The sequence below is a fragment of the Schistocerca gregaria genome, chromosome 3 (assembly GCF_023897955.1).
Source record: "Schistocerca gregaria isolate iqSchGreg1 chromosome 3, iqSchGreg1.2, whole genome shotgun sequence".
Classification (NCBI taxonomy): domain Eukaryota; kingdom Metazoa; phylum Arthropoda; class Insecta; order Orthoptera; family Acrididae; genus Schistocerca; species Schistocerca gregaria.
The window spans coordinates 370,823,437-370,895,525 of NC_064922.1; positions in this window are offsets into that span (position 1 = coordinate 370,823,437).

Here is a 72,089-nt window from a genome sequence, read left to right on the forward strand (position 1 = left end):
TTTGGCAATTTTTTAATTGTAAAAATAGAATAACTTTGAAGAAATACTGTTGATGATAAATGTTATACCGAAAAACACTGGAGAGTTAAGAGGTTTCCCAGAGAAAAATAAACTACAGATGGAAACCTGCGTCTGAAACGGCCATCCACTGAGGCAACAGAGCACTGCATTCATAGGAGACGAGGTCTGTCTACGCAGGATGTGTCTCCGCCTTCTCCAATGCTGACTATGGCAGTCAGTCACAATCACTGAGTAACAAACAACACTGCAAGACTTTCCGCTTATGTTTCCACAGCGCCTACTTCCCCCCGAGTTTGGTCCATGAAATTTTGAAATATTCAGCACTTCACTCACCCCATCAAAGTCAGTGTGGGGTGGCAGGCCTATACTCACACGTTTAGATCCACTTGTACACAAATTGTACGTACTGACGCATAGCAGTATTCTGCTGGTACTTAGCTGAGACTGGTATTCGTATTGCACCTGAGGTACGGCATAGTCGAACGAAAGCGAGTGCAGTAGGTCGAGAAGAAATCCTGTTGAGAGGGCTGCTGCAACTGCTGTTGCTGTTGAGGCACTAATACGTCACCTCTGTGGCCCTGAGCAACAGTTCTGTTAGCAATGAGTCCAAGGCACGTTTCGTTGTGGTCTACACGTTCCTTCCTTCCATTTTCTACTATTGTCCTTTATTTCTTCTTAGGTTATATATTCCAAAATCTCTCCGGCTTTTTCATTCATTGGTTCAAATGATTCAAATGGCTCTGAGTACTATGGGACTTAACTGCTGTGGTCATCAGCCCCCTAGAACTTAGAACTACTTAAACCTAACTAAACTAAGAACATCACACACATCCATGCCCGTGGCAGGATTCGAACATGCGACCGTAGCGGTCACGCTGTTTCAGACTGTAGCACCTAGAACCGCACGGCCGCTCCGGCTGGCTTTTCATTCATGTTGAACATATTTGATTCTGTTCTAGTTTCTTTGTTTCTAACCATGTATGTTCTTGTGGAGCTCCTTTTTTCTTAGGGACTTCCTCTCTTTTGTTTGATTTTTATTTATTTATTTTTATTTTGCGGTAACCCAACTTTCTCTTCCATAGAATAACACAGGAACCGCCATTACTTTATACAATTGCATGATGATGTTTTTTTGTACTTTATGGCTCAATGTTCTGCTAATGGTACCACAGACAGCTTGGAATTTGTGCACTTTGTTTTCAATATCAGATTTAAATGAAAACTCAAAACACAATCGAAACAAGAGAACTGAGACACTTGTTATAACACTAAAATATCCACAACAGTTTTTGGTATGACTGAATATTTTTCTCAGAATACCATTATTATTGTTTTATTGCTGGAAATTTTAAAATTCTTAAAAATTACGCTCAGCTGGTCTACTGGTCTTTGGAGGTCATCTTCAGTCTTTAATGGTGTTATCAGCAAACAAAAGCACATTCAGGTATTCCTCATTCGTTATCTTAATTCCTTTGTTTACTTTACATTTCCATTTGTGAAGGACGAAGTAATATTAAAAATGGTTGGTCTAACACTTAAGTAAATGTCGTATCAGTATTTATTTTCTTCGGTGAATGAAGTAACTTCATGTCCTGTAACTCAGTAGTTTCCTTTGTCGCGAGATTGTTCTGATACTGCTTTGTGCAGATCATCTGATGATAGGCTACGCTCGAAACGCGTTACGATAGTAAAGGATTTCCGTTAGCATATAGTGACTACTATTCGTGACCTCTCAGCTAGAATCCTAATAAAAATCATTAGAATCGGTCGCACGCTTCACTCACGACTTCCAGTCGTACTTACAATAGTAGGTGGTTTGCGTTTTTTAATTCGGCCGTTAGGTGCTAGATGCGTATTATTATACAACGTGCGTCTGAAAAGTTCGATGCATGATCTCAAAAATAAGAGAAAAGGAGAGTTAGAAGCAAAATACCTTTACTAACCTCCAAAGTAATCGCTGTTAGGTACAATACAGATCATTGTAAAGCTGTTGGAAACTGTCACTCGAAGGACCGTGGTCACGTGTGGTTGTCCATACGCAAAGTAGGCGTTCTCGAATTCCTCGCTCAATGCATGGTGACTGTTCGCTAATACACTACTTAATCTTCAGATTTGGCGGCAACAGATTTCTTTTTGTTCCCCCCCCCTTAAATTAGCCCTGAAAGATTAACGCTTTGCAGACGTTCCGCGTAACCACGGTGCTTCGAGCGATTCTACAAGAAGTGTTTGCTGACAGATTCCAATAGCTTTACAACCGAAGTCGGAAGAAGCGTTTTGTAGCTAATGGTGATTGCTTTGGACGCCAGTAAATGCGCTGTTTTTGTTGCTCTTATTTCCTTTGTTTTCTGAGACAATCCATCGAACTTTTCAGACGCACGGCTCCGAAACGCGGACCGCGTGAATAATTGATTCTGGCCGCAGTTTGATGACCACTGGAGTACGGTATGTTCTAATTTGGCAGTCCGCGCGTCTCTCAGCGGACTGTGTCCCTTCGCTCGGCAGACTACTTGCAACGCGGTGCCGCTCGGCGTATTGCCTGCGGACAGGGGTTAGTTAGGCAACCTTTCCTCCTCGGTAACTTACTGCGTCCTCTTCAGTAGTAAGCAAGTAAATTCCTATCATTTAAATTCAGGCTTTCTGAGACAATGTGTTTAATTGTCGTCTTCTTCCTCTTCTTTCTGCGAGTATTCTACACCATGCAGCGTCTGTCGCATCCAAGTTTCCAGCTCCTGTCTTGTCAGTCCCCTTCTTGCATGGCACTGTCCTACATCGCACGTCTCATCCCATCGTTCCAATGCGGCCGGGGACTTCCTCTTTTTCTGTGTCGTGGAGGTCTCCAGTGCCAAATTTTAGAGGACCATCTTTCTTCTGGCGTTCTTCTAAGATGGCCGCACCACGTTAGACGTTTGTTTTCATCTGTGTCTATAATATCTTTTGTAGTTCCCCTCAGTATCTTTTTTAACTCCCATGTGTTCTCGTTGCACTTAATTTCTTATTTCGTCTCTTCTCGTTCCTTCAAAACTTCATCTCCAAAACTCCATTTCTACTGCCTTCAGTTTCTTTTCTTTGACCCTGGAGACGTCCCACAGTTCAGTAACATAGGAGCAATGCTTTCAGCTATAGTTTCGTACAACCTCCTTTTCAAATTTTTTGATGTCGTTTTATCCCGCACAGTGGAGTGTAACTACTTAATTGCCACCTTACCCTTACCTATCCTGTTCTTTATGTCCTCGTTGCTTTCACCTTTAACCGAAATGGTTGTCCCTAAATATTTGTATGAACTGCTACACTTTACACAGATACATAACCCATAACAAGATCCCTTCATACACTTCCGATAACCAAGTATTCAGTCTTTGTAAAGATAATTTTCATCTCCCGCTGCTCACATTCTTCTTTAAGCTTCCTTGACACGACAACTCTATTCTTCCACGGCTAAGATGACCTGATCGTCGGCGAAATTTAGGGAGAACGGGTTGTTATCAGCTACTCTAATTCCCAAGTTTTTGCACTTCTTTTCCGTTTTTCACTACCTGCTTCAAAAGTATTTTAAAGACTGTGGGCTCTAAACAGCACCCTTCCCTTAATCTTTAGCTAACCTTAAGTTTCTGAAATAGTAACTTCACAACTTTAACACAAGGATTGTCTGAATACAGGTTTCTAACGCGGTGTACATGCCATGTACGAATGTTTTCCATTGCTTTCGACATCCTAGAAGTGGTACACAATCATAGATCTTCTGCACGTCTACAGAAACCATGCGTGTCTCCAAATTATGCGTTAGTCTTTTGTCAGTCACTTGCCTAATGCTGTAGATTCTTTAATAGTACAAGAGTTTATCAAACACATTTGAAATCTGTTGCACCACTCCTCATCTCAAATAATCAACTTTAAAACATTTGCACTTCAGAGAAATCATTTTCCTAAATAAACAATTACTTCACACAATAGTGTTAAGTGATTGTATATTTAAAATTAAGTACTAGCCTATACAGGAAAATGGTTTTATTTGACCCTGAACTTGTTTCCATATCTACGCTTATTGTAGGTATCAGATAAAAATGTCAGCAATTGTAAAGCTACACGCACTACGTGTACTGCAGTGTTGGCAACATTTCAAAAGCATGATTTTTACTGATGTGGATGAAAATTCTCCATATTTTACGTTCACCATGCAAAATGATGAAACAATTAAGAAAAATTAGTACAAGTGTAGATTTAGTTGATTTCCGGTGTACTTTATCCATTTCCTTATTTGATCTTCAGTGTATTTGTATCTTCCTTTACTAGAGTGTTGCTCCAGACCGTATTCTCTAGTATCTCTCTGTCCCATTAACTGATATTAATTCACGCGAGACTACAGTTGGGATTGCAACCTTGGTGCTTCTTTGCCTTAATCGCATACAAAAAGCCTATCTGAGATGAAAGTAATGACAATCCACAACGTGTAGTACTTCCATAAAGAGGACTGCGGAAACTGCTTTACAGTTAAAACATGCCAATCTCTGGTAGAGAAATACGTCAAGCAGACCATTTTGCGCACGGGCAGTTCCTTACCCAAGAATTGTGTTCGAGCGAATGATATTTAGAGGACGATTTCTACTGCTCGTACAGATTAAACGGACTCGTCACAAATGCCCATTTCACCCTGATCGCAAAATTATAGTGTAGCAAAGTGTTCTCATTTTGTTTCTAGCATAAAGAAGTAGAACGTTATCTTTTACAGCGAACTGTTCTGCAATTCAAGACTTCGTCCGTGATGTGGGAGGACGTAGTACTAAGTCATTCTGCCTCCAGTATTGTGAACTTAGGGGAAGACGAACGCTGCAGGTGAGAAGTTCGACGATTCCCAGCTCCAGACGACCATTGCACCCTCTGTACCAAGTGTTTCTAACCAGAATCACACATTACAAACCAATTATGGTTAACAAACTAATGAGGACTAAAGACAACAAGAAGAAACGCCATACCCTCCTATGGGCCGGAAACAGGGGTGGCGCTGATATTACCTCTATTGTCATGTCCCGGCACAGTTACCCTACGCCAAATTATTTTTGCCTCGCGGGATTAGCCGAGCGGTCTTAGGCGCTGCAGTCATGGACTGTGCGGCTGGTCCCGGCGGAGGTTAGAGTCCTCCCTCTGGCATGGGTGTGTGGGGTGTGTGTGTGTTTGTCCTTAGGAAAATTTAGGTTAAGTATTGTGTAAGCTTAGGGACTGATGACCGTAGCAGTTAAGTCCCATAAGATTTCACACACATTTTTTGAATAATTTTTTGTTTGGCTTCGGCGTTATCTGCGTGGCACAATCAAGATGGTGATGACAATATGGCTCTAGTCTGCTTGTTTGGCAACCTTTATAGCGAAGATGAGAGGGAGGAACTCTCGTGGTTTGACATAAGTGTTCGATTACAAGAGGTCAGTAATTCTCGTGGTGATGGCAGGATTGATCCGCTGAAGTAGCAAGTTATTACCTTTAGTGAATTATTTTATTGTGCTGAGCAATACATTTGTTTATTGAAGTGTCAGATCAAAACTGTTTTACGGTGTGTCAGAAGCTTTAATTAATCGCTAGGAAGATCTTTATCAGAGGTGGCTGCTTTCACTGCCAACTACTGGCCGCTTGGCCTACATCATTAATCACAAACACTCTGAAACAGTTCATTAACAATCAAGGGCCACTTTCCCTGTAGTACAAGAGACAAGTACCAATAAGTAACTCGTTACTACTCTGCACTGAAATTCCTCTAAATTAATTCTTTCAGAAAGAGATAGACGATATCTGATCAATGCAATTCTAGTACACACTGAAAATTGCTGCTTAGGTTGCAGTTGGCGTGTGTTCACCAGAGTTTATCGCCGTCTTCTCGTAGCTTAATGCCACTTGCTAGTAAATCTGCTTCAAAAATTCGAATTTTTTTCCATCTTGAATCAATATCTAGAGTTTTGTGAACAAAATGGTAGTTAAATGAATCGATTTGGACATCGGGAATATCTTTGAAAAGAAATTTAAATGTATGTCGGTATGCGGCAGCGACCGTGTTTCCACTGCGGTCGGATGTCAAATTGCGTCATAAATATTTGCGTTGACCTAGAAGCACGAGACGCGGACAGAAACAAGTGTTCACAGTACAGTTGAAGGAAAGTAACGAAAAGTGTTTAATTTGTAATTACATAAGACGAAACAACAGCTTATCTCTGAGTTTCTTTAATCCATTTTTCGGTTGGTATTTCTGTCTTTGAGAGCGTTTTTCCCTGGGAAAGTAAGCGTGTATCAAGTTGAAATCGATATCACGTACGAAGGTCGATGGTCGCTTGGCGGTGTTAAAGTTTGAAGCTTGTAAGTGAAGGCGGGGGGTTTTAAGAACAACAGAGGTGATTTCAGATGGTTCAAATGGCTCTGAGCACTATGGGACGAGGTCATCAGTCCCCTAGAACTTAGAACTACTTAAACCTAACTAAACTAATGACATCACACACATTAGTGACCGAGGCAGGATTCGAGTCTACGACCGTGGCAGTCGCGCGGATCCATACTGTAGCGCCTAGAACCGCCCGGCCACCCTGGCCGGCCAGAGGTGAGTAACAGATGAAATGTACCTTTAAATTGAATTTCCCAAGAATCAAATTTTCTGAGATGTTTATTTTAAGCAAACAAATCTATATTAGCTACAGGTCTGATTTTTTTGGTGAGATTTCAGGCTACCATTTGGAGAAAAGCAGACTGCAGACAACAATTTACTATCACTGGGAGGAAACATATACCCATATTATTCACAAAAGAAATTACCTTAATTTTGATTGTCTAATTTATGTATTTATAGTATAAAAGCTGTGGATTGAAGTCATTTGATTGTAGTCTACTTTTTAGATAAAAATGTCAAAAACGTGTGCACAAAGTGTTTAAGCATCTAGGAAAAGTAGTTAATAAGCCTATAGATTTCAAACATAGACTGTCAGGAAAAAGTTTAAATTTCTGACTGACATAAATGTTTATATAATAAAGTTTATATCGAAGCTATTCTGATTATTCTTATACCAAAATCTTCACCCTCAAAATACTTTCATTGCCTAAAATTTGTTTGTATTCAGAGTTCACATTATGTAGTTAGACCCTCATCAACTTTATGAAAATTATTACTGTTTTGGCTGACGTTCACTGGCAAGTTACCTTAAGCGTCTATTGCTCTAACGGGTGCTGCACTCCGGCTGCTCGGATTGCTAGCTGAATCTCTATTCTCCTTTAATTTGCCCCTCTCTGAGCTTTTATTCCGTTCTACATTGTTTATAGGAGCTCACAGTCCTCTGCAATATCTGTCGGTAATATTCTCTTGGAAGATTGCGACTGACGTCTATGACCTGGACGCTCGTCTCCTTGACGAACCATCAAGAATAATCCTCACTGGCGCGTTTGGTTAGCGGCTAGGATAACATCTTTGAGTTGTCTCAGGACTCGTTATGTCATCTTATTTGTTACCCATATGTTCCACGAGCCTGTAAGCCAATGTCTGCTTCTAGTTTGATCTAACGTGTATTTCAACTTATTAAAATTTCCTGATCTCAGATGTAGAAAAAAATATAAACATTTTCTACGTCTATAACACTTCAGATGAATGAAAGCAATCACAATTCTGACGGTAGAATAGTGCGTTAACACCAGTGACAGAGGACGGCTCCTGGAAAAATGGACGAAACTCGATGAGCTTATCACCTAATAAGCTCAATGAACATAGTAATACTCTCTCATTTAGAAGAGACCACCAGTTTGGAGTGCTGTTGACGCTGTAGAACTGCTGTCGTAAATCTTGACAGTGAAGGACTGTGTGTGGGCCAGTACATTGTATGGGATCAGCTCAGTAAGCTGAGGGTCGACGTGGATATGTGACGCAATGGCAGGAAGGTGTTAACGTGTGAGGACGTGAAAGTTGCCTATTTCCATTACGTTTGCAAAGGATAGTCTACCACTCGTAGCCGTGTAAGATGTGCGCAAGAAGTGTATTACTGAAAAGATCTTAGCCGACGGCGACCAGAGACGAGTCTGACGCTTTCGCCAATTACAGTTGGCTTCAAACCCTACTACAATTGGTTGGGTATTTTGTGAGAGGGCACTGCTCACAGTGGCATATAAAACTTCGCCGATACAACTTGCGTCGCAGTTTTGCCTATTTTCGAATGCTGAAGGTGTGCATCGGTGACCCAGTTAGTTGGTTGGTTGGTTGTTTTGGGGAAGGAGACCAGGCAGCTAGGTCAACGGTCTCATCGGATTAGGGAAGGATAGGGAAGGAAGTCGACCGTGCCCTTTGAAAGGAACCATCCCGGCATTTGCCTAGAGCGATTTAGGGAAATCACGGAAAACCTAAATCAGGATGGCCGGACGCGGGATTGAACCGTCGTCCTCCCGAATGCGAGTCCAGTGTCTAACCACTGTGCCACCTCGCTCGGTGACCCAGTGAAACGTCTAATCCGCAGTTGGGGAGGATTTTGTTAAAAACGGAGGTGGTTCTGTCATTTTTGAGGATTTTTATCCCGCCTTTATCTGTATACACTCATTCAGGTTACTGTGACATTAGTCAGATTGCTTATTTCAGCATTCTGGGTTGTGGGCACTCTAGTCTTCCTACTTAACGACAGCAGTCTTATTCATAGGGCTGCAAGCATACGTTCCTGATTTGGCGAACAATCGTGAGCCCTATCGCGCCTCCGTTGGTCGATTAAATCACTCGATCTTAACCCCGCAGAAGATGTTTCGGACGAAGATGTTTCGGAACAGTCTGTCAAACGTTGTAGTCAACATCTATGCAGTTTGGCCGCTGTACGGTATCTAATCATCAGTGAGTGGTTTCAGCTGGATATCGCATACATGAAGAAGCTTACTCTCTTGCTCGCCGAATTGAGACCGTTCTCTACGCTACAGGTGGTGTTCATCCTTCGATTTGTGTTTACCGTATGCAAACAGGAAAAATAATTATACAAGCCAATTCACTTTCTGTAAGAGTACGCTTGCCTAAAGTGACTTCTTCGAAAACATCGTTCACAGAACAAATTTACCGTGGGATCAGCTACGTAGTTATTATTAGTTGTAAAGTGACAGAAAAATCCTTACTGAATTGTATCGCCTGAATCGTCACCTCCCTTCCAACCCCGTTGTCTCCTCTCTGTTTGAGCCCCTTTTAATTGTTTATACAGAGCAAGTAAAGCAAAAGCAAAGGTTGCTTGGAAGTGATAAGGTCTGGTTACCCAAAATAAATCTTTAATATTGACAAAACATTTATTTCAACCCAGAAACAAGGCAACAGTCGGAATCTTTTAATTGTGTTAAGCTTTCGTAGTCACAGAAACTAGTTTGTATTGGAAGTATAAAATAATTTGCGTACAGTTTAGGCGAATGCAGGAGACTGCAGAAAGGAGATTTTCAGTAAGCAAAAAAGTTTGCTTGCCTAATATAGAGTCCGCCTGAGAAGATTGGAGTAACACCAAACCCATATCAGGAAGCCTAATTTGAGCCGTGGCTGCGGAAGACTTCCCTGAGGGTGTTGGAGTCCATCATTTAGCTTCTACAAGCGCGTTGTCAAACGAGATGTTTGGAACTTCACCGGTGGTGCTGGACCACAGCCATTACTTTTGATGAGAATCTCTATTTGAAGCTCATGACGGTGTTGGCCGGTGATTCGTAGTTAACACCTGGTCGTGCTGGTATCATAGTGACACAACTACCGGTGTGTCAGTGAGCCTTTCGGATTAATGTTTATTGATTAACTTGAAGCAATCTTACGTTGCGTCTGTGGACTCTAAATTTGAAGTACGTTTAAATTTGTTGTCCGGTTTGACAGAGCTCTGCTTGATTGTACTTATAAGTTCCGAAAGTCCGCGTTAAAGTGTTGCTGGAAGTTATCTTATGATCTTCAAATGCTATCTTGCAGAAGGCTGCTCACTGTGTGTTTATAATTAGAACGCCATTGTTTATCAGTGTCAAGCTGCTGTTCCCTTGAACTGAGACACGGTGATTGATGAGGTACTGGCGATAGCTTGCATTCTATCCTATAGTGGTTGATTCTGCCTTCGATTATTTGTTTTCCTTTTAAGAGTTCTTCAAAACACATAATTTTGGTGTAGTGTACTGCTCAGTTTTTAAGTTTCTCCTTTTCTTTATACTGACTAAATTTAACGTAGACATTAAGATTTGTTTTGAAATATTATTGTATGAGTGCTATTTTTTGAAACTTGCTAGTTCATAGTTGCTGTGACAACATTTCACTTAAAATCAAATCCTAATACGGCGTCAAGTCATCCGGGACTTTAATTGACTCGAATTTACATGCACTGAACTTAAAGTTTGACATAAACGCTATGGATTTGAGACGTATTTTCTCCTTAAAGATTACTTTACTGAAAGTGCATTTAATTTAAAAGAAAAGTGAAATATTTATTACGTTGTTAAAAATCTATACATATAGCTCTCTATATTTCAATTTTAGTAGTGTTTAAGTGCCAAATTTCCATATATCTTATACAATAGAACTGTCAGCTGTACTTTCTACGCCATTTAAAATGGATTCACACTATTTAGAATGTGTCCAGCATATGTAAACAGTTGTGCTATTGTGCATCGTGTCTGTATGCTGCAACAAGAATCTGTGAGCAATATGTATATGGACATAGCCTGATGGCAAGGTGCTCAATGTTTTTAAATATTTTAGCGATGACAAACTTTCATGATGTGCTGTTTTTATCCACTTGACATCTTGTGCGTGAGGTCAGTGTAAAATGAACATGTTCTACAACGAAATATTTTAAGACCTGAAGCTGACTGCAAAGTCTATTGAAACTGGTTGTCTTAAAAAAAGTATTTTCAGCGGTCTTCGCTGTGGAATTGTTTTTAACAATTAAACATATCGGCCTTCAGTTCTCTCAAAATGAGAAAAATCTATCTAGTTGTTCATTTTCGATACTGTGAAACACATTTCTTCTGATTTGTAACATCGTCAGGGAATCGTCCTGTGTAACGGTGTTTTTGACTGCCGTAAAGATAATTTCACAGGAACACTGGTAACTGGAGTAACGAACGTAATTAATCGTAGTTGCATTATTACTTTGTAAAGAGCCACTGGAGATCTAGGGTCCCTTACACCAAAATAAAGTATCCCTGAAGGAACAACGGAGTTTTGTCGGTGTATTTTGGGTTCACACATTAGATATTGTGATATGAAGAAAATTGCTCTGAACTTGAAATAGAATGTGTAGACGATTAACGTATGAAAGAATTAAGAGAGCCCCTTAACTCAACAAAAACAGAAAAGGTGATTGTATGGATGGTAAAACGCTGAACTGCTAAAATATGGAGTCACCCTTACTTAAAATGTGCAGGAGAGGGGGAGATATTTGAAAAGCATGCTCACAGGCAAAGGTGATATCACTATTTAAGAAAAGAGATGCAACAGCTGCGAGAACTATAGAGGGATCAGCATACTTGACATCGCATATAAAGTTTATGCAAGAATTATGGAAGAGATTCAAAGTTATAGCTGAGAGTTTATTAGGTGAAGAAAGAGTGGGATTTCGGAGGGGCAGATCGACGACAGATGCAGTATTTATTAAAAAAACAAATATCGAAGATCAGAGATAAACCCATTTAGCGTTCAGTGATTTTGTTAAGGCGTTCGATAAAGCTTATAGGGAGGAAATGAGGACATCGACAACACCTAATAAACGTTTTAAAAAGCCTGCAAAAACACACGACTGTAACAGAGCCTATAGCGACAAACAAAGGAGTGAGGCATAGTGCTGCAGTTCACGCAAACTTTTTAACATGTATTTAGATGACGCGATTCGGAAATGGAAGGAGATTTTTAACTGGGGGACCGGGGTCAATAGCAATTTCAGATAGAATTGTCTTTTATATGAAGACGACGCCACACTACTAGTGATAATGAAGACGATCAGCAAAGGGGAATATATTTATTAGGCAATGTTTGTGAAGAGTACCATTTGAAGATTTCAGAAGTAATGACAATATCAACGGCTTTCAAAGAGAAATATTCCTGTATGGACAAAAATTGTTATTAACAATAGAAAAGATGAAACATATCAACTATTTAGGTTGTGACGTCACATATGAGTCTGGCCAAGACATAGAAAAGAAATAAGCAAAAGCTTGGAAATATTCGTAAAACAATAAACAGATGCCTAAAAAATAAAAAGAGGGAAGAAACAATATTGAAATTTTACAAGGTAATGGCTGTTCAAGTGCTTGTTTACGGAAGTGAATCGTGGGTTGTAAGAAAGCGTCAAGGAAGTCTCAGGCAGCAACGCAGATGAGGATTTTAAGAGGAGTAAAGGGATGCACAAGAGCCAGCAGATTTACACTCCTGGAAATTGAAATAAGAACACCGTGAATTCATTGTCCCAGGAACGGGAAACTTTATTGACACATTCCTGCAGTCAGATACATCACATGATCACACTGACAGAACCACAGGCACATAGACACAGGCAACAGAGCATGCACAATGTCGGCACTAGTACTGTGTATATCCCCCATTCGCTGCAATGCAGGCTGCTATTCTCCCATGGAGACGATCGTAGCGATGCTGGATGTAGTCCTGTGGATCGGCTTGAAAGGGCATTTCCACCTGGCGCCTCAGTTGGACCAGCGTTCGTGCTGGACGTGCAGACCGCGTGAGACGACGCTTCATCCAGTCCCAAACATGCTCAATGGGGGACAGATCCGGAGATCTTGCTGGCCAGGGTAGTTGACTTACACCTTCTAGAGCACGTTGGGTAGCACGGGATACATGCGGACGTGCATTGTCCTGTTGGAACAGCAAGTTCCCTTGCCGGTCTAGGAATGGTAGAACGATGGGTTCGATGACGGTTTGGATGTACCGTGCACTATTCAGTGTCCCCTCGACGATCACCAGAGGTGTACGGCCAGTGTAGGAGATCGCTCCCCACACCATGATGCCGAGTATTGGCCCTGTGTGCCTCGGTCGTATGCAGTCCTGATTGTGGCGCTCACCTGCACGGGGCCAAACACGCATCCGACCATCATTGGCACCAAAGCAGAAGCGACTCTTATCGCTGAAGACGACACGTCTCCATTCGTCCCTCCATTCACGCCTGTCGCGACGCCACTGGAGGCGGGCTGCACGATGTTGGGGCGTGAGCGGAAGACGGCGTAACGGTGTGCGGGACCGTAGCCCAGCTTCATGGAGACGGTTGCGAATGGTCCTCGCCGATACCTCAGGAGCAACAGTGTCCCTAATTTGCTGGGAAGTGGCGGTGCGGTCCCCTACGGCACTGCGTAGGATCCTACGGTCTTGGCGTGCATCCGTGCGTCGCTGCGGTCCGGTCCCAGGTCGACGGGCACGTGCACCTTCCGCCGACCACTGGCGACAACATCGATGTACTGTGGAGACGTCACGCCCTACGTGTTGAGCAATTCGGCGGTACGTCCGCCCGGCCTCCCGCATGCCCACTATACGCCCTCGCTCAAAGTCCGTCAACTGCACATACGGTTCACGTCCACGCTGTCGCGGCATGCTACCAGTGTTAAAGACTGCGATGGAACTCCGTCTGCCACGGCAAACTTGCTGACACTGACGGCGGCGGTGCACAAATGCTGCGCAGCTAGCGCCATTCGACTGCCAACATCGCGGTTCCTGGTGTGTCCGCTGTGCCGTGCGTGTGATCATTGCTTGTACAGCCCTCTCGCAGTGTCCGGAGCAAGTATGGTGGGCCTGACACACCGGTGTCAATGTGTTCTTTTTTCCATTTCCAGGAGTGTAGAAATTCGGATGTATTTAACATCGTCATTAAAATACAAGAAAGTAGAAGAAGTTGGAATGAATATCTTGAAATAGTGTGTGGAGAAACCTCTCAACATTGAAGCCAGTTGGGAGAAGTCGCGGAAGACAGAGGAAGCGATGGGTACTGCAACAGGCAAAACAAGAAGAGGCCTAATGCATGAAGTGAATATGATGATAACAGTAGATCCAAACGCTCCAGGACGACCGCAAGATCGACATTTGTGTTGGATTAAAGTGCGCGTCATTTACGACGGCGGCCGAGTTTAGGTTCGTTCTGCGCATCTGACGTCACAAAACACTGTCAGCCATTGAACAGAGAGCGACTCTGCCAGAGCTCGATTGCAGTGCAGGGCACGGACGAGTGTCTTCAGTTTTAGAAACGTTTAGCCATAAATAAACTTTTATAGAAAGTTTGGAAAAGCATTCTTTATACCAATTGCTTCATATATTATTAATTACTTAAACGAAACAAGCAATAAGCAAGCAAGGAAAGGTGTTTGTTTCATTCTCACGAACCGTTATTTCGCAATAAAGAACAGCTGTAATTGCTTATATCCTGTTGTACTTCGACGAAACGTGAGTAATTCATAGTCGTACCAACAGTGTTTGTCGGTATTTTGCGTGATGTTTTATAGTCCTGCAGTAGTTCCATAGAGTGACGAGCTCCGACAACGTAATGGATGAGGTGTTTGTCTGTTAATTTAAAGGTTCTGAGTTCAAATCTTGTTTGATGCTTAATATTTTCTTTATTTAAGAACAATATCGAAGTGTCTTACTTCATGAATTTTATTCGTTTGAATGTAATTTTTTGAAATTTCTAGTGCTTTGTCTCTTCATTATAATCATAATAAGTTTTCCGTTTTTCTACTTTTGCCCTCCAATATTTCTTTCCACAGAAATTAAAAACAATGAAAAGGCACAAATACAATATTCATGTTACCTGTTTTGTTTGTATATCTTCTCTTCCGCAGTCGCTGTTTTACTATTCATGTTGAGATATATTCTTTTGCGGCAGTATTAAAAGTATTATTTAGAGTAGAATTTCGGCTCGTACGATGCCGAGCTACTTGGTTGCCTGACGCAATTCTTTGCTTCGCTGCTTTGGCAACATCACCATATTCAGTGTTTTCGTCGACTGATCTATGTTTTGGCAAGTATTTGCTGTCCGATGTGACAAACACAAACTGTTTGCGCCATGCGCCTCACTGACAATATCTTTTGGTTTCTATGTTTTATTACGTCCAGAATTCAGTTTTTTGTACTTCGCCAACTTTGTTTTAATCAGAACTTTTTAGAAAAAAGCGAAATAAAACTTTTATTAAAGCCACGAAAGACGGAATATTTCTCAATATTACATACGGCACCTATCTGGTACTTAAATGAGATATTGTTATACAGTAAATTTTACATGAAATTTAGGTATCTTGTCCGCATTTCGTACTCAACATTGTGCCAACTAAAATCGACCATACGGAAAGTATACGCAATGGACTTTTACCTCTACAAACTCTTCAAAATTTCGTGCAATGGTTTATTACATTTAATGCTGCACAAAAACTGCGTTGAACATCGAAACAAAATTACGTCATTTACGGGGGGAAGGTATCTGTCAAGAAGATGTGCAAAAATCAAATTTTTGGGCCAAATAGTTTTTGTAAAAATCGAATGATAAGTGTGTCAAAGCAGTCGGTACACCATGTGTCTGTACAGGCGAGCAGTGCAGTGATGACAAAATCGCGCACAGCGCGGAATGCGAGGAGCACGTCTCTGTAGCATCGAAAGGGTTAATGCTGCCGTGGTGGCTTTACTTCATCAATTCCGCGCTCCCGCCCAAACGCAAGTTTAGGAACTTACTATACTATGGCGCTGCTTCTCTTGGCGCGTGCGTCGTTTGCAACTGGCAACGCATCACTCTCCCGTGTCTGGGCGGGCATGCGCGAACAGCCAAGATAAAAGAATTGAACTACAGTGCGTAGTATTACCACAGTGTGTGCTAAGAAGGCGTGTGGCACCAGAGGGTATTGCCTCATGCGCTCCCCTGCAAAGACAGCACGTGCGGTTTGTTGTGGGGGCCCTTTGCGCTTGCCTTTGTGTAGGTCGCGGTGCGGCAGTTGGGACACGGCTGTTTCGCAGGGGCCGCCCAGGTGGTCGCTCGTCCAGCCACGCGCAGTTGCGTCGCAGACATTCCGCCGCGGACGGCCGGCCTGGCCTTTCGCCCCGTTCGACTCCACGCGCGACCAGCCGGCGGACAAATTACGCAAATCGCCTGGCGACACCCGGGCGCCGTGTCGCCGGAGAGGAGGCGTCGGAGGCAGTGGAAAGCATCGCCGGAGCAGGAAGGCCGTGCCGGCCGCCTCGTGTCGTAACAGGCGAGCAGCAGGCGCCAGGCGGGCCCCGGCGGACCGGGGATCGGGTGGCGACTGGTTCCTCCGCGGCCGCAGGCGCAGCCGGCACTCGCCATCCTTGGCGCTTGCGGTAACTCGGTGAATTAGGGTCAGACCGAGGAAAGACACCCCGCCGGTGGCCTTCCACATCTCAGTAATCGAGCGCAAATGTAGTGCCATCGAAGAACAACTCTTACGTTACTCTTACTCTGGATTTTTATTAGCACGCACTTGAACCGTGTGAGTCTGCGGCAGACACCTACATGCATATGCGGGGAAGAAGGTACCCCAGAACACAGTCTTTTTCTGCGGCCAATACACGAACAATACACACACTACACTTTGACTAGACAAATACAGACATAGATATACAGGTTGTTACAAAAAGGTGCGGCCAAACTTTCTTTTCAGGAAAGAAAATATATTATGTGGGCATGGTCCGGAAACGCTTACTTTCCATGTTAGAGCTTTCTCTTCAAATTACATCAATCATGGAATGGAAACACACAGCAACAGAACGTACCAGCGTGACTTCAAACACTTTGTTACAGGAAACGTTCAAAATGTCCTCCGTTAGCGAGGATACATGCATCCACCCTCCGTCGCATGGAATCCCTGATGCGCTGATGCAGCCCTGGAGAATGGTGTATTGTATCACAGCCGTCCACAATACGAGCACAAAGAGTCTCTACGTACATTTGGTACCGGCGTTGCCTAGACAAGAGCTTTCAAATGACCCCATAAATGAAAGTCAAGAGGTTTGAGGTCAGGAGAGGGTGGAGGCCATGGAATTGGTCCGCCTCTACCAATCCGTCGGTCACCGAATCTGTTGTTGAGGAGCGTACGAACACTTCGACTGAAATGTGCAGGAGCTCCATCGTGCATGAACCACATGTTGTGTCGTACTTGTAAAGGCACATGTTCTAGCAGCACAGGTAGAGTATCCCGTATGAAATCATCATAGCGTGCTCCTTTGAGCGTAGGTGGAAGAACGTGGGGCGCAATCAAGACATCACCAACAATGCCTGCCCAAACGTTCACAGAAAATCCGTGTTGATGACGTGATTGCACAATTGCGTGCGGATTCTCGTCAGCCCACACATGTTGATTGTGAAAATTTACAATTTGGTCACGTTGGAATGAAGCCTCATCCGTAAAGAGAACAGTTGCACTGAAATGAGGATTGACACATTGCTGGATGAACCATTCGCAGAAGTGTACCCGTGGAGGCCAATCAGCTGCTGATATTGCCTGCACATGCTGTACACGGTACGAAAACAATTGGTTCTCCCGTAGCACTCTCCATACAGTGACGTGGTCAACGTTACCTTGGACAGCAGCAACTTCTCTGACGCTGACATTAGGGATATCGTCAACTGCACGAAGAATTGCCTCGTCCATTGCAGGTGTTCTCGTCGTTCTAGGTCTTCCCCAGTCGTGAGTCATAGGCTGGAATGTTCCGTGCTCCCTAAGACGCCCATCAATTGCTTCGAACGTCTTCCTGTCGGGACACCTTCGTTCTGGAAATCTGTTTCGATACAAACGTACCGCGGCACGGCTATTGCCCCGTGCTAATCCATACATCAAATGGGCATCTGCCAACTCCGCATTTGTAAATATTGCACTGACTGCAAAACCACGTTCGTGACGAACACTAACCTGTTGATGCTACGTACTGATGTGCTTGATGCTGGTACTGTAGAGCAATGAGTCGCATGTCAACACAAGCACCGAAGTCAACATTACGTTCCTTCAATTGGGCCAACTGGCGGTGAATCGAGGAAGTACAGTACATACTGACGAAACTAAAATGAGCTCTAACATGGAAATTAAGCGTTTCCGTATATCCACATAACATCTTTTCTTTATTAGTGTGTGAGGAATGTTTCCTGAAAGTTTAGCCGTACCTTTTTGTAACACCGTGTATACATAGCAATAAGAGACGAAGGACAATGGGCACAATTAAACGCACTGACAAACAGTATTTCAAAAACAACACATGAAGAGTATGTGCGGACACGACATTACAGACATGCCTATGTGCAGCGTAACAGAAATCTCCAGAGGATGGACAGCGATACCCACAGTGACAGCGAAGACAGTGACATTGCGGAGGAACAAGAGGAGGCAGCTGAAATGTGACAGTAAATGAGCAAAGGTGCTGGCGATGTAGCCAAGGAAACACCAAATACTGTGTACATGGATGCGCACGTACAGTAGTTAATACATAGGATTAGTAATAAATAGGATAAGCAATATTATTTCTCTAGTAATAACCATTTGTGTGTGCTTGTGTGCGACTGGCGGTCAACGGCTCGAATAAACCATTCCGAGGTGTTCACCGTCAGTCACATTCGGTGATAGTACTAACAAATCTCTCCTCTATCCTCTTTCGATATTCTTCTTAAAAAACAACAAAATTTTATTTATATTTCAAACTTAAATTATTGTTATTTTCGAAAGTATCTTTCTTTGTAAATGTTGTAGATAAAAGAAAAGAAAAGAAAACTGTAAAACGATGAAAAACGAAAATTGTAAGATGTACTACCTGTTTTAAACATCAGCTAACAGGTCTATAATTTGGCAATAGATAAATAAATGAATAAATAAAATTTCTATTAATATTTGAGTAATTGAGTACGTTTTCTTAACTTTATTTTTGTAGTGGTAGAGAATAATTGTAGTTGTTGCATTTACGTAGAATTATCATACTTCTTTTTAAATATTTATAAGTACCAGAAACAAATACGAGGGTCGTCCAGTGAGTAATACAACACCTTTTTCTCGGGCAATCTCGGTTGAAAAAATGTGAAATTTGTCGTGGGATGTTGTGGAAATTCCCACTTCAGTCGGTATAATTTCCTGGAATTCGAACAGCTGGCGGCACTGTACGCAGCCATCAAAATTGCGTCTGTAATGGAGATACGTTCCAAGCAGAGAGCTGTCACTGAGTGTCTTTTCGCTGAAAACCAAAGCAACACTTCGCAACGGAATCAAAACTGTAGTCCATGGAGTGGTGCCACACGACCTCTCGTCCGATGAAAAAGTTCAAAGCCAGTAAAGTCATGGGGACGATCTTCTAGGACTCTGAAGGGGTTATTTTGATTGATGTCCTCCTTCAAGGTGCAACGACCAGCTCTGAAATGCACCGGAAATTAAAGTAACTATTTCAACCTGTTCATCGTTACAGAAATGCACAGGAACTTCTCCTCGCAAGACCTCACACTAGTCTGTGCAACCGGGAGTGTACTGTTCATTCTCATCTACTGCACGGTCCGGATCTCGTGCCTTCCCTGTGTTTGCTCCAATGAAGAATGCACTCTGCAGGAAGCAGCACTTGGGGAGGTTATGGATGCAGCAACACGTTGGCCCCGACATCGACCAGTAGGGTCATTTCATGCGGTCTTATTGAACGGAGATTATGTTGAAAAATAAGGTTTTGCAGCCAAAAGAGTGGGGAAAAATATGGTGTATTTGAATCCTGAGTAAAACCAAGCTTATTTCAGAAAGAAAGTGTTGCCTTAATTACCGAATGTCTCTCGTAATTAAGACATATATTTACCACTATCCACAAAAATTTGACTTTGTGACCTATGTTAGATTTCTAGATAACGGGCTGCAGTGTGAAGAAAAAAATATAATAAATAAATAAATTCCCATTCTCCGTGAAGCCTACCACCTGCTGTCGAAATTAATTAAAGCTTTTCTAAGAATTTTCATTTCTAGAATGAAATTATCACTCTACAGCGGAGTGTGCGCTGACATGAAACTTCCTGGCGGATTAAAACTATGTACCGGACCGAGAATCGAACTGGGGACCTTTACCTTTCGCGGGCAAGTGCTCCGCCAACTGAGCTACCCAAGCACGACTCACACCCCGTCCTCACAGCTTTCCTTCTGCCAGTACCTCGTCTCCTACCTTCCAAACTTTACAGAAGCTTTCCTGCGAACATTGCAGAACTAGTACTCCTGGAAGAAAAGTAGGATACGAGGTACTGGCGGAATTAAAGCTGTGAGGAGGGGGCGTGAGTCGTGCTTGGGTAGCTCAGTTGGTAGAGCACTTACCCGCGAAAGGCAAAGGTCCCGAGTTCGAGTCTCTGTCCGGCACAGAGTTTTAATCTGCCAGGAAGTTACAATTTTCATTTGTTTATAAAAGAAGCTCACGGGAAATTCTTTAGCATACAATATTAATATCGCAGATGAAACCCTCTCACTTGTGTATTTGCATCTGTGGATTGTTACAAAGTTTCGCCGCCTAGGATCGTTGCACAACTTAAGATAGGGTCATAACAGACATACGTAATTTTGTCTGCCCGAAAGGTCCCAGCAACTACAGCTACACTTAACATCTTTTTTTCGACTGTCGCACGCTCATAAAACGTGAGATCTACACCTCCGGCCATTAAAATCCAACACAAAGAAGTACAAAAAACAACGAAATCTTACTTCTTGTGCGTATCCGGCTTTCTAGTAAAACTACTTTCGTCCGTGACTACGAGCTTTCGTTACTTCGTGCGAAACCAATCTCGCGTTAGCGACCTAAATTCACACACTCTTCGTGATGTGGTGGTCACGAAACAAGTTATGCCACGTGCTGCTCCGTGGATTTAATTGGAAACGTTTACTGTCAGAACCAGGTTAATCTCTGCTCCTCTACAGTATAAAATTCTAAGTTACAACCACAAAGTCAATAGTTAACAGCCTGTGTAACAAGATCCGACCACTGGTCTGGTGTAGATTTAGCGCCAACAGCTCATACACCGCCTCCAGCTGGGCCCTAACACCTGCCGCCGACAATATACGCATAACAGATTAGCAATACAGTTGAAAGTCAATAAGAAAAAAAGAGTCACACCAAATCATTTCTTTAAAGTTTCCACGCAACATGAAGTTTATTTCGCATCAATTAACCCTAGCCAAATCTGCCACTGTTATCCGACACTGTTTCCCGCTAGGTAATGGATCTACGCTCTGAGACCTCATTTTATCGAACAAGTCCGCGATTAAACAGCAATACTAGCCGAGAAAAACAGCAAATTGCCAAACCAGAATTCCATGTCCATGCAGTGAAATGCACTTTGGGATGCTTTGTAAGCTTCCTGTACCGGAAAAGTAACCTCGATAACTAAAAGAATCATTAGCTTCAGGCTTACAAAATAATAACCACTCTAAAAATGAATCTGACCCAAAGGACCCACGAATCTGCCTCGGTAGTCTTCGAACAGCGCAGCGGATTGCCGATCGAAAGGGCCCGGGTTAGATTTCTGACCAGGTCGGAGATTTTCTCCTCTTAGGCACTGAGTGTTGTGTTGTCCTCACGTTCGTGTCGTCGTAACTGACATTCCACTGTTGAGATAGCTATATGGGCACGTCTCGAAGCCAAGAAGACAACAAACTTAAAAAAAAAAGGACCCCGCCCTGTGCCCGCAACCCCACGAGAGCTGACGGCCGGCTCCTCGATTTCGCGAGCTGCAGACCGCTCCACGAAATTACGTGTATTTAACGTTTTGATTTTCCAGACAATCCGAATAAGGAGCATAAAATTGGCATTTTAGATGGCAATACCTTGTTAATAGTTCTGTAATGAGCGGTTGACAGTGGAATCTAGACTAAAGAAAAATCAGATCACATTCATAGGATCTGTCGACCTAGAAAATGCATTCTGGAAAGTCAAATGGGGCAAGATGTTTGAAATTCTGAGAAAAATGGGTGTAAGCTATAGAGAGAGACGGGTAACATACATGTACAAGAGCTAAGAGGGATTAATAAGAGCGGAAGACAAAGAACGATGTGCTCGGATTAAAAAGGGTGTAAGCAGGCATGTAGTCTTTCGCCCCTACTGTTCAATCTGTACAGCGAAGAAGCAATGATGATAATAAAAGTAAGCTTCAAAAGCGTGAAAGGATATCAATGATGCGATTCGCTGATGTCATTGCTATCCTCAGTGAAAGTTAAGAAGAATTATGTGATCTGCTGAATGGAATGAACAGTCGAATGAGTACAGAATATGGGATAAGAGTAAATCGAAGAAAGACGCAACTAATGAGAAGTAGCAGATGTGAGAACAGTGAGAAACTTAACATCAGAATTGGTGATCACGAAATAGATTAAAATAGAAATTCTGCTACTTAGGCAGATAAAGCAAGGAGGACATCAAAAGCAGACTAGCAGTGGCAAAAAGGGCCTTCCTGGCCAAGAGAAGCCTGCTAGTATCAAACACAGACTTTAATATGAAGAAGAAATTTCCGAGAATGTATATTTGAAGCACATCATTGTATGCTGTGAAACATGGACTGTGGGAAAACTGGATGTGATGTTACAGACCTATGCTGGAAATTATGTGGAGATAGAGAATGAGGAGACTGTGCGCAGAATCGGAGAGGGAAGGAGTAAATGGAAAACACTGACAAGAAGAAGGAACAAGATGGTAGGACGTCTGTTAAGGCATCAGGGAATAACTTCCACGGTACCAGAGGAAGCTGTAGAGGGTAAAAACTGTAGAGAAAGACAGGGACTGGAATACATCCAGGAAATAACTGATGTCGCAGGTTGTAACTGCCACTCTGAGATGAAGAGTTTGGCACAGCAGAGAACTTTGTGGCGGACTGAATGAAACCAGCCAGAAGAACGGTAACTAAAATAAAAACCCTTTTTGAAGTGCTGGGTGAAACTGAACAGTCTATTTGTTTGTTTTTATAATTTCAATGACCTACACAATTTTTTGTTGCAGAGCAAACAATGTATTTAGAAGATTTTACCTTAATCATATGACATCCATTTCCAAAAGTTATATAATCGTCAATAATTCCATTATCCAAGCATTAGCAAATACATCAATCATCATTTTACAATCTATGTCCAACCTATACTAAATCTCCATAAAGGACACACGTCTAAATCGTCCGCTCGCGGCAACACTGCAAACCTCTCCATGACTGCTAACTGCGAGTCCGTCTAACCACAGAGTCTCTTATCGAGGGTGCACAGCGCTGTCAGTGATATTAATGCATTCTACAGCACTGCCAACATAAAAGCATGCAAACAAATAAACAGGCTACTTACACTATCACCTTTAGGCTGAAGGAAAACCCCCTTCCCCTACAGCCGGGTACTGGCCCAGGCGACTACCAACCGATCAGGGGTAGCACATGTGGCAACTAAGAAAAAATATGCAACACAAAGGAAGTTTAGAGTTTAACGTTCCTTTAACACCAACGTCATTAGAGGAGGGGCATAAGCTCTGAATGTTTCAAGGACGAGGAAGGAAATTAGCCGTGTCCCTTGTTCGTCTGCTGCGATTAAGGGAAACTTACAAATGCGTGTTGTAGGGTGATGCCTCCGAATTTTTTATTTGAAAACTCTTACAGGCCTTTAAATAGAACAAACATTACTAACAATCTACATCTTTATTCTTCATGTCTACGTATTTACTTCGTAGCATAACCATCCTTGTGACGAAGGAATTTCGCCCAACGAGAGACCAGTTTTTTGATACCATCACGGTAGATGACTTTATATACTTATATGCATATGGTGACTGTTCTTTCGGACATGTCCGAAAGTATAGACACCATTGAAGACCTGCAGCTGTCTAGAATGAAATTAGAATTACGTCCATACCGCGTCAGCAATTTAACGGCTGCTTTCCAAATTATCTCCTATGCGAAGCAGAGGTGTTAGTGCTAATGTGCCGAGCTGTCATGTCAAGTGCAGGACCCCGTGTGACGAGAACGAATTCAACCTAGCAACGTTCGCTCCACAGAGGGATATGTCCCTGCTGATACCGTATGCAGAACCGGGAATCGCCTCAAAGGACGACGTTGTGCCACTCCTGTGTCAGGATGCCTCTCTCTGCCACCGCGTCAAGGGAAGCTATAATCGCTTTTCTTTTATTTCCATCATTGATTCTTCGATGTACAAATTAAACAGATAAGGCAAAAGACTACATCCCTATCTTACACCCTTTTTAATACGAGCGCTTCGTTCTTGGTAGTCCACTCTTATTATTCCCTCTTGGCTCTTGTAGATACTGTACATTACCCGTCTATAGCTTACCCCTACTTTTTTAGAATTTCTAAACATCTTGCACCATTTTACATTGTCGAACGCTTTTTCCAGGTCGGCAGATCCTATTAACGTTTCTTGATTTTTCTTTAGTCTTGCTTCCATTATCAACCGAAACGTCAGAATTGCCGCTCTCGTGCCTTTACTTTTCATAAAGTCAAACTGATCGTCAATTAGCGAATCCTCAATTTTCTTTTCCATTCTTATGTTTATTCTTCTTACATGAATGAGCTGTTAAGCTGATTGTGCGATAATTCTCGCACTTGTCAGCTCTTGCCGTCTTCGGAATTGTGTAGATTGGTGTGTAATCTCTTGAACTTCAGCCTACTCACTATTACAACTACATCGCGCTCTGAGTCAATATCTGCTCCTGGATACGACTTACAATCTAGTATCTGATTTCTGAATCTCTGTCTGATCATGATGTAATCTAAATGAAATATTACCGTACCGCCCGTTCTTTTACAAGTATATCTGCTCCTCTTGTGATTCTTGAACAGAATATTCGCTATTACTAGCTGGAATTTATTATAGAACTCAATTAGTCTTTCTCCTTCCGTTCTCTCATTCCTTGTCCCAAGTCCACATTCTCCCGTAACTTTGTCTTCCATTCCTTCCCTTACAACTGCATTCCAGTCCCCCATGACTGTTAGATTTTCATCTCCCTTTCGTTATCCGCACATACTTTCTCGATGTTTTCATCTTGAGCTTGCAATGTCGACATGTATACCTGAACTATCTTTGTCGATGTTGTTTTGCTGTCCATTCTGATAGAATATCCCTAGCATCGAAGTGGTGACAGTAACACACTGTTTGCCCTACTGTCATATTCCTACCTTCCGTCCATAGTTTGTGGCTTCAAGTCTGCTGGTTGATGGTGAGCCCTCGACACACTCAAACGCAACGAGCTAGATCTTGCTGCAACTTGTCCCAATTTATGCAACATTGTTTAACGATTCAACTTTCACTTCAAGATTACTCAAAACCTTGTACGGTGCACTTCTGTTGCTACCTCTACCCTTCGATTTCGTGATCCAAGACGACAGAAATACCGCTAGACCACGGGTGCAACCTTACGTTAGGCAAGACACAGTGAAGTCAACGTTTAAATGAAATTCTGAATGAGAAACTCCACCACCATCTTTCCATACAGATACAATATAGATGGCGTTTCTTGTACATATTTCGTGCTTTTGCACTGAAATGCTAATCATATACATGTTTGTTTTACAATTCATTCCTCTTTACCGTTTGTTCCTTGGCAACTTAATAGTACTGCAATTTTAATTGCCAGTTGAGTACATATGAGTAGCTCTATGTCAGTTCCATACGCAGCTGAAGCTGCAAACAACGTTTTCTGCATTCGACTGTAACTTGAACCACTTACAAGACGAACATACTGTATCAGCACACCAGAGGAAAGATAAGGTCAAAGCGTTTCACATCAAAACTGTTTCAACTGAAAAAGTCGAGATTACCGAAGATCACATTGCAGGGTCCATTTGTCGTTTGTAGGCAACTCAGTTCGTATGAAATTGAAGGATACTGAATTGTATTGTTCCATTGTAGAAAAGTGAAAGGCGAAAATTAAGTTCAGCAATTCAGATGGTACTGTCAGTGAAGTAGTAACTTACGCACGTCTCGGTATAAGGATAGTAAGTGTGTTTGAGCTTCGCTTTGACTGCCTGAAGATATGAAATAAGTCATTAACCACTATGGTAGATTAATCTCGAATGGCTGCTGAAAAGTGGTCACCACCCCGTGTTTCCAGTTCTTAACGGTGATAGACAAACTAAAACAGAGTAAACAGGACCCCACATAAGTATTTGCGGTTAATAACCACTAATAGTACTAGACGGTCAACGGAGGACTTACGTCATAAGCAGTTCTACCGAGCATATTCGTACAGGGTGTACCAGACGGGTTGCCTAACGCGGAGGCTGCAAGCGCAGCCGTCACACTAGTTCCTAGACTAGACCACGGATCAGGGTTAAACTTCCGTGCTGTAGGTGGTATTCCAACGATAGGAACGTAGGTTACACCGTAGACGATTAAGCGACATGTACAAGGGATGTAAATGAGCTAAGACTTATACATTAAACGAAAGATATAAAACTTGCTGCAAATGTGCTTCTAGACCCGTAGAAAGACAACTAGTGATCTGCGGTATAGCACCTCCATAGCGATCATCCAATAGTTACAATCATGACAACAAAACAGGAATGTTAAATACTGGAGTCCAAAGAACCCGGAGGCGCAGAAAATGTCAAATTAAGATCACAATGACATTAAAGTAAAACAGGGACAAAAGGAAGAGAACAAAAAATTCGACAGCAACGGTACACAGACAAGGAAGAAGTTGAAAGAAGAAGAAAGCGACAGAGTAACATACGGGAGGAAAGAGGGAAAATTTCCATCCGAAACATCGCCTCCCAAATAACCTGAGAAGAGAGATCATCCGAGATATCTCTGCAAGACAGCAACAACAAGAGACCTCACCACGCAGCAGAGATCATGGCTCCTGTCTTACGAGAGAAGTTCTGTAGAGAATAAAGAAAAAGAGAAAGATAAACACGAAAGGGGGAGATTCAATGAATGTCATAGGGTAAATGTCATCCAGATGACAGAGAAAAAGAAATTTGATATATCAAAAACCTAAGCGAAAACTTGAACTAGAACAAGTAAGTATCGGAAGAAACATTGTTTGGCGGTAAACGAAGAATACAAAGAGTTATATGTTGAAGGGAGAAAAGGTATTAAATGACAAAATTTACAATTTAAATGTTAGATTCGAATCTAAAGACATGTTAATAGCTGTGTTGGAATGTTTGGTTCAGGTGGTGAGAAAAATTACTTATACAATTGTAATAAACATATATCTACAAAATGTCTCAAAATAAAAACTGTGCTATTTTGCATTAAAAAATCTCTAATACTCCGAACAATTCCGAATCTCATGTACTGATCGCTCCAAGGGCAGTGGTTGGCAACTTAGAATTTATATTATTATACCGGCATGGTCATTTCGTAGGACATGCAGAGAGCAACAAAAAGACGTGGATAAACCATCAGAAGAAAGAGGTATGTTACGTTGCAGTGACGAGTTGTAAGGCCAACATTGACGAGATATTTAATATCAGCCAATTTCATTTACTAAAGGTGGCCACTGACCGAAACGCGCCAGGAAATTGTACACAGTGAATGTCCCAGTTTTCTTAAAGAAATGAATATAACACAAGTACAAGAAAATTATCCCTTCAAAGAATTCAGAGGATTAACGTTACTATAGAAGGTAGTAAAGATACATAGGCACATATACTGATGAGCCACAACATTGTGACCACCTACAGAATACCCGGTATGTCCACCTTTGGCTCTGATAAGAGAGGCGTAGCGTCGTAGAATAGACGCAGTGAGGCCTTGGTAGCTCGCTGGAGGAAGTTGGCAACACATCTGCACACACAATTCATCGAAATTCAGTAAATTCCGGGAGGAGAGGGGGGGGGGGGGGGAAGATCAGACATCATGTTCAGTCATATCCCACAGGTATTTGATCGGGTTCAGACATCGTGAGTTGGGAGGCCTGCACATCAATTGGCACGCGCCACTGTGTTCTTCGAACCACTCATCACACTCTTGGAAGTGCGACATGGCGCATTATCTTTTGGAAAAATGCCATTGCCGTTGGGAAACATGGTCGTCATGAAGGGGTGCGCGTGGTGTGCAAGCAGTGTACAATAGTCTTGGCCGTTATGGTGCTTTCCACGAGCTCCAATCAATCCGTGGATGCCCACTTGTTTCCCAGAGCACAATGGAGTCGCCGCCAGCTTGCCTTCGTCCCGCAGCACATGTGACAGGCAGGTGTTTCCCTGGAAGAGGAACAATTCGCGCCCTCCCATCGGCATGATGAAGAAGGTATCGGGATTCATCAGACCATGCAACGATCTGCCGCTGCGCCAACGTCTAGTGCCTATAACCACGTGGCGTTTAATCATAGCTGCTGAAGTCGTGTTGTTAAGATGGGCTGTCGGCTGCAGAGACCCATCCTGAGGAGTGTTCGGTGCAGTGTGTGTTCAGACACACTTGTACTCTGCCCAGTATTAAAGTCTGATGTAAGTTCCGCACAGTTCACCGCATTTTTCCTTAACATACATAACTTTTAATTTATCTCAGAAAGGTGAAGACTTAAAGCTTTTGAGCATGTCTGAATAGCCAAGATTTGGCACAACAACTGTAAGTAACTTTATTTAACTATCAATTTCTGTCAAACAACAGACCACCCACAGGTGCAATGAAAAAGGTCATAATTAGGCACAATATTCACAAACCAAAAACAGTCCTAATACAGGTTGGTCAGAAACGGTATGAAAAGCTTGTAAGCGTGTTACAGGGTAAGTCGTGCTGAGAAATAATTGTCAAGAAAAATTTAGACACTTTTCTCGTTTTCGAGTCAATTAGGATTGAAGCTACACAATCAGGCCGTTGCTGGCGCAGATACAAGGTTCCAACAAAATGCAACTGACGAGTGTTTGTGGGAAACGGTATAAGTGAAAAATGGTATTTTTTACAGGAACTGAAAAAAACGTGTCAGATATTATGTAATGTTTGTTTTCCATTAATAACGTTTTTATTTAATCATAAATAGAAATATAAAAAATACTGAAAGGAAAACGTCCAAAATAAATATGGAAAAAGCGAAAAGTTAATTATTTTGAAATTTAATTACAGTTATTTGCTTAATTCAGTTACCTCACTGAAAAATGTTTCTGTATGACATGTGGTATTTCTTATCCATGTAAAGAATCATAGACAGTAAATATTTCATTTTCGGTAGTTGTTTGAGGTGATGAAATTAACTGAGAAAGATCTTCCAGACGTCACACATTTTGTGTTGTACAATCTTTCCTGAAGATTGAATAAGCAGCCTTTTCCTTCGTTTCAATGAAAGTTTTCTTGATCATAATTTTGTTGGACTTACTCACTTTGATTGAAGAGGTTTGATAAACACATGTGCCTGTGCACTCATATAAAAAAGGCTAAAAGTAACACTTATTTCTATTCATTCGAATGTCCCTTACATCTATACTTGCCTTCACAAGTACAGATATATATTCATACACATTTTTTACTATTACAGCTTTTTGAAGTTTAATTCGAAATAAAATCATGAAAGGATATGGTTTACAAAAATATTTTGAGGTCATAAAGATGATACATACCTATCCTACTGGAAGTTTTTCTGGTTTCTTTATCCCAGTTGACGTAGTGAAAACATTTGCATGAACTTTCAAGTCATTCCTAGCAGCCGCTTCCTTCCTAACATATTACATTCTGTATTGCATCTTAATGCAGTAGGGTAATAACTAACGAACTGGAGCAAGTAAATGTATATGTTCATTGGTAAATCACAGAGAACAGAATGTATGGAAGACCTCTGCACTAAGAATCTGTGTAGATGGCACTTACATCGGTCTCCATGATTAGTGTAGTGGAGATACTCCAGATGTCATCAATGGACAAGCCTTTGAACAAAATGACAATGGTCTGGTACTTGTATTGTTTCCTACAGGAGTAGCACCAGTACGTAGAACAATTTCAATGCAAAAATCTCTAAATAAAGTACCTTGGCACTTATACCGTGTCCCACAAACAGTCCTCAATTAGTGCCAGTTGTTCTCATAGAGTAGATGATAGCGCATGAGGCTACTTAGCCTTTAGCTCGGTTTCTATACTTACTACCGTCCCATGCCCAATTTTTGTATTGCACCCTTGTTCTGTTTTAGGAAACAAAACAGAAACCACGTTTAGGAACACCGTCTTTGGCAGGCTGCTTGATTTTGAGCGCACTACGACCTGCTTGGCTAACTTCAGTGCCAATTAACTCGGCAACAGCGTAACGTAGAGAATTTTTTCTTAACAGCTATTTCTCAGCACAGCCTAAACTGCAACACTCTTACAAACTTCGCAGTGTTGCTGACCATCCTGTATGTTAGTAACACATTCGTGTAAGTAGGCTGTTCAGATTTTTATGTTGGTAACGCTATGTAGCGCTCTATATGAAAATCACTGACTGTGCTGTGTGCAGTCTGTGGCTCGTTTGCATTGGTGCAATAGTCGCTATTGTAGTGTTGGGCAGTTGGCTGTTAACAGCACGTAGCATTCCGCAGTTGGAGGTGAGCCACCAGCAGTGGTGGCTGTGGGGAGAGAGATGGCGGAGTTTTGAGAGCAGATGATCTGGACGTGTGTCCATCAGAGACAGTAAATTTGTAATACTGGATGTCATGAACTGCTTATATATTATGACTTTTGAACACTATTACGGTAAATACATTGCTTGTTCTCTATCAAAATCTTTCATTAGCTAACTATGCCTATCAGTAGTTAGCGCCTTCAATAGTTTGAATCTTTTATTTAGCTGGTATCATTGGCGCTCGCTGTATTGCAGTAGTTTGAGTAACGAAGATTTTTGTGAGGTAAGTGATTTGTGAAAGCAATAGGTTATTGTTAACCAGGGCCATTCTTTTGTAGGGATTATTGAAAGTCAGATTGCGTTGCGCTAAAAATATTGTGTGTCAGTTTAGTGTTGATCAGAATAGGTAAAGAGCGAAATGTCTGAGCACGTTCAGTTCTGCTCAGCTGTTTGAAAATCAAAAAATGTAAGGGGTTTAACAGCAGAGTCATTCAATAATTTTTCTACGGGACGTTTCATTCTGCGACCCTGCCAGGATACCTCATTGGAATCTTCTGATTTTTTCTTGTAGTTTGTGTAATTAGTATAGCTATTGTTTATTGCTAGCAAGTAATTATAGAGAGAATTTCCTTGGTAGTTGTAGTTTTTCATTGTTGTACAGTAAAACAGTTGTGGCATGCATGTAGATTTGCACCAAGTATTACGCAGCTGCCCTTGCAATTAACTAGATATTAATTTCAGTGCTATGTTAATGTGTTTTCTTATTTTGCTCTTCAAATTGTGCTTTTCTGTGTTATTGTGTGAAATATTGTGACAATATTGGCGTGTGAAAACGTAACAACAGGCTCCAAATTAAACTGAGAAATAATAGTGACAACGAACGTAGCTCATCAGCACCACTGTGTAATGAATTAACAGACATTCGAAGTAGTAATTTGGTAATTGTGCATAATGAAATGGAGCGGGCGGCAAATAACGGTGTAGACAGTGAAACAAATAGTGAAAAGTGAAGCATTATCGATCGATCGGTCGGCAACAGCTCGCCTCAAGATTCTGAAATGACAGGACACAATCTTGTAAATACTGTAGATTCAGGTTTTGCGTCCCCATCGTTTGCTGAAACAAGTCAAGACACATTTTCTGTTTTTCCAAATGCGAATGTTGCTGGTTCAAATGCACTGCCGAATAGCACCGAGAAACATGTTCGACACCAGTGCGTTGTTATTAAATTAATGCAACAAATGCGACAAAATCTTCAAAAGTTAGACACAACGGAACAAAATCTTAAAAAGTCAGACACAATGGAACAAAATCAGTGACAAACACAGCAAAAGTTAGACACAATTGAACAAAATCTTCAAAAGGCAGACGCAATGGAACAAAATCAAAAACAGTCACAGTAACAGCTTCAAAAGTTAGACACCACACTTGAACAAACACGTGAAGGTTTAACTGCTGAGTTACTTAAAATCTAATCTAAATGCCAAAAAGTCTGTAATGACGTAAAACACAAATTTGTGAGCATTTCCAACCTATTTTTTCGCGTCATGAAAATGCATTACAAAATCACGAAGCAGCCATAAAAGAACTGCAAACTATTGCTCATGAAAATCACGACACCTTGCAAGCTAAAACTGACTCAGTTGCATCTACTGTTTCGGTTATGCAACTTGCAAAACCTCAGGAAAACTTAAAGGACACAGTAGATACAATTTCAACACAAATGGATACTCTGAAACTTGGTTCAGAAGAACACACCGAGGAAATCAGTCCACTATCGGAGAAAGTAACCGAACTTTCGGATCAGTTCACTAACTTATCTACAAAGGTAGATGATGATCTGAATGACACAAGTCCCGTAGCCTTCAATGACAAGGAAGAATGCGAACAAATTAGGAAATTCAAACAAAATCAGAATCAAAATAATACGCAACACAAAAGAGAAATCCGGGAAGTACAAGATCAGTTGGCACAAATAATACGAGAATTACATATTTCAGAGGAGACTCGCGCTCCAACACGGGAAGAGGGACATAGAACTACGGAACAGAGACAAAATAATAACACAGGGCACTTCTGAAATTATGGAATAAATTGGCAAGGTACACCGAATTTGAGGTGGAACCGGGGAAACGAAGTAACAATGACCGATATGCGACTCGCCGACATGATGATTTTGACTATAAGCTGTTCATTACTGCACCTAAATTCAAAACATTTAAGAATTCTGGCAACGACATTCATCCACAAGCATGGCTCCATCAATTTTCTCATTGTTTTCCTCCCAACTGGTCATTGGAGCACAGGTTAGAATTTATGTGTCGCTACTTAGAGAATGAAAAAGCTGTAAGAATGCGTTCGGTCATTCACGATTGTCACAGTGATGGAGAATTTTATCATGCCTTCCTCTCAGCACATTGGTCTCAAGCTACACAAGACCGACTAAAACATAGCATCATATTGATGAAACATTTCGAACAATCTGAATTTTCTAGTCTTGTCAAATACTTAGAAGACATGTTACATAAGAATCAGTATCTTCCAAACCCATACAGCCCCTCAGAAGTCATCCGCATTTGCTTAATCAAATTGCCTAAACATTTACGACATATTATTTTGGCAGGACGTTGCGAAGACGACATTGAAGCTTTTCAGGGACTGTTACAAGAATTAGAAATTGACTCTGACAATCGGGGAATGCGAAAACAGGAGCACAACAATTAAAGGTCACATCCGTCACAATTCCGCGATGACAGAAGTAATAACTGGACACGACAAGGCTATTCTTACAATGTAAATCGTGACCAAAACAGACACCACCCATATGACAACCGTTGATAGAGTAGTAATAATTACAGGGAAAGATCACCTCTCCACGGTAATGACTATCACAGAGACAATCAGAGAAACAAAAAATAATTATTATCAAGGGAGACAGAATAACTTCAGACGCAACGGTCCAACGTGCAGTTATGACTCCGGGAGAAATTCTCCACAACATGACCGACAAAAAAGAAACATTGTAAACTACCGACAAAACGACAACCCTCAATTTCATCAGAACTCGCGGGATTCAAACAGGGCAGGGCCCTCTCGACGGTGAATTTGTAGAAGTTAGGTCTCCAAATCCCAATAACGACGTGCGCCAACAAAGAGACAGACAATGACTCGCACCGCAGGCAGCTATGTGCGCCGGCTGGCTCAGAGAAAAATAACATAGACGCTAACCTTGAAAAAATTTTTAGCATTCCTTACCGACGTATGCAGCATGATAATTGCATTGAAGTTGAAACTCTGCGTACTAGGAAGAGTTAAGGTTTACACCACATTTCACATGCAAAACCTTTTATTGAAAGATAATCTGCTTTTTAAACTTAGTCTTTGCCATAAAATTTTTCACTGCACGTTACTAGTACTCTTTGTCACACTTAGAAACTGTTAACGTGCAACTATGTTTTAAAGTTAACTATCCAGTCAAGAACCAAGGGAACTTATTTAGACAGTAACTGCGAATGCATTGTTATAGTGAGCAGAGGACACAGTGTTATTGTGTGTGTACATTCTTGCTTGTTAGTTGCACGATTACGTAACGACTATAAGGCTCACATACTTAGAACACATACTGGTAGTGCTAATGACGTTGTAATTCAACATTTTGGTTCACTTGAAAATACATTCTGGATACAAAGTTCTTTCTGAGAGATACCAGATGACACAGTGATTAGTTCATTTGACAGCTACACGACTATATCACGACGCTACTAACGTGTGACACAACTTACACTGTTGGTTTTGCGGTGTATCTGTTTTATATCTGCACAGTTTTTCTAAACTCTTCTGGAAAGTAAAACATGTTTTAGTTGTCTGATGTATAGCTACAATGAGACAGCCTTTTTCGTAGCGCAACAATACGTTACAGCATACTACTTTCTTGATCACGGTAATGTACGTGATAACTACGATATCTATACACATAGCATTTCACTTTTGTTTATGATGAGGTGACTTCTGCAGAACTTAGCTTTCGGAGGACGATAACTGCGACACTTCCACAGAATTATCTTACAGCAAGACGCACATTTAGCGCTAAAGGTCACGTATTTGAGAGATTAATTTTGTACTTAAAACATTTATTTTTATAGATTTTTGAATTAAAATGATTCAAAGGTTTTCCATGATACATTTTGTGGTGTCACCGGCAGACACCACACTTGCTAGGTGGTAGCCTTTAAATCGGCCGCGGTCCGTTAGTATACGTCCGACCCGCGTGTCGCCACTATCAGTGATTGCAGACCGAGCGCCGCCACACGGCAGGTCTAGAGAGACTTCCTAGCACTCGCCCCAGTTGTACAACCGACTTTGCTAGCGATGGTTCACTGACAAAATACGCTCTCATTTGCCGAGACGATAGTTAGCATAGCCTTTGCTACGTTATTTGCTACGACCTAGCAAGGCACCATTATCAGTTACTATTGATATTGTAAATCATGTGCAGTCAAGACCGACGTTCATCCTTAATGGATTAAAGTTAAGTATTCCACCAGCTACGTCCGTGTTTCTAAATTCTAATTTCCTTGTCCTGTTCCAGACCTTACGCCAGCCTGTGTGAGCTAAATCGCGTGCCTTTCGGCCTCCTCTAGTAACACGGTGTTGGCTCTCCTGCCAACCACAACACATTTCATTGCATTCCTGTAATCTGTAACACCTGAGGGTATAATTACATTAATCTTCAGGGGGTACACGCTTACTTTGTGTACCATGTGTTTGGCAAGCACAAGGAGCCCTAGCTAATATGGTATTTGCTTATACAACTTTACACATCGGTACCATATATCTCTTACACTCCTGGAAATTGAAATAAGAAAACCGTGAATTCATTGTCCCAGGAAGGGGAAACTTTATTGACACATTCCTGGGGTCAGATACATCACGTGATCACACTGACAGAACCACAGGCACATAGACACAGGCAACAGAGCATGCACAATGTCGGCACTAGTACAGTGTATATCCACCTTTCGCAGTAATGCAGACTGCTATTCTCCCATGGAGACGATCGTAGAGATGCTGGATGTAGTCCTGTGGAACGGCTTGCCATGCCATTTCCACCTGGCGCCTCAGTTGGACCAGCGTTCGTGCTGGACGTGCAGACCGCATGAGACGACGCTTCATCCAGTCCCAAACATGCTCAATGGGGGACAGATCCGGAGATCTTGCTGGCCAGGGTAGTTGACTTACACCTTCTAGAGCACGTTGTGTGGCACGGGATAAATGCGGACGTGCATTGTCCTGTTGGAACAGCAAGTTCCCTTGCCGGTCTAGGAATGGTAGAACGATGGGTTCGATGACGGTTAGGATGTACCGTGCACTATTCAGTGTACCCTCGACGATCACCAGAGGTGTACGGCCAGTGTAGGAGATCGCTCCCCACACCATGATGCCGAGTATTGGCCCTGTGTGCCTCGGTCGTATGCAGTCCTGATTGTGGCGCTCACCTGCACGGGGCCAAACACGCATCCGACCATCATTGGCACCAAAGCAGAAGCGACTCTTATCGCTGAAGACGACACGTCTCCATTCGTCCCTCCATTGACGCCTGTCGCGACACAACTGGAGACGGGCTGCACGATGTTGGGGCGTGAGCGGAAGACGGCCTAACGGTGTGTGGGACCGTAGCCCTACTTCATGGAGACGGTTGCGAATGTTCCTCGCCGATACCCCAGGAGCAACAGTGTCCCTAATTTGCTGGGAAGTGGCGGTGCGGTAACCTACGGCACTGTGTAGGATCCTACGGTCTTGGCGTGCATCCGTGTGTCGCTGCGGTCCGGTCCCAGGTCGACGGGCACGTGCACCTTCCGCCGACCACTGGCGACAACATCGATGTACTGTGGAGACGTCACGCCCCACGTGTTGAGCAATTCGGCGGTACGTCCACCCGGCCTCCCGCATGCCCACTATACGCCCTCGCTCAAAGTCCGTCAACTGCACATACGGTTCACGTCCACGCTGTCGCGGCATGCTACCAGTGTTAAAGACTGCGATGGAGCTCCGTATGCCACGGCAAACTGGCTGACACTGACGGCGGCGGTGCACAAATGCTGCGCAGCTAGCGCCATTCGACGGCCAACACCGCGGTTCCTGGTGTGTCCGCTGTGCCGTGCGTGTGATCATTGCTTGTACAGCCCTCTCGCAGTGTCCGGAGCAAGTATGGTGGGTCTGACACAGCGGTGTCAATGTGTTCTTTTTTCCATTTCCAGGAGTGTAAAATACACAGCTATCAGATCATTTAACTGAGAGACAAACATTTATTTTACTACATCGGTGAAAAATGTTTATGTAATTACACAGTTGGATAATTTCACACTTACGTAATTGTATTTTCACTGTACTTTGCGAACTCTTTATATATTTTTGGAACCAATCTGATACTGTGTGAGCTTTGAATGATGTTTCTGGTATGGGATCATGACTTTTTAAGTACGGTTGAGGTACATGACTCTATTGAAATGAGAAGAGAATTTTCTTTAGGTTTTGCAATTATTGGAGGAAGCTACGACGATTTTGAGATTTTGACTGAGGTGCTATGATGTTATTATTACGACGACGATGTGTATTATGCTGTTGAGGTATGTTTATGATCAATAAGCTGATGCTATATTAGGAATTTGAATATGCTACATATTTATTATGATGAAATCTTGAAGAAGTGCAGACGAATATGTATGTGTAATGAGTTAAGGAGTAATGAGTAGTGGTTAGGGACTCAGATTTGTGAAAAAGGATGTTGGAAACCAAGAATTGTACTTTAAGAGTTATGAAAAGTGTGGAAATGCCTGAATGTATCACAATGCCGACCAATATTTTTTGGACACTGTTATTTTTACAGGATGTTGTTTATACAAATTTGTAAAGCAAATACTCGACCTGTGAAATATTTTATATGAGACTGTCTGTCACCGTAGCGCAAACTGCTGCCGTAAATATTTCGGTAAGAAAGCTAAGTGACCTTGACATAATGCGTTGTGGGCGCAGTTTCCTGGAGAAAAAGCCATTAGGTGGAGAAAAAAAAGAGGCCATTATCCTCGCTATTGACATTTCTTTGTAGAAAACATCACAAATACGACACTCTCAAACTTGAAAACATATGATTACACTGTGGAGCTCTTAATTTATATTTACTACATTGCCTAATGAAATGATGAGATATATTTTACATCTATTGCCTTTCTAGTTGAGAGATTTTTTTACTGCCTTTGGAGACGCCATTTGCCTAGTGAATGACGTTTCATGCCTTGGTTATATATATATATATATATATATATATATATATATATATATATATATATATATATACTCATTTTGTCAAATATCTAGTCTCTAGCTGCACTGCACCATTGGTTAAAATAAAATTTAATAGATGTACTAATATAGGTTTTTTGTGCCTACAGATCGAGTAAATAATAATTTTATGATCTACTTAAAAAAAATACGAGGGAGCACAAAAAGACATTTACCTTCACTGGAATTGCATACATAGTTTTTGTCAATGACTGGGTAACTTGTTTCGTAGAGTAAGTCAAGGAGATGCATCACTCTAGTGTTAAAATGTGACATAGGTATTAGACATGGCCATCTTTACGGTAATATTTTTTCTGCATGAGCTTTGTCATGTTTAGGTATAAGTTATTGCATTTGCTGCTGCTGTTTGCCAGGCATAGTGTTACTGAATTTCACTTTGTATTACTCTGTTAAGCCAGTTTTACTACTGGTTTATTTTTCTTGTTTTCTACACATTGCCTTATATTACTTGTAATGTTGCATTTGCTTTGCTAATTTAGATATACTGCTGCTTGCTTTTCCAATTTGCATTTTTCTGTCATTGCTGTTTGTGTTAAATTGTTTTGTGTTGCTGCATTGCCTCGTCCCTTAGTATATATTTCTGAGCTCAGTAGACTTAAGTTAGCTTATGAGTTGGTAGAGTATATAAGTAACTAACTATGAAGAATAGGCAAAGAATGCATTGAAAAGTTATATGAAAAAAGTTTGTAAAAAGAAAAGGTGCTGTACAATGAAGAATAATTATTCAGAAAGAGGATATGAATAGAATACAGAAAGCAGGTATAGATAGGACTTTTTGGGAATAATAATGAATGAAGGGAGATCTCCAAGAAGTAAAGAAAGTTTTGTTTTCAAAATACTGCAGTAAAACAAACCCTGTCCTATCCTTTTGTGTTATTCCTCTGTGTTTGTGTACTCTTGTGTATTTATGTTTTTCCTGTCTTGATGTGTTTATCTGATAAGAGTTATGTTGTAGAATTTTTCTAATAATATGTTATTTTCTTTGTAAAGATGTTTAGACATTATTAATTCTGTTCTGTTTCAATGCTCATGTGTGAAATTAATGTTTCGAAAACTATTCTCATTATTTTATATATTTACTTATGTCATAATTCCTGTAACACAGATGTATATGTTTATTTCTATTATTATGTAAGGTTTGTATTACTACAAATGTTATCTGTATTATTATGTTCTTAATGAAGTTTTCTGTACCTTTGTGATTGTATTCTCAAGTTATAAAATTGTAATTGACACCAGTTCATCAAATTAAGTAACATTTCACTGCACACGTTTCTGTTGGTCATAGTATATGCACAATATATGAAAAAAAGAGAGTTAGCATTTCCACGTGTGTTGATAATTCGGCAAGGGACTGGTTAACAGCATTGCTGGTTCTAAGACCACACCAAAAAGTTTTTGAGTGCACAACTGGTGGTTCATGGACTTGCTATATTGTCTGCAAGGACTGCAGTGGGTCTTCACCTTTGATGGCCCACCAATACCGTAATCTCTACCAGGACTACAGTGGGTCTGCTCTGTGGTGACCACCAATATTGACTACCAATATTCTTCAACACTTCGACTGACTCTGCTGTGGGTTTGCTCTGTTGTGGCCTATTACCTCTATGCATGTCAAGAGTCAGCACTGTCTTTCCATTGAAATGACAACACTACTTCTTCAAGACTGCATGGAAATCCACTACTTCTGTGTGCATTTTCTTTTACTAATGAGACTTTCTAAAAAAAACTGTAATTACTGTAGTGATAAATGATGAGGACTGTCTTTATGGACTGTGAGAAAATCTTTACTTTTGACCAACAGTGTCTCAATAAGTGTGTGCGTTTGATGTATTTGTTAGCGTTAATATAAATGTTTTTCACAACTATGTATTGGCCATTGTCCAAAACAATTCGTAAAATGTTTGGTGGGGAGCATGGTGGGCTATGTAAGTGGGCTGTTTAGGTTTTTATGTTGGCAACGCCATGTAGCGCTCTATATGAAAATCACTGACTGTGCTGTGTGCAGTCTGTTGCTCGTTTGCATTGTTGGAATTTGCTATTGTAGTGTTAACAGCGCGTAGCGTTGCGCAGTTGGAGGTGAGCCGCCAGCAGTGGTGCTTGTTGGAAGAGATGGCGGAGTTTTGAGGGCGGATGATTTGGACGTGTGTCCATCAGAGACAGTAAATTTGTAAGACTGGATGTCATGAACTGCTATATATATTATGACTTTTGAACACTATTAAGGTAAATACATTGTTTGTTCTTTATCACAATCTTTCATTTGCTAGCTATGCCTCTCAGGAGTTAGTGCCTTCAGTAGTTTGAATCTTTTATTCCGCTGGCAGTAGTGGCGCACAGCGTATTGCAGTAGTTCGAGTAACGAAGACTTTTGTGAGGTAAGTGATTCATGAAAGGTATAGGTGATTGTTAGTCAGGGCCATTGTTTTGTAGGGATTTTTGAAAGTCAGATTGCGTTGCGCTAAAAATATTGTGTGTCAGTTTAGTGTTGATCAGAATAAGTAAAGAGCGAAATGTCTGAGTATGTTCATTTCTGCTCAGCTGTTTGAAAATCAAATAACGTAAGGGGTTTACCAGCACAGTAATTCAATAATTTTTTTAAGAGGACGTTTCATTCGGCACGTGGTGTATCCTTACAAAAAAGGAACACGATCATGAACCCAGTGTCATTTACATTTATATGAACGTTGTACAGTAACTGTATCAAAATTACAGAATGGAACAGTATTTGATTTATACATATGGCAATATGATGAAACGGCGAAGTAGGGGGCCGTAAAAGTGGTGTACTCCCTTGCGTCACAAAAACTCCACAGTAGGTGCGTTGACGAGCCTTTCACTGGGCTACTGCTATAATTTTATCCATACCGACTACTAATCGTAGTTACAAGGAGGCTGTGCCTCACGCTTTCATAAGACGTAAGCATTCTCCTGATTTCTCCCTCAGCGACATATTACATCAATCTTCCAGGATAAATTAATACGTCCAAAGAACGTCAGTGTTCTCAATTTGATCATACAGCCTTACTACAGAACTACCCTACTTCTGAAGTAAGCTGAAGTCGAGTATGATACCGTTTTACACAAATAAGAAGGAGGTACCTTATATTGTTGTCGGTCTTCACTGTGAACATGGTGACGAAGTACCATTAGATAAAGATGAGCGCCGTTTTGGACAGTACAATAAGGTGTTACAAGTGTTCCACATTTGTATGAACATACAGACTGAGGGCTATTTTAGTATATTCAAGTTGTACCGGAACACAAGAAGTCAAATCCCATGAACGCTGAGCTCACGGATGTTCCAGACAAGGAAACTGAGATGTGGAAATAACAGCTGTGGGCAGCAGTGTCGGAAGAGAATTTTAGCTTATTCTACAAAAAGGATCAATAAACTAATAAATGACAGGCTCAGAGTTTCTGAACGGTTTGCAGAGGTATCATTTCATTTCACTGCATTTTCATTTATTTCATCTTCATCAATTCATTTATTTAATTTCAATTGATTTAATTTCTGTTAACATATAGGATAATTTCGAATTGTGGCAAGAAATATAGGAGGGGGGGGATATGATTCGGCGATATTTTCTGAATATTTTGATGTCAGAGAACGTGTTCTCCAGGGGTCATTACAGAGTAATAGCATTTCGGTTGGTTTCCTACCTACTTTTGCCATTATGTGTATACCGTACTGGAATAATCTGCATAGTAGCGCAGATGTCAACAGTTTGCGTTTTGTGTCTTGTTTGGAAACAAAGTTGTTCCATTCACTTACGGTACCTGCTGCTCGCAAGAGTAATGCCCACTTCACTCTTCGCACTCAAGCATGCTTCCCGTATGTCTCGGTCCTCTCTTGGACAGTTTTCCGGCAGAGTTAGTTGTATATTGGCAATGGGTCACAGTATTATTGAAGGGTTTCCTCGTGAAGAGTCGACCCATATGCACCTCGTATATGGGCCCACTGAATGCAATGGAATAAAGCTATGCTGAGCCGTTACCACAAAGACGACAACCACACCGCAGTATAGACTGTGCTGAATTGCTCAGTGTTTTGTTGTGTGATTTTACGTGATAATACACTGTCTGATAAAAAAGTGAAACACTCTGGGATCTGATTTCCCAGGACTGAGCGGTTCAAGTTGTCGAAAGGGGCCAAGGTCTGTTTCTGTTAGTGACACAAGAACACACAACTTTATACCTCTAAAACCAGTGCGCAGTTTTCTCTTTAAAACAACAGGGATCAATTCACGGCTGAGGGCATAAGTAACTTCTCAATAATAAAGTTTAATAATTCATTTTAAAACACGGGCATTTAGAGAAACTGCTGAAGACCTTACTTACTTAAAGTAGGCCTTAAATTAAAGTATCTTCTTGGCAAAAGGCTCGAATAATATTCCAGATCAACAGAGGGAATTCTCTAAAAGGCAAGCGTTTACAAATTTCGGCTAAAAGCCATAAGGAAAATTTCAATAAATTCCTCGACTGAAAGCCCAATAATATTTCAACATAATAAAAGGGAACCTTTAAAGACAAGCATTTACACAGTACAACAGAAAACCACCGTAAAAAAACTTGAAATATCTATACGGCTGAAGGCCCAAACAACTATTCAAAATAACTAAAGACAAACCTTAGGATAAGCATTTACTCAGTACGGCTGTAGGCAATTTTAAAATTTCAAGATAATGAAAGAGAAACCTTACAGGCGGGAATTTACACATTTCGGGCTGAAAGCTGAAGGCCTAAATACAGAGCAAACAAGAATTTTAAATAAAACACGGCCGAAGGCCTAATCTTAAAATCTTCACATAAGGTTCGGCTGAAGGCCATATGCTGAACACAGAACAGACAAAATTAATACACGGCTGAAGGCCTGCCACAGTACTTGCGACAAAAGAAAATCACAATCACAAACTGCAGAACAGTGGTGCTCAGTAGTGTTCCAAGCGTCGGCCTGTGGAGGAAACTCTAACAACAGTTTAGGTGAGATAGACAGCCAAGCCTAACACTATATAATCGGGTGGCAGCACGACCTAGGGACGGCTGAAGAACCAACCAACAACCCCTTCCACCCGACCAACGGCACGACAACAGAAAATATGGCGAGGACGAAGATCGCAGCAGCACTACGTCTACATAATTACCGTCTAAACATAGTCAAGGCACAATAACCACTCAAAGAAAAGGAGAACAGCATCAAAGCTGTCGAACTACACGTCGTGCCGGACAGTATCAACACGGCGAAGAAACACACACTCGCTGCTCTGTCGCAACCGACCGACTGGCTACTGCAGTACGCAGACAGCAGTGGAAATCACAGAAGCTACACACAGTCCCACGTAAACGCTTGCACCAGGAACTCGGACAATCCAAAACCCAATCACTGTGGAACAACAAGAAGAAATGACAAGTCACACACACACACAGAGTTTCCATAAGCGGTCGGCGACCAAATATACGTCGCCGATGAGACGACAGACCGACAGACCAACCAAGGTCCTCCCCACTCAAGTCATGTGTGTCAGAAAGGGTCGAGCGAGTCTTGGCTATCCGGACCTCATTGCAGCTCCATCCCGTCCCAATTCGATGTCCGTTCGGAACTCGGAGACACGGCGATCTGGGCACATTGGCTCAGATCCAACCATGCTGAGGTAACACTTGCCCATTGGGCACGACATCTCTGCACAAGGGAGGAGCCGACCCACTTCCAGCTAGATGACCAACTGACGAGGCCCAGAAACGGTCAAAAGACCAAATACACGTCGCCCAATGAGAGGACTGACCGAACGACCAACCATCGGTCGTTCCCGCTCCAATCTCCTTCCGTCAGACAGTTCATGCGTGTCACCAGCGGTCTGCGAGTACTGGCTGTCACGACCTCATTGGCGCTGCGTCTCGACTCTCTTCAAATGGACGACCTCCCAGAGACAGTGGCTCGGACCCAACCATGCAGAAGGAACACCGGCCAATTGGCCACACGACATCTCTGAACAAGGAAGGAACCGACCCACGTTCCTCAAGATGACCAATCGAAGGGGGCCCAGAAGCGGTCGGAATACCAAATACACGTCGCCCGATGAGACGACCGACCGCACGAACGACCAACCAACGGTCATCCCTGCTCAAGTCTCCTTCCGTCGGACAGTTCATGTGTGTCGCCAGCGGCCGAGCGAGTACTGGCTAACCGGACCTCACTGAACTCCCGACAGACGGCGACCCGGATGTACTAACGGTCGCTCCAGAGGTGGTACGACAGCGCACTTATCGATAAGCGCTGCTGCTGCCACTCAAGGGCAAGGAAGCCAGCAACCTAGTGACGGCTCACGCTCAAAGACATGGTTGGATGTTGGGACGGATCCGTCACATACATCTCATATACACAGCCGGAAAAAGATTATATTTTGTTGCACCAGTGTATAATGTGCGCTTACTGAGGGGTTGAGTGTCCACGATTAATTTTTCATGGCGTTTGGGATCAGATGACTGTCTACCGCACCATCTGTTTTGACTCTGCAGGCAGTAAATGTGCTTAGTTTGAAGGCGAACACTGCTTGCAACATTCATTATAGGGCACAATCATAGCCGTGCTCCAGTGACGAGTACGCACTCCTGTTGACCTGCTTCACCCATTTGAACGGCGTCGTTTGCATGTGAGAATACACGCTTGCAGTGCCGCCAGAATGGGGTTCGCTGTGTACTGGTGGGACTGTTCGGCACCCTTCCCTACGATACGCGAGTTTCAGTTGATCTGAGTTTGTTATTGTATACTTCTACAATAACGCACTATGTGTCACCTACCTAGTCAATGGAATGGCACTCTTCTTTACAGTGCTGCATTGTATTCCGGCTGTGTATATTCCTGATGTACAAGGCTGTCATATTTTGCGTTACCACTCGGTATCTATTTCTGAAGGTAGCATACCTCAAGTAAGGAAGTAAGCTGCTTCATTCTCGATATTTACTTTGGTATTTGTGCACCTCTGGCAGTCCTGCATCCTTTTCTTATTACATGGGGCAGTCAAATGGAAAACTGACCATGCGCCACAATGGGAAGGAATGGTTCCATTCGAAAGTAATCACCACACGCATTAAGATATTTATCCTTCTGGGAGGCGAGACGGTCAATTCCTTTTCCGTAGAACAGTGTCGGCCGCTGATGGATTCACAGCCGCACCCATCCTTGCACTTCCTTGGTGTCCACGCATGTCTTTCTTCAGGTCGTCAAAGATGTGAAACTCACACGGTGAAAAATCCAGGCTTTGCGGATGATATTGCCTTGTTTTCCAAGCAAATCGCTGAAGAGTAATTTTCGTCCGATTGGCAGTGTCGTGGCTGGCATTATCGTGCTGCAAGATGTTTCCGTCCGACAGCATTCCTGAGGGTTTTGATTTTAAGGCGCGTCGCAGTTTCTGCCAAGTATCTTCATAGAGCTGCGCACTGACGGTGGTCCCATGCTCGAGGAACTCGGCGAGCAGAGAGCCTCTGAGGTCGAAAAAGTTTGGATTTCTTTGGCGAGCGAGATGTGGATGTTTCCACTGTTGGATTTGGCGTTTGCTCTCGAAATGTCAGGATGCTGTCAGACGGAATCATTCTGTCGCACGATAAAGCCCGCACCCTCATTGCCAATCGGACGAAGGCCACACTGCAGCGAGTTTGTTTGAGAAACATAGCAAAAATCTCCGTACAGCCTCGATCTTTCACCGTGTGATTTTAACCTCTTTGGTGACCTGAAGAAATATATGCGTGGACGTCTGTTTCAGTCGAACGAGGACGTGCAGTACTGGGTGCCCTTGTGGATCGCCAGCCGCTATGGCCGAGCGGTTCTAGGCGCTTCAGTCGGGAACCGCGCTGTTGCTACGGTCACAGTTTCAAATCCTGCCTCGGGCATGGATGTGTGTGTTGTCCTTAGGTTAGTTAGGTTTACGTAGTTCTAAGTCTAGGGGACTGATGGCCTCAGATGTTAAGTCCCATAGTGCTTAGAGCCATTTGAACCCTTGTGGATCCATCAGATGTCGACCGCTTTCTGCGAAACAGAAGTTTACCATCTCGTATCCCAGTGGGATAAGTGTCTTAACGCCTAAAGTGATTACTTCCATGGTTCTTTTGACTGCCCCTCATATTTAGTCCAGTATGTGAAGCTGAGTCAAATAAATGTAAGTTTCTTAACGGTAGACAGTACCTGTTGTCTGCTAGTGCAGTTTTACAAGCAGTCGTAGCTTACGTGCAAAGGTGGAGAGATTTAACTTGATCGCCAGGGCAGGTATCTGCGCAGGTAGTCTCTTTTAGGTTGACAAGTGGTTCCCATGGTCATCTCTGATGACTACCCCACTGCGGGTAAGCGAGCGACGGTTTCCGCCTTCTATTACAAAGGCACTTTGTTTCTGGCACTGGTTAAAAAAGACAGTCTGTAAACAGAAGCATCTGAATTTACTTGGTGCGTGAAGTTCATAGTTAACAGTCATTATTACAGCATTTCGGTTATTAGGGCGAAATCATTAAATTTGGCGTAGTAGTTTTTCAGGTGTGAATTTACCATTATTCTTGAGTTTTAGAGAGAGGGTGCTTAGCCTATAAGTGTGTTGGTTACCAGGTGGTGTTCAGCACAAAGAGACTTTACTCTCCTGTGCAGTTAGTAACGTGAAATGGCTTCCAGCGCGCACAGTATATTCGCGGAGCACAGTTTTGTGAAGTGCCGAATGTATTTTGTATTTTTCTTAGATTCCAAGGATCGAACATTAGTGATTTCGTTATGATGCCACAAAAAACGGTCGTAGAAATTTCTATCTTCCCCCACTCCTCATTAGTAAATGCTTTCACTTTCAGGTATAATTTGCGCTAAGTTTCCTTTTTTCGTAGATCAAAGATAACACTTGTCGTAAAACAGGCAGGGTTACTTTGTATGCATACCACTGTGTTCCAACACGTGGCACTCAGACAGCGTCAAAATTCATTCCATTGCCAATCATTGGACAGAGTTAAATTTGCTGAATAGAATGAATAGTTCATGAGTGGATTATTCTTCTTCACTTTGGGATCGTTTAATGTAATGAATTCCTCTCTCATTGTCATTTATCTGTGTTGGGTAATGACTCTTCTGGGCCTTATGGTAATTATAAGTGATGATGAATACTTCTATTTATGTCTCTTGATAAGTGAACGAGAGGATGGGTGCTAAATTCCTAGCCTAAATCATCTGGTTCTTTTCTTTGTGAACGTATCCCATTGTTTCCTTGTTTATATTCAGTGCAGATGTGAAGGCAAATTTAATTCTTTTTATGTACAATTGGGACCATGACTACGTGTTACGTTGCCAAATACAGTTTATTTACGTACTGAATCAAGTAAAATGTATCTGATAAATAAATCATTCATCTGGTATGTTTAAATGAAACCTGTACTATATACATGACAACCTATCCGAATGTTTAATGCATTTGTGAGAATTTAAGATAAACTTCGCATGAGTAAAGTTAGGCAGGACAGTCTGATATTATTACTGAATGATGAAAATTTAAACGAAGTTTACAATTTGTTAAAGAGGACATTTTTAATTGTAGATGAGGAAGTGTGGGCCATCAAATTAAATAAGTAGGTCCCAAAATACTTATTTCATTAACGTAAGATCGTGTTATATGGTTCCCTTTTCCGGATTTAATGTAAATCAACTAACAGATTCCTCTGAATGTCCGTGTAAAAATACATGTCGTAGCGTGCATGTAGAGTTAGCGTTGAGTTCTCTGTGGCAGGTGGAATGGCTTCCAGAATATATTAACGTTGTTCGAGTTTCGTGTCACCAGGGCAGTTAGGGTGACCTGCGTGAGATGTTGGATGATCGCTAATCAAGGATACAGAGGCGCCGCGTTCTTGTCTGAGATAGCGTTATCAGCACCTGTCACAATTTGGAATAGAGTTCAACGGAACGTGAGAACAGTTAAGTTTGACCACATACGCCCACTTCAAGGGAGGATGGCTATAGTGTGCACAAAGTAATTCGTAACCCCTTCACATCGACGCCTGCTTTCCGAGATCTGTATGCATCATTCCTTATCACCCCGCGACATTGGACGGAGAATAGAAGCAGCAGGATTAGGGCACTATGGTCCTATTCGTAGGCTTCGGTTAGCATCACAACACAAATAGCTGCGTTTGAAGTGATGTCATGCTCGGGAAGCATGGAATAATGATTATTGGCATCGCACTGTGTTCAGCGTTGGATGGCCTGGACAGAAGTCCGATTCTTCCATAGTTTTGGAGACGCACAGAGGTGTTACTTTTGGCGTCACGGTAGGGTGAGCCATAGTGTACAACTTCAGATTGCGGGGATCTGAGCACACAACGGTACATCACAGACAGTCTGTGTCCCTCACATAACAGTACCGTGTTTTTTTTTCAGACATGCTGGTCCGGACTTGGCACGTCTGTATGAACTATCTGCGCGATGCTGAGTGTGTGTGTGTGTGTGTATGTGTGTGTGTGTGTGTGTGTGTGTGTGTGTACTGTGTCCGAAAAGAAACCCATACATGTCGTCGGCAGAACATGAGTGGGAACACCTCGGATGGATAATTCGCCCCATTGCAAGTATCCAGGATATGAAGGGCCGATTACAACAGCTAGGGCTTAACTTGTCTCAGGACAGGATACAGCTGCTGTGTGACACCATTCCCAAACTAAGCAATGCATGCGTCCAGGCCAGAAGGATACACCATGATATTGATAAGTCGCAAGCACTGTTCTGTTCTTTGTAATGTCACGTACCTTCTCAACCCATGAAGTTTCACCATAGGTCCTCCTTCTCTGCTAGGTGCTTCACCTTTTTTTTATCGGACAGTGCATATTGCAGATTTTTTCTTTCTTGGGGGGGGGGGGGGGGGAGGGGAAGAGAAATGAAATGTCGTTTGGTGAGCGCCTCCCGGCAGCTAGACCTGATCGCCTAGTGCAACTCTTCCGAGGTGATGCGACTTGCACGTCTATGGGGATGAAATGATGAGGAAGACGACACAAAAACCCAGTTCGCGTGCAGAGAAAATCTCCAACTCATCATGGAGTCGAACCCCGGCGACCCGGCAGGACAAGCCAGTGCGCTGTCCACTCAGCTATGGTGTCGGACACTCTTGAGAAGAGATTTTCATAGAAATAGAGATGATTATTGTAATAAATGCAATAAATCATGCTTACGTTATTGCTGTGTAACGATCCACCAGAGATGACGGATCCAAGAATTTTTAGCATATTGGAGCCGCGTCAGCAACTGTGATAAACTAATATATAGAAGAAACTGCCTCAGTTGCGCAAATTTTCTGGTATTTACCAGGTTTCGGCTAAATTAATGTATCCAGAATGAGATTTTCACTCCGCAGCGGAGTGTGCGCTGATATGAAACTTCCTGGCAGATTAAAACTGTGTGCCCGACCGAGGCTCGAACTCGGGACCTTTGCCTTTCGCGGCCAAGTTTAAATTAATGTAGGCTTCTTGAGAAGCATAAAATTATTATAACATGCCAGAGTAAGGCACAGTCAACATTAAAATTAAAACCTATGGTACCGAGGTACCATGTCAGATTAAAACTACTTAACTGAAGTCCAGCCTGAGCATCTCTTCACCACGCGGTCGGTTCAGTTAAGTAGTTTTAATTCGACATGGTTCCACGGTACTATAGGAAACCTGGCAAGGACCAGAAAATTTTGTACAAATGAGGCTGTTTCTTCTATATACTGATCATGTATCGCTTACGCCGAAATAGAATATATCGGTGAACAACCTGTGGATTTGGATTCAGCGTATATGTTCCTTGAGGCTCGGAGAGCGTATGTCCTCCAGCAACTAAGCTCCTCGCTGGTTCTCTTCCCGCATAGTTCTATTCCCGCGTACCTCGTAGGAAGGACGTTTCATCTGATGACATAATGCTTAAGTTGACAGCTGTCGTTGTTGTTGTTGTGGTCTTCAGTCCTGAGACTAGTTTGATGCAGCTCTCCATGCTAATCTATCCTGTGCAAGCTTCTTCATCTCCCAGTACCTACTGCAACCTACATCCTTCTGAATCTGCTTGGTGTATTCATCTCTTGGTCTCACTCTACGATTTTTAACCTCCACGCTGCCCTCCAATACTAAATTGGTGATCCCTTGATGCCTCAGAACATGTCCTACTAACCGATCCCTTCTTCTAGTCAAGTTGTACCACAAACTTCTCCCCAGTCCTCTTCAACACCTCCTCATTAGTTGTGTGATCTACTCACCTAATCTTCAGCATTCTTCTGTAGCACCACATTTCGAAAGCTTCTATTCTCTTCTTGTCTAAACTATTTATCGTCCATGTTTCACTTCCATACATGGCTACAGTCCATACAAATACTATCAGAAACGACTTCCTGACACTTAAACCCATACTCGGTATTAACAAATTTCTCTTTTTCAGAAACGCTTTCCTTGCCATTGCCAGTCTACATTTTATATCCTCTCTACTTCGACCATCATCAGTTATTTTGCTCCCCAAATAGCAAAACTCCTTTACTACTTTAAGTGTGTCGTTTCCTAATCTAATTCCCTGAGCATCACCCGACTTAATTCGACTACATTCCATTATCCTCGTTTTGCTTTTGTTGATTTTCATCTTATATCCTCCTTTCAAGAGACTATCCATTCCATTCAACTGCTCTTCTAAGTCCTTTGCTGTCTCTGACAGAAATTACAGCTGTCAATGTGCATAAAGTCCGGGTTCAAGATCCGGCCTAGAACGAATTTTTAATTGTCACCATAAATTTATTAAATTTAGTTGTTTCCTCGGCTAATCAGAACAGTGTGTATTGACGTCATATCGTTGCATCTTGGTCAGTTTCTGTATATTTTGTTTCAGTGCATTTCATCAATGTCATCCAGACGGTGCTTGCCCGCGTCGTCCTTGAGACGTGGTGGAGGAGGCGATCGCTGTGCGCGGAGGCCGGAGCGCGGCCCTCGCTGGCCGACATGCCACCAGAGGCCGTCCTGCCTCTTCGTGGAAGACGCGGCGCTGTCCGCCGGTGGACACTGCAGTCCCAGCTCCGGAACGGGTTTGGGAGGCTGCGCCACGGGTTCAACAAACCCGCCAGACGGACAGGACGAGCCGGCGCTTCGGCCGCTCGCAAACTGCACTGCCCGTCCAGAGCCGCGACAGGCCGCTCAGCGGGCCAGTGGCCGTCCATGCACTGGTGTTGGTGGGAAGGGCGTACCCGCCGCGACCGCAGAACGCTGTGTGCACTGTTCCACGTGGACGTTGGACTTTCTTCCGAGGACAGCTGGCAATCCACACCCGTCAAAGCCAGCTGAAACTCGTTCCACTCATAGGTGTTCTTCGTGGTTTTGATGTAACGTCACTACCTCATGAGGCAGAAGTCTTCGTGCAGGTATGAAGTAACACAGGAGGCGCTCGAAGGACACCCACGTTACGCAACTGTATGTTCATCTTCTCAGAGATGGCTGTGGGGCTCAGCTATTCGATACAGGACGTAAAATCAAACACCTCTTCAACAGTATAGTTTCCAAACCCATTTTATTTGGCTACTAGTTTCGGCGATTCACTACGCCATCTTCAGGCCCCTGACCGACATGTAGGAAGATTTCACTTCGGTTCTGTTAAAACGGAGGACAGCATTTGAATACTGGTAACTGTAGATTTCAGCTCGCTGTAGCGATTACTTCAGCCATCATCTGCCAGCAGATGACGGCTGAATTCGATGAAGGGTATCAGACGGATGCCATATTCCTTGACTTCCGGAAAGCATTTGACTCGGTGCCCCACTGCAGACTCCTAACTAAGGTACGAGCATATGGGACTGGTTCCCATGTATGTGAGTGGCTCAAAGACTTCTTAAGTAATAGAACCCAGTATGTAGTCCTCGATGGTGAGTTTTCATCGGAGTCGAGGGTATCATCTGGAGTGCCCCAGGGAAGTGTGGTAGGTCCGCTGTTGTTTTCTATCTACATAAATGATCTTTTGGACAGGGTGGATAGCAATGTGCGGTTGTTTGCTGATGATGCTGTGGTCTACGGGACGGTGTCGTCGTTGAGTGACTGTAGGAGAATACAAGATGACTTGGACAGGATTTGTGATTGGTGTAAAGAATGGCATCTAACTCTAAACATATAAATGTAAATTAATGCAGATGAATAGGAAAAAGAATCCTGTAATGTTTGAATACTTCATTAGTAGAGTAGCGCTTGACACAGTCACGTCGATTAAATATTTGGGCGTAACATTGCAGAGCGATATGGAGTGGGACAAGTGTGTAGCATCTTTGATTCATAATCAAAACGTCTTCGGTCCCGGGTTCGATCACCACCACTGCCTAAATTTTGATAAATAATCAGCATTGGCGGCCGAAGACTTCCGGCATAAGAAGTCAGCCTCATTCTGCCAACGGCCTTGTCAAAGAGCGCGGAGGAGCGGATAGAGGTTCAGGGCACGTTCTTGTCCTAGGGGTGGGAAATTGCTCCTAAAGGCGGAAGAATCAGCAACGATCAACGACATGAGGATGCACAAGGCAATGGAAACCACTGCATTAAAGACACGTAACGTGCATCCACAGGACATGTCGCCTGTAGTTGAAGAAGTGTCATGATGATCTCTCCATTGGCAAAAGATTCTGGAATAGTCCCCCATTCGGATCTCCGGGAGGGGACTGCCTAGGGGGAGGTTACCATGAGAAAAAGATTGAATAATCAACGAAAGGCTAATGTTCTACGAGTCGGGGCGTGGAATGTCAGAAGCTTGAACGTGGTAGAGAAACTAGAAAATCTGAAAAGGGAAATGCAAAGGCTCTATCTAGATATAGTAGGGGTCAGTGAAGTGAAGAGGAAGGAAGGCAAGGATTTATGGTCAGATGAGTATCGGGTAATATCAACAGCAGCAGAAAATGGTATAACAGGTGTAGGATTCGTTATGAATAGGAAGGTAGGGCAGAGGGTGTGTTACTGTGAACAGTTGAGTGACCGGGTTGTTCTAATCAGAATCGACAGCAGACCAACACCGACAACGATAGTTCAGGTATACATGCCGACGTCGCAAGCTGAAGATGAACAGATAGAGAAATTGTATGAGGATATTGAAAGGGTAATGCAGTATGTAAAGGGGGACGAAAATCTAATAGTCATGGGCAACTGGAATGCAGTTGTAGGGGAAGGAGTAGAAGAAAAGATTACACGAGAATATGGGCTTGGGACAAGGAATGAAACAGGGAGCTATACTTGGAAGAGGCCGGGAGATACGGGAAGATGTCAATTAGATTACATCATGGTCAGACAGAGATTCCGAAATCAGATACTGGATTGTAAGGCGTACCCAGGAGCAGATATAGACTCAGATCACAATATATTAGTGATGAATAGTAGGCTGAAGTTCAAGACATTAGTCAGGAAGAATCAATACGCAAAGAAGTGGGATACGGAAGTTCTAAGGAATGACGAGATACGTTTGAATTTCTCTAACGCTATAGATACAGCAATAAGGAATAGCGCAGTAGGCAGCACAGTTGAAGAGGAATGGACATGGCTAAAAAGGGCCATCACAGAAGTTGGGAAGGAAAACATAGGTACAAAGAAGGTAGCTGCAAAGAAAGCATGGGTAACAGTAGAAATACTTCAGTTGATTAATGAAAGGAGGAAGTACAAACATGTTACGGGAAAAACAAGAATACAGAAATACAAGTCGCTGAGGAATGAAATATATAGGAAGTGCACGGAAGCTAAGACGAAATGGCTGCAGGAAAAATGTGAAGACATCGAAAAAGATATGATTGTCGGAAGGAAAGACTCAGCATACAGGAAAGTCAAAACAACCTTTGGTGGCATTAGAAGCAACGGTGGTAACATTAAGAGTGCAACGGGATTTCCACTGTTAAATGCAGAGGAGAGAGCAGATAGGTGGAAAGAATACATTGAAAGCCTCTATGAGGGTGAAGATTTGTCTGATGTGATAGAAGAAGAAACAGGAGTCGATTTAGAAGAGATAGGGGATCCAGTATTAGAATCGGAATTTAAAAGAGCTTTTGGAGGACTTACGGTCAAATAAGGCAGAAGGGATAGATAACATTCCAACAGAATTTCTAAAATCATTAGGGGAAGTGGCAACAAAACCACTATTCACGTTGGTGTGTAGAATATATGAGTCTGGCGACATACCATCCGACTTTCGGAAAAGCATCATCCACACAGTTCCGAAGACGGCAAGAGCTGAGAAGTACGAGAATTATCGCACAATCAGCTTAACAGCTTATGCATCGAAGCTGCTTACAAGAATAATACACAGAAGAATGGAAAAGAAAATTGAGAATGCGCTAGGTGACGTTCAGTTGGGCTTTAGGAAAAGTAAAGGCACAAGAGAGGCAATTCTGACGTTACGGCTAATAATGGAAGCAAGGCTAAAGATAAATCAAGACACGTTCATAGGATCTGTCGACCTGGAAAAAGCGTTCGACAATATAAAATGGTGGAAGCTGTTCGAGATTCTGAAAACGTAGGGGTAAGCTATAGGGAGAGACGGGTCATATACAATATGTACAACAACCAAAAGGGAATAATAAGAGTGGACGATCAAGAACGAAGTGCTCGTATTAAGAAGGGTGTAAGACAAGGCTGTAGCCTTTCGCCCCTACTCTTCAATCTGTACATCGAGGAAGCAATGATGTAAATAAAAGAAAGGTTCAGGAGTGGAATTAAAATACAAGGTGAAAGAATATCAATGATACGATTCGCTGATGACATTGCTATCCTGAGTGAAAGTGAAGAAGAATTAAATGATCTGCTGAACGGAATGAACAGTCTAATGAGTACACAGCATGGTTTGAGAGTAAATCGGAGAAAGACGAAGGTAATGAGAAGTAGTAGAAATGAGAACAGCGAGAAACTTAACATCAGGATTGATGGTCACGAAGTCAATGAAGTTAAGGAATTCTGCTACCTAGGCAGTAAAATAACCAAATACGGACGGAGCAAGGAGGACATCAAAAGCAGACTCGCTATGGCAAAAAAGGCATTTCTGGCCAAGAGAAGTCTACTAATATCAAATACCGGCCTTAATTTGAGGAAGAAATTTCTGAGGATGTACGTCTGGAGTACAGCATTGTATGGTAGTGATACATGGACTGTGGGAAAACCGGAACAGAAGAGAATCGAAGCATTTGAGATGTGGTGCTATAGACGTATGTTGAAAATTAGGTGGACTGATAAGGTAAGGAATTGGGAGATTCCACGCAGAATCGGAGAGGAAAGGAATATGTGGAAAACACTGATAAGGAGAAGGGACAGGATGATAGGACATCAGCTAAGACATGAGGGAATGACTTCCATGGTACTAGAGGGAGAGGGAGCTGTAGAGGGCAAAACTGTACAGGAAGACAGAGATTAGAATACGTCAAGCAAATAATTGAGGACGTAGGTTGCAAGTGCTACTCTCAGATGAAGAGATTAGCACAGGAAAGGAATTCGTGGTGGGCCGCATCAAACCAGACAGTAGACTGATGACAAAAAAAAAAAAAAAAAAAAAAAGGACTGTGGAAATTAAAATGCCCTCTGGTGCCTCTCCTGCTTCAAGTAGGCCTGTTTGATGTCCTACCCCCCTTAATCTTGTAACCTGGATGACTAACTACTACAGCGAGGCTGCACTTTCCTCACCCGATATCCTGCGGACTATGGATGAAAGGCAACAGGCAAATTCCATAGAGATTTCCGGAAAGTGTTTCACAGAGTGGCCCACTGCGCACGGTTCCGACTGGTCTGAGCAAACGGAGTAGGCTGTCAAGTACGTGAGTAGTTCGGTCGCGACATGGAAAACAACGGTGAAAATTGAAAATGTTTGATTTGCAACTGCTAGCTACACTTTCCAGCCACTTCTCGATATAGTCATCGCTCCGACTTAAATATTTCTCGTAGCGTTGTATCGACTTTCCAACACACTTGTCATAGAGGGCACCCTCCTGCGTTTTGTCTGTGAAAAAATGTTCTCTTCATAGACAGTAGTTCGTGTGAGCAGAGACGAAACTCAGCAGGCTGTATTATGAGTGATCAACTCTATGCTGATCTACAGCTCGTTGTCTGCTAAAAAAATGTTCTCTTCACAGCCAACAGTTCGTGTGAGCACAGATGAAACGCAGCGGGAGAGAATTACTGGCTGTATTATGGGTGATCAAAAACTTCCTATCAAAAACGCTGCAGGATCATCTTCATTGCGGCCGAGAATTGCCACGAAGAAGGAACCGAATGATAGTTATGTTATGTGGGCTGCATGAAATCTCTCACCAGGCCCTCATTCTTGACGTGAGACACCATTTTCTAGGCGAGCGATGGAACGCAATGTACAGGCAAACTAGAGACACTGCCGAACACACACGTGCAAAGCTTCATCGGATTCACACAGTGGTTTCCAGTTCGTGACCGATCAGAACTCACTTTCCGAATAGGCCTCGTAGAATGCAGCAGTTGTCCTCGACGACGAGTACTCATCAGAGACTAGAGTATCGTCAGGAGTGGCCCGGTAAAGAGTGTCAGGACTGCTCTTGTTCTCTATATACGTAAACGACTTGTGGGATAGGGTTGGCACAGGTCTACGACAATTTTCTGATGACGCTGTAGTTTACGAAAAAGTGTCGTCATTGAGTGACTGTTGGAGTATGTTGGGTGTTTAAGACGGAACTTTTATTTGGTGTGACGAATGGCAGCTTGCTCCAAATCTACAAAAGAGAAGTTTAATGCAGATGAGTAAAAAAGAAACTATCCTGTAACGTTCCAATACTGAATTAGTGGTGTGCTGCTTGACATAATCACGTTGATTAAATATCAAGGCATAACATTGCAAAGCGATATGAAATTGACCGAGCACATGGAGGTTGGAAGCACAGAGAGAGAATGGTCAACTTCGGTTTGTTGGGAGAAGAAAGTACAGATCATCTGTAAAGGACTGGATACAGAATGCTTGGCGAACTCATTTTTGAGTACTGCTCTGGTGTTTGAGATCTCCATCAGGTCGGATTAGTGGAAGACAGCGAAGAAATTCAGAGGAGTGCTGCTACATTTGTTTTCGATCCACAGACGTGTATTACGGAGATCATGGACTCGGATGAGAATGTCTGGAGGAAATACGATGTTCTTTTCCTGAAACATTATCGAGAAATTTTAGAGTTCCTATGTCTGGAGCTTATTTGAGAACGAGTCTGCTGCCGCCAACGTATATTTCGCGAAGACGAGAGAAGTTATTGTTTGTACGGAGGCATACGGGTAGTTGCTTTTCTCTCCGTCCATTTTCAAGTGAAACATAAAAGAGCATGGCTACTAGTGGTACAGAGCACCCTCTGCCAAGAACTGTATGGTGGCTTGCGGACTACCTACATCGATGTAAATGCGGATTGTAGTACAGTATCATAATAGTAGAGATAAACAAAAAATGAGTAAATCCCCCTAGAGAATTGATCGACATCATATGAACAACTCTGGGTACTAGTGACAATATTTAAACTTTATATTAGTGATAATATTTAAACTTTATACTAGACAAGTAACAGGAGTGTGCAATTCAGATGACTCTGATTACTCACATAACATCTCGTATATTGAAACAGGCAAATGAAATAAAATTACGTATTCGTGCTGACTACCGGGTCAACACGGCTATTTACCAGGAACATGAAATCCGGATCACTTGTTATAGTTTCGTTTGTATTTAGAAAGCCACCATTGTACAGTGTAGTGAGCCTTTTGATTAGGCTGGAATACTTAACGCAAAAATGTTTGCTAGAATATAAATCTTGTTCTGCTATTTGATGAACTGGATTCGTAGTGAACCGTCTTTATACACTGTCACACGTATGTTTTGAATTCGTCAATTGCAACTGAGCAGCAATAAGAAATCGGAGAATAAATGTGATTTAAATTTACAAGTTCTGTAATACACTCATGTTCAGAAAAAAAACAGAACACCTTGAACGACTGGGGAGAGGACGTTCATTATTCACAGGACGCGTACGTTAGTATGTTCTGCAGAAATGATTAGCATTGCAGTCACCTCGGTGCAGCCTGTGTCCTGTTGCCTAGTAGAAACTGGGTCCGCCATGGACCCTGATAAGTTGTTCCACGCGTGATGGCATCGACGCGTAAAAGGCGCAAATGCCATCCTGTGGTATTGCCACCCATGCTGCGTTCATTTGGTTCCATAGTTTATCTGTGGTGGTTGTCACTGGGTCACATCACTGCACCTGTCGTTTCACTATATTCCACACGCCACAGCAAAAGGCTAATATCCTGTCACACCAAGGAGACACGTGTTCGTGGAGCAATATGTGGTCGTGCATTGTCTTGCTGAAAAATGAGGTCGGGATTTGTGGAGAAAGGGTGTGACTACGGGTAGCATGATGTTCACATGGGTCACAGTGCCCTGGACACGCATCAAATGTGATGTGTTGTATCAAACAGCAACCCCCCCACCTAATGGCAACGTTCCATACACCATCGCCGTCTTGCATGTTTCTGCAAATTCTTCAAAGGTAGGTGGAGAAGGAGAAGTGGACGATGCGCACGTAACGTAGGCCGTATAAGACGGTGATTGACTGTCACCCCTGATGGTGTACGATGTGTGTGTGTTTCACTGTTGCGCTAGAGCAGAGGAGGACGACATCTGTCCTGCAGTGTCACTCGGATGAGTTGTCAATCTTCTGCTGCGGTGATCTGGGTGGTGCGACCTTACCTATCTCGTCGCGTTCGACGGCCTTCCGTGAACCATTGTGCAAACGCCCGTTGCACTGCCGAAACACTACGCCCCACACGAAAAGCAATTTCCTGGATGGATGCATCACATTCTCTCTCTCCAATAATGCGTCCTCTTTCGAACTCACTGATTTGACGGCACGGTTCGTGCATACGTCTGCGAGGCAACCTGCACTCTACTCAAGTCACACTGATCAGTTACCTTCGGTTTATAGCGACAACGAGAGCAGAAATCGCATTTCACCGATAGCTGGTGCTGCTCCGAGGTATCGATGCTGACCTTGAACCTGCTGGCAGACATTGTTCAATTGCTAATCATTTCTGCAGAACATACTGATGTACATGTCCTGTGAATAGCCGGCCGCGGTGGTCTCGCGGTTCTAGGCGCGCAGTCCGGAACCGTGCGACTGCTACGGTCGCAGGTTTGAATCCTGCCTCGGGCATGGATGTATGTGATGTCCTTAGGTTAGTTAGGTTTAAGTCGTTCTAAGTTCTAGGGGACTGATGACCTCAGATGTTAAGTCCCATAATGGTCAGAGCCATTTTTTTTTGCCCTGTGAATATGAACGTCCTATCTCTAGTCGTTAAAGGTGGTCTGTTTTTTCCTGAACGTGAGTGTATTCTGAGGAGGTGATGACATAGAGCTTCTACAATTTTTTGGAAAAGCATGGCTTGCACACAGCTGTTTGTCAGTTGATTAAGCATGCAATTTCGTTCAGAAATCACACGCTGTTTTTCCTTGCTGAGATTTTCTAATTTTTGCTATGAGTTTGTCAACCTGGAGAATAGGTGTGAATGTTGCTTGACGTCTGGAGGTGTCATGATGACACTCTGGTAGGCACTTTTACAGTTCTTCCCCTTCTGTGATAATAATTAATTGAAATAAAATATATATGCAACATATTCATCATGGGTGTACAAGAGCTCCAGTTTTTCTAATGATGTACGCCCAGAGATAAACATTGTCTCAAGTTCTAATACCATTACGCATCTCATAAAATAATTGAATACGTTTGCTATCTGTTTACAATAGTTTGTTTGTTTTGGCAAGATGATATGTTCAGTCCACTGAACATTCTATTTTAGAATACGGTGTAATGTAATATGGCCAAGTTGTATGCAAATGGAATATGCTTTGATAAAATGGTGTGTTCAGTCCCCCAGTTGGTATAATAATTCCTTCGTTGTTTCACTTAGTCTTATTAATTTGGTGACTGAGGCAATGAGGAAGATTAACACATGTCAGATAGATACCGCACATGTACTCTCTAAGAACATTCATTTGTCCTGTGTTGTAGCCCTGGCATGGAGGTAATTGTAATAAGAGGAGATGACGCTACAGACGCAACACTGTACGTTGCTTTGAAGCCAGCGTCGCCATGTTAGATGCCCCAAAGGGGTTTTTCTGACAATGCTGAGAACATATTTTGCTATGTTTGGTCGGTTTCCAACCCGCTCTTCTCATAGTATTCAGTCAGAGAGATTTTCGAATTGGTTTGATGCTAAATAAAAAGTAAAAAAAAAAGTGTGAAATCTTATGGGACTTAACTGCTAAGGTCATCAGTCCCTAAGCTTACACACTACTTAAATTATCCTAAGGACAAACACACACACCCATGCCCGAGGGAGGACTCGAACCTCAGCTGGGACCAGCCGCATGGTTCATGACTTCCGCGCCTGAGACCGCTCGGTTAATCCCGCGCGACAATAAAAAGTCAAATGAGAAATGTGAGCACTACAATAAAAGAAAATAGTGCACCTAAATTCATGAATAAGGGCCTATAAAAAGCTTTTCTATTGAGGGCATTGATGCAGCATAGATGCAACATAGCGCGACTCCGTTGCAGATAAGCACCAACGGAATTAGTTACGAATTCGATCTTTCCAATGTGCATGCCGTAAATACTGTAAAGTGAACTGCAGCGAGGTTATTACGAAATGGTTTCAAACAGGACCAACGTGCTATTGTTCTTTTCTTGGCAGCTGAAGGACAAACGCCGGGAGACATCCATCAGAGACTAAAGAAAGTGTATGGGCCAGCATGATTTTCGAAAACCACCGTTGTGGAATGGTAAGCCAAGTTCTGTGCTGCTTCACGATAAAGCACGTCTCCATATCGCAAATGTCGTAATGCAGAACTTACGCCAACTCAGACTCGATTCACTAGAGCCACCGCCCTATAATCCTGATATCTCCCCAAGCGGTTATCACGCCTTCAGTACCTTAAAGAAGACCATGAAGGGTCGAGATTTCTGTCGGGCGAGGATGAGCAGCAGACAGTTACAGACTTGTTAACACACCAAAGACACTGTGTTCTTATAATGTTACTAAAAACCGTCTTGATTGCAATTTTTTTTTTATTCATATGACCGGTTTGGGTTCATTCAGAACCATCTTCAGATCTGTAAAAATAATGATACTAATTTACTATTTCACGGAAGCAAATCTTTCATCCTATCTAATCAACATCAAATGTACCAGAGCGTACCTGATATTTCAGTTACAGGAGTAACCCGTCCAAATCCAGCAATTTTCACATGCTACGTCACATAAAATTGGTTGGCAGAGTGCACGTCATTTATATTAATTATAACACTATTACCGACAGGTGGCGTCTGGTACATTTGTTACATTCCATTTGCACATACTGTATTCAGTAGATCTTTTTTTTATTAAAAATACTTAATTAAAATATGTAGATATCAAGGTTAAAATCTGTACTTGTCAGCATTAAAAAACAGTAAAATTATCATTTTTATACTATCTAAAAACATAGGACGATTTATATATCTATGGTGATGGTGTGAACTTGTTTTCCTCTACGGTCTGCTTCCGTATTTCCCGCCATTTCGGTGTTGTGCCGCGGTCCCCTCAGTCGTCTGATGTCCATCGCCGCGGGCAAGAGGGCCGCACAGGAGGGCCCCGTCAACGACGCCAGGCACTGCACGCGTCTTCCGGCTTCTCCACCGCGCACCATCTCTCATCCCTCAGCCTGGATCTCCACACGCAACAGTTGTCATCTTAGTAGGTCGTCATAAATGCTAAAATAGGCGTTATGATTGAATTCGCTTTGCTCGTTGAGGATTAAATCCGGATCTTTATTTTTGTGGGTGTATATTTCAATTTCTTCCAAAATGTTAAGAAACCGTCCCTTATGAGCTCTATGCAGGGTGTCTAAATTGTGTTCAATGTTTGAGACTGAGTGCTTTGTCGCAGCCATATGCGCCCCAAAATCTGTTTTGTTTTGAGAGTAGGTGTGTTCCCTGAATCTGGTTTCAAAGTTCCTACCAGTCTGCCCTATATATTGTTTACAGCAGTCATTACATTTGATCTTATATACACCTGAATCCTGAAATTTATTCCTACTATTACATATTCTATGCCGGAGCTTCAATTTTAACGTGTTATTTGTTCGGAACCCTATTTTAACGTCGGATTTACGAAAGCATCTTTCAATTTTATCTGTAGTTCTTCCATTGTAAGTGAGAGCTACATATTTTTTCTTGTTGTTCCTCTTAACTGCTACTTGACTTCCTTTTATTTGTTCCATTTGCCTCTTCTTTACCTTCCTATAAATATTCATCACCTGCTTACACGTATATCCGTTCTCTACGGCCACTTGTTTTAAAACACTTAACTCCTTTTCTACTTCCTGTTGGCTTAGTGGCAATCTTAGTAGCCTGTATACCATCGAAGTAAAATACGCCCATTTGTATTGCGGTGGGTGATAAGAGCGCTCATTGATAACTAGATCTGTACACGTAGGTTTTCTGAATATGCTAAATTCATGCTTGCCATCTTTCTTTATTAGTGTTAAATCTAAGTAATCTATACGGTTGTTTTCTTCAAATTCCATGGTGAATCTAATTTTCGGGTGTTGAGAGCTCATTTTTTGTGCTAAGTTTTCGATATAATTTTTATCTCCTTTGTATAATAAAATGGAGTCGCCAACATATCTCCTGTAATATACAATTTTCTCAGCAATATTAGGATTTTCGTCAGAGAATTTGTTTTGTAAGTGATTTACAAATATGTCAGCCAGCGTCCCAGCTAAACTGTTCCCCATTACCAGCCCATCTTCCTGTTGATAAATTTTACCATTGAAAGTAAAGTAATTGAACAACAAGACTTGTTCCAACATTTCCACTAGTTCAATCACTTCCCCCAGTGCCAATTTACCATGAGTGAGGAGATTGTCCTTAATGATCTCAATAGTTTCTTTTACGGGAATGTTTGTGTACAGATTGGTGATATCCAATGAAGCTAATGACGCATTCTAAGATATACAGGGTGCGTTCCGAAAGTAATGCAATTATTTTTTTAAAGTAATTTATTGAACAGATTTGCACAAACACTTACAATTCTTCAAAGTACTGTCTTTGGGCCTCTACACATTTTTTCCAGCGACTCTGCCATGACCGGTACGCGCCCTGGAAGGCGTCTTCTGGGACCTCTCGCAAGGTCTTCGTCACGGCGGATTGAATCTCGTCTATGGACGAAAAACGGGTTCCTTTCAGGGCTGACTTAATCCTAGGAAACAAAAAGAAGTCAGCTGGGGCGAGGTCAGGACTATAGGGGGGGTGGGGGGGGGGGGGGGTGGGGCAGCGTTGGCACCTGGTGTTTGGCCAGGAACTCGCGGACTCGTAGCGCGTTGTGGCAAGGCGCGTTGTCGTGATGGAGTTGCCAGGTAGCGGAGATGTCCTTTCTCGTCCTGACGACCCTTTTGCGGAGTCTTTCCAGCACATCCACGTAGTAGGCAGCGTTAACTGTCTGTCCTTAAGGAACAAACTCCTTATGGACCACTCCTTTGCTGTCGAAAAAGACAATGAGCATTGTTTTCACTTTTGATTTGCTCATTCTTGCCTTTTTGGGCTTGGGGGACTGATCAGTGTGCCACTCAGAGCTTTGGCGTTTTGTTTCTGGGTCGTATTCAAAAACCCAGGTTTCATCACCAGTGATGACGTTGTCCAAATAATCAGGTTCAATTTCAACACGTGGCAAAAGTTCACTTGAAATTTCCGCTCGGTTGGTCTTTTCGTCGTCTGACAACATCTTGGGCACGAGCTTGGCGCACACTTTCCTCATCGCTAAATCTTCAGTAACAATGCGAAAAACAACAGTAGACAACAAGTTCAGTTCATTGGCAACCATCCTGAATACTCAATCGACGGTCAGAGTCCAACAGTTGTCGCACACGAGCCACATTGTTGTCGGTTTTGCTGGTTGACGGCCGCCCAGAGCGTTGTTCGTCGTGAACCTCTTCCCGGCCTTCCTTAAAGGCCTTTAACCACCTCGAAACTTGTGAGTAGGACAGAGCAGAGTCCCCGTAAGCCTCACGAATCATTTTATTAGTCTCCTCAAAAGATTTGTTCAGTTTAGCACAAAACTTAATCGCGTAACGTTGCTCGATCGTCGATTCCGTTTTTTCCGTGACACGGTCGGCACGAATAGGTTTACAATAACAGACGTCCTGCCGCTTCCACAGCTCGGACAGCACTGAAACCGGTTTCGCGGCAAAGCTTAGCGTCCCCCCCACCTACTCCATGTGGCCCGCTCCCACTCCGACTACTAGGAGCGGCGCGGGAAATTCAATTGCATTACTTTCGGAACGTACCCTGTAAGTACGTCTTTAATTTGCTCGGCAAATTCGTAACTGTTCCTAATGTTGAAAGTCCGACGATATGTATATGCCGCCTTCAATCTGTTATTTAGCTCTTTATTTAATTTATAACTTGGGCTGCTGGTGTTATTAACGATTGGGCGAATCGATTTTTCAACTTTATGGAGCTTTATTTGTGACCGCAATTCGGGGATTCGAGGATTCATTACTTTCAGTTTAAACTTTTCCTCCTCTGTGAATAGAAACACACTGTTATCTATTTGTTTCCTTATTTCTGTTTGAAATTTCTTGATTGGATCTTTCTTGACTGCTACTATTCCGTTTTCCATAAAGAACTTTTCAGTTTCCTCTATATAGTCTGTATCATGTATTATAACCATAGTGCCGCCCTTGTCTGCCTTTGTGACTATAGCCTTATGTGACACTAACTTCTTATTCAAGCCCTTAAGAGTTAGTAGTTCGTTTCTGTTCTTGTGATCAGAGTGCATTTCATCTATAATCGACTTCTTTACTTTAACCGCCGTGTTGGTCTGTTCGTATCTATTCATTTTTTGCGATATCACATGCAATATGCATGCATATACCTGAATGCCTTTCTGGATACAGAAAATGTTCGACTGCTGCCCTGGCCAGCACATTCTCCAGATCGCTCACCACTTGAAAACGTCTGGTCAATGGTGGCACGTCACAATACGCCAGTCAGTACTTTTGATGAACTGTGGTATCGTGTTGAAACTGCATTGGGAGCTGTACCTGTACACGCCACGCAAGCTCTGTTTGACTCAATGCCCAGGCGTATCAAGGCCGTTATTACGGCCAGAGGTGGTTGTTCTGGGTACTGATTTCTCAGGATCTATGCACCCAAACTGCGTGAAAATGTAATCACATGTCAGTTCTAGTGTAATATATTTGTCCAACGAATACCCGCCTGTCATCAGCATTTCTTCTTCGTGCATCAATTTTAATGGCCAGTAGTGTACATAAATATCCAATGGAGTTCAAGCCTATACAAGGGAGTTAGGAGAACACTACAAAATTAATGTCCACGATACTTTTCATCAGATAGTGTAGGGGAGAATATGTTCGAGAATATTGAGTAAAACTTTGTGGTAGACCGTAATTTTTGTCGTGAATGGATCGCGAAACGCGAAGGCACCCCGAGAAGTTAGTCGTGGCTCCTTTTAGGGCATGAAGTGAACTCCTGTCTACGTAATGTATGACAAGGTCAGACTGCCTCGATGCCACTGGCCATCAGGACAAGTCGCGAAGGATCGGGCAATGGGGCACGTGGACGCTCGAGCCTGGAAAGTGGCGATAAGAGCCTCCGCGGCGGTAACCGGTTATCTACGCAACCGCAACAGCGCCTAAGCGCGGGCCGTGATGCGACGTGACGGCGCGCCGACAACTGGCTGACACACGGCGCCCCTAGAAAGCGCCGCGGGCCGGCCTAGGCGGCTGGGTCAGGGGTCAGCCGTGTCGCCAGACCGTGCTGCGACGCCCTGCCCCACGCACGTGGGCTCGCGAAGTCGCTGGAACGGCACCGACGAGTTTCTGTCTCTTCCTGTGATGTAACGAGCGATACGCAACCACATCCGCAAAAGGGCTGTGAAGCCGTCGCGACGGCCCACGGGACGAGGCATGCAGATAGGATATCCAGCGTGACGAGGCACAGTGCCGTCGGCATACGACGCGAGCTGCTTAAGGTGATTTTGCACTCTCAGCGCTCTCCGGGGGCATCTGTCGCATTTATTTGGCTCGCAAACCGTACAGTTTGTGTACAAAAATGGGCGCACGTATAATTCATACAGTAGCTCTACTACAACGGACATTTTCTGTATTGACCAAATGCTAGTAGTGTTGTTCTGTTTGTAGCACACAAAAAATAAAAACTTCCATATACGTGAACATGTAAAAAATGAAAATGAAAGATAAAGGTCCACTCAGCTTATGAAAGGTCACGAAATCGAACAGATTTACTTCTGACAGCGCAGTTATGTTTACCTAACATCAAATATTACAGAATTATTTGTATTAATTTCATAGGAAAGTCCCACAACCTTTTACGAAACTCGAAAGAAAAAATATTGTAAACAGCAGGATGTGGACTATCTGCCTACCTACTCCAGGTTCCATAAAGCAGCGCCTGAACCAACTACGCTGTAATGAAACTGTGGTATGTTGTTTTTTATGTTACAGTCTTCTGAAGGTTTCAGTCGCTGAAATATTATTATCTGACATTTAATTACAACAAATCTTAACCATAATGACTCATATTCATGGGTCTTTAATAGGTGGTTGCCACAAAACGCCTTTCTCTCATAATACGCGCTTTACAACACTAAAATAATTAAATACGAAAATTCTTTAACCACCAACGTGACGTTTTCCTTCATTGTACTACAGAAAATCGTACCAATAACGATTCTTCCTCGAGACAGTCACTTTTATGATGCTTAGAAATAGCACATACTCGATGGGTGTAACTTGTAATATAAAACCTACCGAATATGAGCTTCTACTGAACACGACAAATAGCGTCTTGCTTTATGCTTGTGACACTGCGAGCTTTATACCTTCCTAGCAGTTCTATTTTAGGTGATACGTTACCGCAATATGTAAGAACTTATTTTGTGTCTCACGTGACGAAATGGCTCCTCAGCGTGAAATAACTTCAGAAAGCTCATAGAGCTCTATGTCAACGTTAATTAACTTGGCCTGTGTGCTGATGGGTTACGCCGAGAGTGGTGCGCTTCACTATAGACTGTACTCAACGGATTAGGACATAAAAGTTTCATACCCAAACTTAACCGTATTTATTCCATTTGTTTCTGTTTCATTTCGTTGCAGAAGTACTGGGATCGCAGCTCGATTTTCTACCACTCATTATTCATTCTAAGAAATTCATTGTGAGTAGGACGTAGAAAATGTCAGAAAATCAGAATACACAATAAATACTTACCAAGAAAAACAAATATGCTAATGTCTTTTCAGCACATCGCCACTAAAATGGTCCTCATGGATGAGGAATAATTTAAAAATCTTAAATATATTTTTATTTACGAGATGACACCAAACTTGCCACAAAACGAGTAAATGTTCAATACAATACGTTCCACATAATAGATCTTAAGATGTTGTAGCCATGCAGCCTCGCGGGATTAGCCGAGCGGTCTCAGGCGCTGCAGTCATGGACTGTGCGGCTGATCCCGGCGGAGGTTCGAGTCCTCCCTCGGGCATGGGTGTGTGTGTGTTTGTCCTTCGGATAATTTAGGTTAAGTAGTGTGTAAGCTTAGGGACTGATAACCTTAGCAGTAAAGTCACCTAAGATTTAACACAAATCTCAACATTTTTTTGTAGCCATGCATCAGAAAAATCATTTTACACGCTTATTTACAACGATAGCATTACTGTATTGAATTTGTACAGAAGGTAGATTGAACGTAATATTAGCTTTAACATCAGTTCGTCTCACTAAGAAATTCATCGTTGGAGTAGGAGGACGTGGTCACCAATAAATCCCTTAGACTTTTCCAAAACAAAAATCTATTATTACTTAAACTTTTATGGTTGCTGGCAAATTATTGGCAACGTATATTCTTGAATAATGGACACTCTTCTGGATGGAAGTAAGTGACTTTAAATCTTTGTGAAAATTATTTCTAGTATTTCTGGTACTCATTGTATGGATGGAGCGGCTGGTTTGAAAGAGAGTTGGAATTTGGCATCATCATCAGTCACACACTAAAATTTTAAAAACAAATATTTTATCGGTTACGGGTTAGCAAACAGAACTCTTGGAAAATAAGCGAGAAGATCATTTCTTGAGGCTATTTGCTCCAGTGTTTCTGATATTCAAGAAGGAAGATACAGTGAGTGTAATAATTTGTAGAAATCAGCTTTCTTTAGTGCATATGCCACAGAAAAGTAGCATGCTCTCAGATAACTCGCTCAAGATACTCTTGTGTACAGGAAAAATCATTAAGAAATGCAGAATGACTTGGACATAGTTTCCACTCGATATAATGAATGACAGTTCTCTTTAAATGTGGATCAAAGCAAGGTAAAGTCCAGAAGATAATATTAAAGCTTTTACGAACATTAAGTTTGGTTTGAACATTACACTATTTTCCCGAGCGTAGGAGGAGTACGCCGTTGCCTTCCTCCGCCTTTCGAACTGCCTTACCCAGCAAGTTACAGTGGGAATAATAATTCAAGATGAACCCCAGACAAAGGCGCAACTAGACATTTTGCACAACAGACGTTGCCAGAGATGAAAGAAGTGATAAGTGACAGATGAAAATCATAAAACTGACCGGCGGGCGAACCAGATGCCTTTCAATGCGACGTCTAACACTCGACCACTGAGCCACCAATAACAAATCAGATGAAACCGATAGTACCCGATTGTAGGAATAGTGGCAAATTTATGGGTTCCATCACATTATTTAAACATTTAGTCTACAATCCCAATAAGCGAGATGAAATGCGACGAAATGAGGAGCAGGGAAGGCAAACGGAAATATTTTTTGGGAGGAGTCCGGGAAAGCGCTGCGTACCTGAGTTGTAATAGAGGAGACACAACAGCAGACATTCACTGAATTCAGAGATAATAATTTCGTGTCGCTTTCTGACTGAGTACAAGTCGTTCAACTGAACACAGTTCCTGTGTTATCCGACCAGTAGAAGGGGACCTGCAGTATGAAGTGGAATCCGAACCACCTAACATTCCTGATGACTTTTCGATTACTGAGAGGTGAAAGCCAGATTAAAGGCAGACTAAAAATTTCCGTGGTCCGACAGGGATTCGATCCCACGCACACAGTTTACCACCACGCCAAAAGGTCAGAGAGGCGTTCATTATAGCCCGCTCGAAAATCTAACAGAGACTCTCAGTAAAGCGATAACCTAACCATGAAAGGTGACGCTAATTTCCTGAGCCGCTATTGGATAAATCTGGAGAAGCATGTTCGACTAAGACTGTGTGACTATTCTGCTGTTTCTGTCGTGTGTTTCGCGACGGAATGAAAAAAATAAGAAAAATTTTCGTGAGTTTCGCACCTTAGAGACAGCATTTTTTCCTCCGCCCAGTACGAGAATGAAATGAACAGTAAGCGCTACTACTACTACTACTACTACTACTACTACTCCTAATAGAAACGAAGTTCGCTTCGACGTCCGCTGTACGTGACTTTTGTGAAAAACAAGATGTGTAGAACAGCGGCAGTACACAATATGTTACACAAGACAAAGAAATTTGCAATTTTCAAAAGGGAAACTTCCTCCAGAATCATATTTGGGTTTCTGTGGCGATGAAGCTAGGGAAAGGTGGAATCAGATCACATCAGTTGGCCAAACAGCGAGACTGAGTACCTCTGGCCAGGCATGTGATGCTCCAAGCAAAGTACACTTGTACGCAAAACTTGAAGACGAAGGAAATTTTGCGTGATGTATCACTGCCAAGTAGCGTAATTCGATAAAACGTGGACCATATATAGAAAGAAATGATTCCCTGTAGTACAGAGGGTAATTGAAAGATGTACAGAGTGAGCCAAACAGAAACCACACTGTGATTTAAAGACAATAATCACGCTGAAATTGTCGCGATTCATGTTGGTCCAGTGGACACTGCAAACGGAGGGACAAAGTTCTCAATAGGGTATGTGATTAGCGCGGATGGCAGTGTCTGGTCTGCAACGTCCTTCGATGGTGGCCACAAGGTTGTTAAGTAGTTCTTATGATAGGGTGTTCCACTGCTTCACCAGAGCGGTTGACAACTGGTGGATGGTAGCTGGTGAAAGTGGATGTACTGCAATCCGTCTCCCCAACGCATCGCACACGTGCTCGATGGGATGAAGTTGGGGGAACGGGTAGGTTAGAACATTCGCCGAACAGCTCTTCTACCTGCGCTGTTCGATGGAGACGCGCATTGACTTCGATAAAAATGAAGTCAGAGCCGAGTTCACCCCTGAAAAGACGCACATAGGAAAGAAGCACAGAGTTAGGATGACATTAACCGATGAGTGTTTCGTGTTCAATGGTATAGGGGTTCCAAGGCTCATTTAACATTATGTCTCCCCAAAACAGATCACCTGGACGCCAGAAACAGTAACCCTTTCCCAGGTACGTTTCTTAAGGTGTGCATTCGATCCTGACTTCATTTTTACGGATGACAATACTCGACCCTATCGAGCACGCCATCTGGAGGAGCTCTTCGAACTAGATGACATCCGGCGAATGGACTGATCTGCCCAGTGGAAAATTGAAGAGACGAAAATGGAAAGAACAGTTAAGAAATGAAAAAGATGAGAAGCGAGAAGCATGTTTTGTTTCCTAGTGGAAGAGAATAAATACACTCCTGGAAATTGAAATAAGAACACCGTGAATTCATTGTCCCAGGAAGGGGAAACTTTATTGACACATTCCTGGGGTCAGATACATCACATGATCACACTGACTGAACCACAGGCACATAGACACAGGCAACAGAGCATGCACAATGTCGGCACTAGTACAGTGGATATCCACCTTTCGCAGCAATGCAGGCTGCTATTCTCCCATGGAGACGATCGTAGAGATGCTGGATGTAGTCCTGTGGAACGGCTTGCCATGCCATTTCCACCTGGCGCCTCAGTTGGACCAGCGTTCGTGCTGGACGTGCAGACCGCGTGAGACGACGCTTCATCCAGTCCCAAACATGCTCAATGGGGGACAGATCCGGAGATCTTGCTGGCCAGGGTAGTTGACTTAACACCTTCTAGAGCACGTTGGGTGGCACGGGATACATGCGGACGTGCATTGTCCTGTTGGAACAGCAAGTTCCCTTGCAGGACTAGGAATGGTAGAACGATGGGTTCGATGACGGTTTGGATGTACCGTGCACTATTCAGTGTCCCCTCGACGATCACAGAGGTGTACGGCCAGTGTAGGAGATCGCTCCCCACACCATGATGCCAGATGTTGGCCCTGTGTGCCTCGGTCGTATGCAGTCCTGATTGTGGCGCTCACCTGCACAGCGCCAAACACGCATACGACCATCATTGGCACCAAGGCAGAAGGGACTCTCCTCGCTGAAGACGACACGTCTCCATTCGTCCCTCCATTCACGCCTGTCGCGACACCACTGGAGGCGGGCTGCACGATGTTGGGGCGTGAGCGGAAGACGGCCTAACGGTGTGCGGGACCGTAGCCCAGCTTCATGGAGACGGTTGCGAATGGTCCTCGCCGATTACCCCAGGAGCAACAGTGTCCCTAATTTGCTGGGAAGTGGCGGTGCGGTCCCCTACGGCACTGCGTAGGATCCTACGGTCTTGGCGTGCATCCGTGCGTCGCTGCGGTCCGGTCCCAGGTCGACGGGCACGTGCACCTTCCGCCGACCACTGGCGACAACATCGATGTACTGTGGAGACCTCACGCCCCACGTGTTGAGCAATTAGGCGGTACGTCCACCCGGCCTCCCGCATGTCCACTATACGCCCTTGCTCAAAGTTCGTCAACTGCACATACGGTTCACGTCCACGCTGTCGCGGCATGCTACCAGTGTTAAAGACTGCGATGGAGCTCCGTATGCCACGGCAAACTGGCTGACACTGACGGCGGCGGTGCACAAATGCTGCGCAGCTAGCGCCATTCGACGGCCAACACCGCGGTTCCTGGTGTGTCCGCTGTGGCGTGCGTGTGATCATTGCTTGTACAGCCCTCTCGCAGTGTCCGGAGCAAGTATGGTGGGTCTGACACACCGGTGTCAATGTGTTCTTTTTTCCATTTCCAGGAGTGTAGATTGACGGAAAAGTTAACGTATGAACAACGAGCTCAAATTAGAGAAGAATATCGAATGAGACACTTAGAAAGAGCATGGAGTAACTGCTGAAGAAACAAGATTACGAAATTAACTAAAGAGAGTTACAATGAATGAAGTTCGTCAGAGACAAC